The sequence below is a fragment of the Oncorhynchus kisutch genome, linkage group LG12 (assembly GCF_002021735.2).
Source record: "Oncorhynchus kisutch isolate 150728-3 linkage group LG12, Okis_V2, whole genome shotgun sequence".
Classification (NCBI taxonomy): Eukaryota; Metazoa; Chordata; class Actinopteri; order Salmoniformes; family Salmonidae; genus Oncorhynchus; species Oncorhynchus kisutch.
In genome coordinates this window covers 45,203,045-45,271,489 of record NC_034185.2, presented here as the reverse complement: position 1 = coordinate 45,271,489, position 68,445 = coordinate 45,203,045, and the positions used below count along the sequence as shown (strand labels likewise).

Here is a 68,445-nt window from a genome sequence, read left to right as displayed (position 1 = left end):
ATTTTCCACAACTGCCTATGGCAGTAAGGCCTGTCTGTATACCTTAATACTTAACCTGACAAGAGCACAGACACAGAGCAGCCACAAGCTGTCGCGCGCACATGCACATGCTGCTCTGCCATGTAGTGCGTAGGTGGTAGGATATATTGCTAGGCTGTTTCAGTAACAGTACCCTCCAAAGAGCATATGCATGCCAATTGCCTTATTTAGTGGTGTGATTCCAACCATGACTTGTGTGAGTTTGTAAGAACACTTCCATGGAATCACAGTAGCTGTTATCCAAGATGGCATCAGGGCCCGTATACACAAAGCTGCTCAGTGTAGGCATGCTGATCTAGGATCAGTTCTGCCTTTTAGATCAAAATGAATCATTTTATAAAGACAGATGGGGACCTGATCCTATATGGATAATCAAATCCAATCAAAGTTTATTTGTCACGTGCGCCGAATACAACCTTACAGTGAAATGCTTACTTACAGGCTCTAACCAACAGTGCGAAAAAGGTATTAGGTGAACAATAGGTAAGTAAAGAAATAAAAATAACTGTAAAAAAAAAGTGAAAAATAACAGTAGCAAGGCTATATACAATAGTGAGGCTATATACAGGCACTGGTTCGTCGGGCTGATTGAGGTAGTATGTACATGTAGATATGGTTAAAGTGACTATGCATACATGATAAATAGAAAGTAGCAGTAGCGTAAAAGAGGGGTTGGCGGGTGGTGGGTGGGACACAATGCAAATAGCCCGGTTAGCCAACGTGCGGGAGCACTGGTTGGTCGGGCCAATTGAGGTAGTATGCACATGAATGTGTAGTTAAAGTGATTATGCATATATGATTAACAGAGAGAGCAGCAGCGTAAAAGAGGGTTTGGGGGGGGGGGCACACAATGCAAATAGTCCAGGCAGCCATTTGATTACCTGTTCAGGAGTCTTATGGCTTGGAGGTAAAAACTGTTGAGAAAAACTGTTGAGTGCCATCCTATACTTGGCACTCCAGTACCGCTTGCCATGCGGTAGTAGAGAGAACAGTCTATGACTGGGGTGGCTGGGGTCTTTGACAATTTTTAGGGCCTTCATCTGACACCGCCTGGTGGATGGCAGGCAGCTTAGCCCCAGTGATGTACTGGGCCGTACGCACTACCCTCTGTAGTGCCATGCGGCCGGAGGCCGAGCATTTGCCGTACCAGGCAGTGATGCAACCAGATGCTCTCAATGTTGCAGCTGTAGAACCTTTTGAATATCTGAGGACCCATGCCAAATCTTTTTAGTTTCCCGAGGGGGAAGGCTTTGTCGTGCCCTCTTCACGTCTGTTTTGGTGTGTTTGAACCATTCTAGTTTGTTGGTGATGTGGACACCAAGGAACTTGAAGCTCTCAACCTGCTCCACTCTGGGATACGATCCCAGATCTCTGAATTATGCATTCAATCAGTGGTGGAAACCTCATACTTGAGTAAAGGTACCTTAATAGAAAATTACTCAAGTAAAAGTGAGTCACCCAGTAAAATACTACTTGAGTAAAAGTCTAAAGGTATTTGGATTTAAATATTCTTAATTATCAAAAGTAAATGTAATTGCTAAAATATACTTAAGTATCAAAAGTAAAAGTATAAATAATTTCCCATATCTTATATAAAGCAAACCAGATGGCATCATTTTATTGTTTATTTATTTATTTATAGATAGCCAACACTCATACATAATTTACAAACAAAGCATGTGTTTAGTGATATCTCAAAAAACTACTTATGTAGTACTTTCAAGTATTTTTACTTAAGTACACCACTGCATTCAATTTAGAAGAAAATGTGTTTCTTATTTTTTCTTTTTATCTCGCTAACCAAGAAGACATCTAACCTTTGAAATACACATAACATTTTCAGTTTTTCGTCTTTTAAAAAAAAAAGAGTCTATCTAATATAATATTATGGAGTAATTTAGTGGCAAAAAAATAATCAAATCCATTAGAATTAATTCCACATTGTAAAACAAGAAAATGGGGAAAGTCCAAGGGGGGGGGGGGCAATAATTCCTGGAGACACTGTAATGTAAAGGGCTCAAATGAAACATTCATATGACCAAAAACATATTCAAGCTAGAGCAGATGCTGGGGGGTGAAGTGTGGGAAGATGAGAGCGAACGGAAGGACGGAGAAATAGCTTTATTGTGCTTCATTACTTCTGCAATAACAACAACAGCTTCAATGACAGCAAGAGATAAAACAAGATGGCCCTAGTACAATAAGTCTCTTCGCTACATTAGTAACCATGTCACTTTAGACTGCGGTGATGATGAACCATGTCACTTTAGACTAATGTAATGAGTAACGCCATCAACCCTGCATCGTCCCGTGGCTTCCTTCTACCCTCTTCAGGGAATCACCACACAGAGAAATATTGAAATGATGACGTTTGAGGACAATTATACTGTCAATGCTAAGCATATAGAACTGAGAGAAAGGGAGAGGCAAAGGAACACTAAAACATCTGACCGCAACCAAATCGTTTTCAAAATGTAATAATGTCGAGGGAAATTGTATGTAAGTCGGAAAAGTAAGTAGAACAACCATAGAGTATATCTTGTTCCAACCTTTTTCTGTGTAGTTAGCTTTCTTTCAAAAAAGATTTCAACACCAACGCTTCCACCTCAGCTCATGGTCATGAACAGTGAACACCCAGTTGATGCCAAGTGAGGCATGCCTAAAAATTCAGTCTGTCAATTTACCTACTACGATGTACTAAAAGGAAAGGATGTAATAGCTTTACAGGGAGGTAATAGTACATGTCGATGCAAATATGTGGGCAATTAGCTTAAAGTCATGTCCGTCAGTCTGTCGGTCAAAGATCTTGTAAGTAGCTCTATAAGTAAAGACAATTGAATAAGGAAGCTCACATGAGGAAGAGACTGAAATGGCATCCTATTCCCTATATAATGCATTACTTTTGACCAGAGCCCTATGGGTCCTGGTCATGAGTAGGGCACTTAAAAGGTAATAGGGTGCCATTTGAGATACAGACAGGGTTTGAAGTGAGTGGCGATTACGGCTGAGTTAGTTTTGGTTTCATTTGGAGTGCAGTCAAGTGAATAATCCGATTGTCGTGTGAGGGCTTCGAGGCAAGGCAAGTCATGGTGTTGGTTCTGCTTCTTGAATATCAATACACATTCACAAGTCTCTGAACTAAGGGGTAGACAGTAACAGCACAACAGTAGCCTAACCTCTGGCATTTCAAAACCAAAAAAAACATGATATTTCAGCTTGACCATGTGGTTATCATTTTTTTTCTTCAAATATTGTACTTTAACTAAGACTGTTTGCGGTGCCAGGTAGGTTGCATTTGCCTTTTTGGGACTATTTCATTGGTTCCACTGTGCCTGGCAAGCTGTAAGGGTTTTCTTCTGGTGAAAGAGAGGCGGACCAAAATGCAGCGTGGTGGTTATTCATGTTTTTAATAAAGACGACTATACATGAACAGACTAAAAAAAAAACGACAAAAGTGAAAACCTAAACAGTCCTATCTGGTGCAAACACAGAGACAGGAACAATCACCCACAAAACCCAACACAAAACAGGCTACCTAAATATGGTTCCCAATCAGAGACAATGACTAACACCTGCCTCTGATTGAGAACCATATCAGGCCAAACATAGAAATAGACAAACCAGACACACAACATAGAATGCCCACCCAGCTCACGTCCTGACCAACACTAAAACAAGGAAAACACATACGAACGATGGTCAGACCGTGACACAAGCTCAATCGAGCAAACTGCAGCTAAATTATTTGGAAGAAATTAAAGACACTACAGTCAGAAAATGTATTCCACAGCTTGTCTTCTGTCCTTGCATAAAGTTGCAATAAAGGATGCACATGGAAGATGCAAAGATGAGTCCTCTATCCAATTCTATGCCTCCTTGCAAATCCATAGAGGAATGCCCAGACAAGTTTCACATGGGAGTTGGAGGGTTAGTCACGTCTGACTGTGTTCCGATTGGACGAGCAATTGACTAATATTCCCTTCCACATGCACGACTGCTCATAGTAGGTTAAGCATCTGTTTGACTTTAGTTGAGGATAATTGGTTAGATATCTGCTTTGTTTTGACAGTCCCCCACGCCGCTTTAACAATAGTTTAAGTTCAAGGGAAACCCCAATAGCTAAATTCTGCAACACCATGGTAATGTAAATACTGTACCAAAGAACGTTGACAGAGCTTCCTCAAGAGGTATTGGGGATGACAAAACTTGGTGAGGTGTTGTGGGGTGAACACTTGGTTGTTGTTTGAATCCTAGACCCTTTTCTTTGTTGGAAAACTGCAGTAGCTAAATTCTGCTACACAATGGCAGTGGTGTAAATTGCTCAAGTAAAAATACTTTAAAGTACTACTTAAGTTGTATTGGGAGCGTCTGTTTTTTTACTTTACTATTTACATTTTTGACTACTTTTACTTCACTACATTCCTAACGAAAATAAATGTACTTTTTACTCCTTACATTGTCCCTGACACCAAAAAGTACAGTGCCTTGCGAAAGTATTCGGCCCCCTTGAACTTTGCGACCTTTTGCCACATTTCAGGCTTCAAACATAAAGATATAAAACTGTTTTATGTGAATTTTTTTGTGAAGAATCAACAACAAGTGGGACACAATCATGAAGTGGAACGACATTTATTGGATATTTCAAACTTTTTTAACAAATCAAAAACTGAAAAATTGGGCGTGCTAAATTATTCAGCCCCCTTAAGTTAATACTTTGTAGCGCCACCTTTTGCTGCGATTACAGCTGTAAGTCGCTTGGGGTATGTCTCTATCAGTTTTGCACATCGAGAGACTGAAATTTCTTCCCATTCCTCCTTGCAAAACAGCTCGAGCTCAGTGAGGTTGGATGGAGAGCATTTGTGAACAGCAGTTTTCAGTTCTTTCCACAGATTCTCGATTGGATTCAGGTCTGGACTTTGACTTGGCCATTCTAACACCTGGATATGTTTATTTTTGAACCATTCCATTGTAGATTTTGCTTTATGTTTTGGAAGACAAATCTCCGTCCCAGTCTCAGGTCTTTTGCAGACTCCATCAGGTTTTCTTCCAGAATGGTCCTGTATTTGGCTCCATCCATCTTCCCATCAATTTTAACCATCTTCCCTGTCCCTGCTGAAGAAAAGCAGGCCCAAACCATGATGCTGCCACCACCATGTTTGACAGTGGGGAAGGTGTGTTCAGGGTGATGAGCTGTGTTGCTTTTACGCCAAACATAACGTTTTGCATTGTTGACCAGAGCACCTTCTTCCACATGTTTGGTGTGTCTCCCAGGTGGCTTGTGGCAAACTTTAAACAACACTTTTTATGGATATCTTTAAGGAATGGCTTTCTTCTTGCCACTCTTCCATAAAGGCCAGATTTGTGCAATATACGACTGATTGTTGTCCTATGGACAGAGTCTCCCACCTCAGCTGTAGATCTCTGCAGTTCATCCAGAGTGATCATGGGCCTCTTGGCTGCATCTCTGATCAGTCTTCTCCTTGTGTGAGCTGAAAGTTTAGAGGGACGGCCAGGTCTTGGTAGATTTGCAGTGGTCTGATACTCCTTCCATTTCAATATTATCGCTTGCACAGTGCTCCTTGGGATGTTTAATGCTTGAGAAATCTTTTTGTATCCAAATCCGGCTTTAAACTTCTTCACAACAGTATCTCGGACCTGCCTGGTGTGTTCCTTGTTCTTCATGATGCTCTCTGCGCTTTTAACGGACCTCTGAGTCTATCACAGTGCAGGTGCATTTATACGGAGACTTGATTACACACAGGTGGATTGTATTTATCATCATTAGTCATTTAGGTCAACATTGGATCATTCAGAGATCCTCACTGAACTTCTGGAGAGAGTTTGCTGCACTGAAAGTAAAGGGGCTGAATAATTTTGCACGCCCAATTTTTCAGTTTTTGATTTGTTTAAAAAGTTTGCTATATCCAATAAATGTCGTTCCACTTCATGATTGTGTCCCACTTGTTGTTGATTCTTCACAAAAAAATACAGTTTTATATCTTTATGTTTGAAGCCTGAAATGTGGCATGAGGTCGCTGTCACGCCTTGGTCATAGTGTTTTGTGTTTTCGTTATATATTTTGGTCAGGCCAGGGTGTGACATGGGTTTATGTGTTGTGTTTCGTATTGGGGTTTTATAGGATTTGGGATTGCTAATGATTAGGGGTGTGTCTAGTTAGGCTTGGCTGCCTGAGGCGGTTCTCAATCAGAGTCAGGTGATTCTTGTTGTCTCTGATGGGGAACCGTATTTAGGTTGCCTGAGTTTCACTTTGTATTTCGTGGGTGATTGTTCCTGTCTCTGTGTAGTTTCACCAGACAGGCTGTAATAGGTTTTCGCATTCCGTTTGTTGTTTTTTGTATTTATAAGTTATTTCATGTATCGTCATTAGTTTTCATTAAAGATCATGATTAACCACCACGCTGCATTTCGGTCCGACTCTCTTTCGACAAACGAAGAACGCCGTTACAGTCGCAAAGTTCAAGGGGGCCCAATACTTTCGCAAGGCACTGTACTTGTCACATTTTGAACAGGACAATTGTCAAATTCACACGCTTATCAACATTCCAGACACTTTAGTGTGGAGTCTTGGAGTGTACTCCTGGTTATTCTTAAATAAATAAACAAGAAAAATGTCAACGGGTTTGCTTGGGCTCCCGAGTGGCGCAGCGGTCTAAGGCACTGCACCTCAGTGCTAGAGGCGTCACTACAGACCCTGGTTTGAATCCAGGCTGCATCACATCCTGTGATTGGGAGTCCCATATGGCGGCGCATAATTGGCCCAGTGTCGTCCAGGTTTGGCCGGTGTAGGCCGTCATTGTAAATAAGAATTTGTTCTTAACTGACTTGCCTAGTGAAATAAAGGTCCAGTTTAAAAATGTACTTTTACCTTTGAATCTTAAGTATATTTTAGCAATTACATTTACTTTTGATACTTAAGTATATTTAAAACCAAATACTTTTAGACTTAGTATTTTAGTGGTTGACTTTTACTTTTGCTTGACAAATTTCCGATGAAGATATTTTTACTTTTACTCAAGTATGACAATTGGGTACTTTTTCCACAACTGCATAATGATCATGTAACGGTTTTCTGTATGTGAAAGAGAGTCAGACCAAAATGCGGCGTGGCTATTGCGATCCATGTTTAATGAAACAAAGTAAACACGAATCAAATACAAAAACAATAAATGTAACACGAAAACCGAAACAGCCTAATACTGGTGCAAAGTAACACAGAGACAGAACAAGGACAATCACCCACAAAACTCAACACCAAACAGGCTACCTAAATATGGTTCCCAATCAGAGACAATGACGAACACCTGCCTCTGATTGAGAACCATATAAGGCCAAACATAGAACTAGACAAACTAGACATGTAACATAGAATGCCCACTCAGCTCACACCCTGACCAACCAAAACATAGAAACATACAAAGCAAACTATGGTCAGGGTGTGTCAGATCATGTAAATACTACAGAATGTTGACACAGCATCAACAAGAAGAATTAGTAGGGACACCTAATAAAGAACATAAAACTATTTTATTTACAGGATCACTTTCCATTGACAATGACAAAGTCCATGTTGTGACGAAAGTCAACCAAAACTCCACCAGTTGGTCATAAACAACTAACACAAAACTGTTCACAATGTACAGAATTGAATGTATTGATTTATGATTACACGTCTTAAATTGGAAGGGCCTGTGCTACTTGTTATCACTGTGAAACACTGCAAGTTATACATATGCTGCTTGTCACTGTTCATATGCCGCTTGTAAATGTACATGTAACTCATAAACACTTTTCAATCTAAGCAAACAGTATTTTCCAAGTGTATGTTTCTTCAATTTGGAATGCATTACAATAAAGTGTTGTAAATTCAACATTTTTGGTTGTGTAGATGTAAACATTCACGATAAGACCATAGACAGACCCTTAACATTAAGCTAAGACAGAATTTTGTACATTGATAGCAGAACAATACTGTTTAGTGCAGGCTGGGTTCACATACCTAGATTAAGCCTATTCAAAGCACATTTTGAGCACATTAATAAACTTAATCTGGGTACACGAAACTGGCCCATATAAAACTATCTTTAGAAGAGGTTGTGCAGAAATACTTTGTACCACATGCATAAGCATCACATTACAACTTTATAAGCACTACATGAACATTCATAATATCTTATGCCAATGTTAAGTCACTACACAGCATTGGTCAACTGGGAGTTTGTTGCATACTGTATGCTGACATTAGCACTGTGAAGGTGTGATGACTGAATACCCTGTGGTATATCCTTATTCAGGGCCCTTTACATTTAAGTGTTATCAAATCAGTTAAATCTGGACAGCTGCAAAGCAAAAAGACCTACCATTTGATAGAGGCACCATTAGTTATACATTAAACCTAAAACATTGTCTTCAGCAACACAAATATACAAAGGACGACTGACATCACAACATTTTTTCCCCCCGTTGTTGCTGTATTTTGCTTCTTGTTGTATCAAACCATATCTTAATGAATACCAACACTGTATCAAAACAAATGGAGTATCGATGAAAAGCTTGATTTGCCATTGAATGATAAAAACTGTCGCTAAAACACACTATGACAACACGTAATGAAATACACGACGCAAATACAGTATTTCTTTACATTCTTGAATCATAACGTCTCTAAAGTTTCTTTACATTCTTTCATAAAGGCTTAGAACATTCTATTGGCATTCCCCAGCAACACTACACCAGACATATCTCCATTAGAAATATGTCAGAATGTTGACGTTATAGAACATTCTATTGGCATTCCCCAGCAACACTACACCAGACATATCTCCATTAGAAATATGTCAGAATGTTGACGTTATAGAACATTCTATTGGCATTCCCCAGCAACACTACACCAGACATACCTCATTAGAAATATGTCAGAATGTTGACGTTATAGAACATTAGGACAACCTGTCCCTAATCTTAGACAATGCGTCTTTACAATGACATTAGAACAATAAGTGACCCACAAGTAATACATCAGATTAGGTAAGTCATGTCATTGTAAGTGATATTACAACTAATACAAAAGCTTAAGTGGCATATAACTACAATGGTTTAACGTCACTATCTTCACATATTCTGATAAGACCGTGTTGACTTCACGTCTAGGGAAACGTTGGAAGGAATCCTCGCAGAGAAGATGAATGGCGATATTAAACTGAATCTAGCCTGATCTCACAGTAATATATGCATTCACATCCCTATCAAATCGAATGGTCACATTAGCTCATGTCAAAACAAGCACATGAAAGTGCGTTTCACGAAAAGAACATCTAGAAAATGTCTTTGATCAAAGTTATAATGCTCTTAATATCGTTTGATTAACCTGCTCACTGCCGTTACAACATCGTGCCAAATTCCTGCCTCTATATCACCATAGCATTTTCTAGAATGACTCCAATCCTCACATTTTATTGCATAAATGCACTGCTTTAAAATTAGGTATCATGCTCAAGTATTAAACTAAATAACTACATTCCATCACTTGTGATGCAGCCTGTCACAGCGATGCAACCCCACTGATATTTGATAACGCTATTGAATGTGACTCGTTGTGCGTACAGTTTGTTACCTTTACTACCGGCTGTTTTTTTCTTCTCCATCCACACAGCTGTTATTTTCATGTTACCTTTAAGTCAAGCTGAGGGCCACAGGTGGGTAGTGTGTCATCTGGAGAAAAAACCCCATTACATTTCAATTCAAACTGTGACAAAATACAACACTTCACTGGCTACAAGGGCCTTGGGGGGCCAAGGTAAGACCGGTGCAGCAGGCTTTGAATCATCTTTGCCCCATGAGGGAGTTGGCAGAAGACCCCCTAGAGACCCCTTATCAGACAGCCGTGGAACCTGAGCTATGGTATGTAATGTCTTTATACTGCGCTGGGCTATTGGGTAGAACACGGCTCGTTGGTCAGGGGAAGAAATACCCTAAACCAAACGTGGTTATTCTCTTGTTGGAGTGTCGAGCCAAACAAGACAAAGGCTGAAGAGACACCTGGTGCTAGTGCCAGCACTTAATTTAAACCCAGAAGGATTACACACACACACACACACACACACACACACACACACACACATATACAGTGCCTTGCGAAAGTATTCGGCCCCCTTGAACTTTGCAACCTTTTGCCACATTTCAGGCTTCAAACATAAAGATATAAAACTGTATTTTTTTGTGAAGAATCAACAACAAGTGGGACACAATCATGAAGTGGAACGACATTTATTGGATATTTCAAACTTTTTTAACAAATCAAAAAACTGAAAAATTGATCATTGTCTTCCAACAAGACGATGATCCAAAACATAAAGCAAAATCTACAATGGAATGGTTCAAAAATAAACATATCCAGGTGTTAGAATGGCCAAGTCAAAGTCCAGACCTGAATCCAATCGAGAATCTGTGGAAAGAACTGAAAACTGCTGTTCACAAATGCTCTCCATCCAACCTCACAGCTCGAGCTGTTTTGCAAGGAGGAATGGGAAAAAATGTCAGTCTCTCGATGTGCAAAACTGATAGAGACATACCCCAAGCGACTTACAGCTGTAATCGCAGCAAAAGGTGGCGCTACAAAGTATTAACTTAAGGGGGCTGAATAATTTTGCACGCCCAATTTTTCCGTTTTTGATTTGTTAAAAAAGTTTGAAATATCCAATAAATGTCGTTCCACTTCATGATTGTGTCCCACTTGTTGTTGATTCTTCACAAAAAAATACAGTTTTATATCTTTATGTTTGAAGCCTGAAATGTGGCAAAAGGTCACAAAGTTCAAGGGGGCCGAATACTTTCGCAAGGCACTATATATAGTACATGCATGCAAGCACACCCACACACACAGGGGAGAAATACCACCCCTCTAATTGATGGCCCAAGGGTTTACCTGACATTTAGATTCTAAACACTGTGGTCATATATAAACACTGTACTGTGGACGCACACACACACACACACACACACACACACACTGTGATCATGAAAACTCTGCTCCGTGGGCACAAGCACGCACGCACGCACAAGCACACACACACACACACATCTAAACACTGTGATCGTATAAAAACCTCATTGTGGCCATTTCTTTCAAAGCTACAGTACTATATGTACGTACAATGCAGGAGGTGATGTTATTCTCAATGGGAATATGAAGGCAAAATAAAAGGAGGTGGGGAGCTAAAAAACAAAGACGAGCAATTGTCATCTGCTACTTTCATTCCACATCAGTTTTCCATGCACGTGTTTTGCTATTTGAAAGCGTGTATCAACCACAAAGCTACCCAAACATAGAAAAACATGGACACTGCTTTAAAACATTAGCAGTAACAAATGGGCATCTATTTACGCTGTTCTAAGCATTCGGATTCAGATCAATGACGCCACTTTAAATAAACAATTAGCTAGTTATTTATGTGCACATTTGTGTGGTCGTTGGTTTGCTTTGTTGCCAATGGTGGCCTAATGTTGACCATGTAGGACTATGGAGGAAAAACAATGTGCATACACACTAACACCTAACACGCACACACACACACACACACACAAACGTGCACTCTCACATGCACTCACACACAAGGGCACGCACTTGCACACGCACGGGACTATGGGAAAAAAAGTTGAGGGACCATTTGGTAATCAAACCAGATTCACTGCAGTGATGGCATGCCATCAAAACTCAATTAACAAAGATATTTCTTACTGGCGCGTTTAATCAACAGTTTTTTCCATTGGAAATCACTAAGTGGCTAAAGAGGTTACAACTGGGGCATAATGGAGGGATAGACGGATACTTTGGTCATTCTATACAGGATGTAACTACATGACATAAGACTTGACAGTCTGTGCCGTGCCGTAGAATCTGTGCCGTGCTTACTAAGACCGTATGTATGCCATATGAAGCCTTTCTAAAAGTTGCAGTTTGTTTAAACTGGGACCAGTCATTCTATACATGACGTAAGACTACAGCTAAAAGCCACTGCCACAAATGGTAACTACGGACACACTAGCGTAAAGATATCGGTTGCTCCAGAAAATGTTCTCTCTCTGGTATCTAGCAAGCCTATATCTTAAACACAGGTCAATCAAATGTGCTGATGTTAGAGCGGCACATGAGGATCTGGCACACGGTCGTCTAGCCTATACAGTTTACAATAGCATGACCCAGAAACTAACACGGCAAGCCCAGTGTTTCAATCATAGCTCCGTAAGCCAAAGATCAAAGGAGGGAATGTTTAGGTGTACTCCGAGGTGTCCGTGTGTATTTTATGGGCCCCTCCATGGCATGTTAATTGTAAATCTCCCACCGTGCTGAGTGTTTGTGTGTGTGTGTGTGTGTGTGTGTGTGTGTGTGTGTGTGTGTGTGTGTGTGTGTGTGTGTGTGTGTGTGTGTTTGTGTGTGTGTGTGATGAGAAAGGATCATTCAGCTCAATGCGGACTGTGCATACAGAATAACCGTCGTCAGCGAGGCATGGATTCTGCCTGTTTCCCCCCAGCACATCATTGTAAAATGGAATACTGGCCAACATTATTGCGTAAACAATACGTTGATGACGTAGCATGCTGTCGCTCTTCACATGAACTCTGTACATTGTTTCAAATCTATACAGTATTTCATAATATACAATATGTTATATACAGTGAGCTCCAAAAGTATTGGGACAGGGACACATTTTTTGCTGTTTTGGCTGTGTACGCCAGCACTTTGGATTTGAAATGATACAATGACAATGCCGTTAAAATGCAGTCTATCAGCTTTAATTTGGGGGTATTTTCATCTATATCAGGTGAATCGTTTAGAAATTACAGCACTTCTTGTACAGTACATACTCTTCCCATTTTAGGGGACCAAAAGCAGTGGGAAAAATTTACTTACAAGTTTAGTATTTGTAGTGCTGAGCAATTAACCGAAATGTAGATTATTTTTCAGTTTCTAAAACCACTAATTGACCAAAGTCAGTTCAATTATTTGAATTCCAATTTATTTCTGAGGTTTTCTGTGAGCTCAATGTGCACATTGCACATTGCACATGTAGATTATTGGGGGAGACCGTATGTACCGTAAGTACCCCAATATAGTAGGGAGTTGTAGTTTCCAACATGCCAATATTCTACATAGTTTAGTGCATAAAAGGTGGTGATTAACTACAATGACCATAAGCCATTGCTCATCTACTTGTCCACTCTGTGTTTCTTTTAAGCCTGCTACTGAAGACAGAGAAGAATGTGCAATCATGAGGGGATATAGAGAGTAGCTGTTGCTTCGGAGGTATCTACCTGAAAATAGATGATCTAAGTGATTGATAGTTGGTATTCAGCAGTCATAAAAGTATGCCTCATTTACTTTGAAGAACTACAAAATAGTGATTTTGTCAGACGGCATAGGCAGCAGCTCTATAGAGATGAGACTGTTTCGGTGGTATTTCAGATTGTTTTGTGCCCAATGTAATAATATCGTGTCCTTTTGGCATCCCTTTTATCGTCAATAAGAACACGTTTCTAAACACTTCACCATGAATCTGGATGCTACCATGATTATGGATAATCCTGAATGAATCGTAAATAACGAGGAGTGAGAAAGTTAGAGACGCACAAATATCATACCCCAAGACATGCTAACCTCTCACCATTACAATAACAGGGGAGGTTAGCATTTTTGAGGGGTTATGGTATTTGTGCATAATCAAACAGTGCTGTCATTTCTAAACAGTTCACCCAATATGGATGGAAATACCCTCAAATTAAATCTGACAGTCTGCACTTTAGTATGCTATATGAAGTCTTTGTAAGTTGTGGTTTGTTTAAAATGGGACCAGTCATTCTATACATGACATAAGACTACAGCTAAAACACACTGCTACAAATGGTAGCTATGGACACACTACCTAAAGATATAGGTTGCTCCAGAAAATGTTTTCTCTCTGGTATCTACTGTAGCAGAGAGAATCTAAAAGTGCTGTAATGTCTCAACGGTTTTATTTATTTTATTTTATTTTATTTTACCTTTATTTAACCAGGCAAGTCAGTTAAGAACATATTCTTATTTTCAATGACGGCCTGGGAACAATGGGTTAACTGCCTGTTCAGGGGCAGAACGACAGATTTGTACCTTGTCAGCTCGGGGGTTTGAACTCGCAACCTTCCGGTTACTAGTCCAACGCTCTAACCACTAGGCTACGCTAGTAGAAAATACCCAACAAATTAAAGTTGACAATCTGCACGTTAACCTCATATCATTTAAAATCCAAAGTGCTGGTATACAGAGCCAAAACAGCAAACACATTTTCACTGGCCAAATACTTTTGGAGCTGAGTGTACAAAACATCAAGAACACCTTCCTAATATTGAATTGCCTCAATTCATCGGGGCATGGAATCTAGGTGTCGAACGCATTCTACAGGGATGGTGGCCCATGTTGACTCCAATGCTTCCCACGGTTGTGTCAAGTTGGCTGGATGTCGTTTGGGTGGCGGACCATTCTTGATACACACGGGAAATGTTGAGCGTGGAAAAACCCCCAGCAAAATCCTTCTTTGACCTTTCTCCTCCCCTTCATCTACACTGATTGAAGTGGATCAATAAGGGATCATATCTTTCACCTGGATTCACCTGGTCAGTCTGTCATGGAAAGAGCAGGTGTTCATCATGTTTTAAACACTCAGTAGCCATTGCATTCAGGATGTTACTTGGCCAGGCATTTTTTGTAAATCTTTTTTTCTTATGGATGTTTTTATATACAGTACACTTCAGTGATATTCATAGTATTACAGACCGAACAACAATATGCTATCTGATGGTTATATTTGACAATTAATTCCTGCTTCTCATCTAAAATGTGTTTCCAGCGATGTTCTCTGAACTCTTTGAAAAGTGTGTGTTTGCATGTGTGTGTATTGACAAGGACAGCGTGTATGTATGTTTGCAATGTCTACCCAATGTCTACCCACACATTCCTGTGTGTTTGCTCATGCCTGACAGTGTGTGTCTGCATCCAGTATGCCCTCCTTTAGGAGAAGTCCTCAGCCTCAGCATTGGGGGCGCAGCCTGCTTTAGCCTTGGCCCCGTTCCCATTGCAACCAAGCCCATTTTCCATTCTCTGGTTGACGTAGCTCTTCTTCCTGGCCTGGTTCTGGTTGTTTGTTCCGTCTACAGGGTCATACACCACTACCACAGAGGTATCCATGCGGGACAGGGTGTACATGCTGCTCTGGCGGGCCGGGTGGAGACGGGTGGCCCTCAGCTCCAGCTCATCATAGCTGGACACCTGGACGAAGGGGCACCAGCGGAACGCCCGCTTGAAGCCAGCCCGGAACCTGGGGGGGAAAAGGGGTGAATAGAGAGGGGGGGGGGGTGAATGAGATTTGATTTTGCGAACGGGGTCGTGTTCCAAGGCCACGCTGTTTGTAAAATGTTTTCCAACAGAAAAGGAGATTCTGTGTTCTTATTGGACGAGTTCAAGTAGCACAGCACCTGTGTCACTACGTTTCAGAACGTTTTCTACCTACTGAACACAATCCAGGTTTCATATAATGATCTGATTTTCATAAGGCAGCAGTAAACAAATTACATACTAATGTGTACAGTGCAGTGAGGTTGAAGAGAGAGTTGTATAATGACATTAAACATCAACCGAAAGCACACAGCAACAAATAAACAATTAGGAAACAGGAAACTAAACCTAATCGACTGCAACATACACAGCCCTGTGTTCTCCATCAATTTAAAGTCAACTAATGACCCAGATAATAAACAACAAAATACAGTACTTAAATACATACATAAAATAAAACATTTGTAATATAGAGTTCTGTCCAGGGATATACTTCAAACTCTACCAAAACTGGAGATTTTGGCTCGGACCAGATTTACTTATAATAGCCAAGAAATATTTACTTATGTTGTTTTTATATATTCACATCATGAAGGGGGCAAAGCAACCACACAGCACATCCTTCCTGAATAGCCTGATTGTGTCGATGGTAAGAGCGCTATGTGCTTTAGATAATTGCCTGTGTGAACCTAAGTGCACTGGGGAGCTTCATTCACAAGCTAGAGTTCATCAACACCCAGAGTCTGGATTCAGAGCACTGAAGCTTCTTCAAGGTCTTGCTCTGTGTTTAATATGGTTATGAGATTTCCAAGGCCAGTTAAAGGACAGACTAAGGCATAAAGCTTGTCAAGATGGATACACAATTTCTATGCCCTTTTCATGCCATTCGGACTAATTGACCATGGAAATACAGACACAGCACGTATGTGTAGATTTGTGGGAGTGTGTGTACACGAGGGTCTTATATGACTACACCCGACGTCATACCTCCAGGTTCTGTTACCTGCATTGTTCCTGTTTGCAGAGAGAATGAGTCACACAGGTACCGAACGACCCACCTTAAGCACTGAGTGGCTTAAAAGAACATGTTCCCGAAAGCATGCAATGGTAACCAATTGAAATGATGCTTTGATTTCCAGGTCTCTTTCAGCATTCCTCAGTGATGTCCTTGGAGTAGCTTTACTCTCAAGCCTCAGTCCTAAAATACCTAATGTGGTATTTTTTTTGTTGTGCATTTTCAAGAGGGCATGAACATCACAAAAGGAACTGTTATCAGGGTTGCCATTGCCTGGACCTTTGTTGAAGCACATCTCTCGTGTGCTCTGTTCAGAGGATTACAGGATATTCATATAGGAGATTCTAATGCACCTTAGCTGTTTTTCAAGGATTGTTATGAACCTATACAGAGGCAGGCCAACAACATAAATATACTTTCCACGCACTTTCCAACCATCGACCATGAAAATATAGCTATGTGGGTATGTATGTGTGTGTATGTGCCTCCGCCCGTGAATGCTCCCATTTCTGCTTGCCTTAGCGGTCTCCCTGTGTGCACATGTGTGTATTCTCCTTACCTGCTGTTGAGGCAGCAGTAGATGATGGGGTTGTACATGGTGGAGCTCATGGCCAGCCACATCACTGACAGGTAGACCTGCTGGATGGACTTCCACCTCATCAGAGCCTTGTTGAGGCCCGTCACGATGAAGTAGACGTGGTACGGCAGCCAGCAGAGGGCGAAGGTCACCACCACAATGATCATCATCTTGACCACCTGGGGGTGAGGGAGGGAGGGGGGGGGGGTGTAACATTAGTTCAATTCCCGTTCAACCCTGTGAGGCGAGCTGTCTGGACACTGTGTGGCGTCTGCTGATAAAGAGGCAAATTCTCCTGCCACTCGATCAGCCAGACAACTGAAGCTAATTAGGTTGTGAAGTGCGCTCTGCAGTTATTATTCAAGGGAGAGCAAAGGGAGCTGTCTCTCCATCCTTTGGAGAAGATAAATGAAGCTCCAGCCTGTTTCCTTCTTCCACATCACCTAGCTGCATTTGCTTTAATGAGTGTGTGTGCTTTAGTGAGTCTGGTAAGAGCTGTATGTTACTGTAGATATACAGTGGCAAGAAAAAGTACGAACCCTTTGTAAATACATGAATTTCTGCATAAATTCACCATAAAATTTGATCTGATCTTCATCTAGGTCACAACAATAGACAAACACAGTCTGCTTAAACTAATAACACACAAACAATAAGTTTTCATTTCTTTATTGAACCCACTGTGTAAACATTCCCAGTGCAGGGTGGAAAAAGTATGTGAACCCTTGGATTTATTAACTGGTTGACCCTCCTTTGGCAGCAATAACCTCAACCACACATTTTCTGTAGTTGCGGATTAGATCTGCACAACGGTCAGGTGGAATATTGGACCATTCTTCTTTACAGAACTGTTTCAGTTCAGCAATATTCTTGGGTTATCTGTTGTGAATTGCTCTCGAGTTCATGCCACAGCATCTCAAATCGGGTTGAGGTCAGGACTGGGTCACTCCAGAAGGCGTATTTTCTTCTGTTGAAGCCATTCTGTTGTTGATTTACTTCTGTGTTTTGGGTCGTTGTCCTGTTGCGTCACCCAACTTCTGTTCAGCTTCAATTGGCGGACATTCTCCTGCAAAATGTCTTGATAAACTTGGGAATTCATTTTTCAATCGATGATAGCAAGCTGTCCAGGCCCTGAGGCAGCAAAGCAGCCCCAAACCATGATGCTCCCTCCACCATTCTTTACAGTTGGGATGAGGTTTTGATGTTTGTGTGCTGTGCCTTTTTCTCCACACATAGTGTTGTGCGTTCCTTTCAAACAACTCCACTGTAGTTTCATCTGTCCACAGAATATTTTGCCAGTAGCGCTGTGGAACATCCAGATGCACTTTTGCAAACTTCAGACGTGCAGCAATGTTTTTTTTGGACAGCAGTGGCTTCTTCCGTGGTGTCCTCCCATGAACACCATTCTTGTTTGATGTTTTACGTATCGTAGATTCGTCAACAGAAATGTTAGCATGTTCCAGAGATTTCTGTATGTCTTAAGCTGACACTAGGATTCTTCTTAACCTTATTGAGCATTCTGCACTGTGCTCTTGCTGTCATCTTTGCAGGACAGCCACTCCTAGGGAGATTAGCAACAGTACTGAACTTTCTCCATTTATAGACAATTTGTCTTACCGTGGACTGATGGACATCAAGACTTTTAGAGATACTTTTGTAACCCTTTCTAGCTTTATGCAAGTCAACCATTCTTAATCTTAGGTCTTCTGCGATCTCTTTTGTTCGAGGCATGATTCACATCAGGCAATGCTTCTTGTGAATAGCAAACTCAAATTTGTGTTTTTATAGGGCAAGTCAGCTTTAACCAACATCTCCAATCCTGTCTCATTGATTGGACTCCAGGTTAGCTGACTCCTGACTCCAATTAGCTTTTGGAGAAGTCATTAGCTTTGGGGTTCACATATACTTTTTCTAACCTACACTGTGAATGTTGAAATTATGTATTCAATATAAACAAGAAAAACACAACAATTTGTGTGTTATTAGTTTAAGCAGACTGTGTTTGTCTATTGTTGTGATTTAGATGAAGATCAAATCAAATTTGATGACCAATTTACACAGAAATCCAGGTAATTCCAAAGTGTTCACATACTTTTTCTTGACACTGTATGTTAGTGTTGGTTAGATATCAAAATGACTTTCTTCCTTAAAAAACCCCACTCCAGATCCAGGTCCTTTGCTCAAAGATGAAGCAAAATACAAAAAAAACAAACACAAAAACCGAACAATTTTAACGCCACACACATCAGCCATTTAAACCTTAATTTTCCATCAGGGAGAAACTGGTGACAAAAACACCGTTTCTGAAAGACACATCAACAGCAGGTTTGAAATGGGAAGAAGTGAACTCCAGCTTTCAGTCTCTTATCACCAGTTGGTGGTAATTCTGTAGTCTGCACCACAGTCCCCCAAGTATTTCAGAAACCGAAGACGCTTTTCAGGGTCGATCCTCTTCACAGGAAGGGGTGATCTTTGCTCCAGGTGGGCGGCAGATCCGAAAGTCAGGAGAGAATAACAGAGCTTGTGTGTATCTGTGTATGCATTGCGGAAAGACTGCTATTTTGATTGCACATAGAGAGACTCTTCCCCTCAAAAGGACCTGTGGCCCCGAAGATTAAAGAAACGGAAGCTGACCATTTGGCCTACAGAGAGACTGGCAGGAAAGCTGAGAAAAGACTTCCGCTCCTTTTGTCTTCATTGATTTTAGTTACCCTTTAAATCCCCAGGACATGACTTCGCTTCTGAAGAGAGAGCTTGGATTTGTCCCAAATGTCACCATCTTCCCTATACAGTAGTGCACTACAATATATGCGTTAGGTTAGGCTAACCCTGTGGGTTAGGTTAAATAGGGAGCAATTTGGGATTAAGCCCTTAGCTTTGTGTAGGTAGGCTGCACAATGGTGTGGATGCTAGATGGTGGTAGGAGTTATCGCAAAAGCAAATATGGTCATGTTCAAGGTTGAACGGACTTATTCAAAAACGGAATAACAGCAAGGAAAATATACACCTAAAGACTTACTAGATCAGTGTTAATGCCAAATAGAAGGATGAGCATATGTATGTCAAATTAAAAATAATACTAAAAAGCATCTAGGTTAGGGTGACCGGGCCACAGTCCCCGTTTTTAGTGGCCTGTCCCCGGCTGGAGCTGTCCCTGGAAATGTCCCCGTTTTTAACTGTGCGTTAAAAACAGCCTGCAAAGTGAAAAGATATTTTACGTGGCAAGAAAGACCGGGCAGCAAAGCCTACCGGTTGACGTCTCAATCACGTTGTGATTGTTTTGTCCAGCAGAGGGGGCTGCTAGCAATAGCAGCTTCATTATCTCTTCTACTGACTACTTGCTCGCGCTAGTTTTCGAGAAAACTGCTGTGGAGAACTAGCTAGAACTAGCTAGAAGCTAGAAAGTGTCAAGTTTAGCCACATCACCACAAACGTCAGTTCAATCCAGGTACAACTGTTTGAGATACTAGCGAATTATGTTATAATGTCACAATTTATTATATAGATAGATGACCTGCTTTATAAGGTTTTAAATAGCTAATGTTAGCTAGCAAATCCTATGTCAACTAAGTTAACGTTATCTAGCTACTTTCATGGTAGCTAGGTTAAAAAACGTTCACATGGAAACATGCAGTGGACGGGCTATTTTGAAAATATGATTATATTAAATGAATGCATAATTCTGAGAATATTTATTTGTAGATTACAAATTTGAATGGTTTGGCATTATAAGTAGTGTGTGAAAATATATTTCGAAATCTTCATGGATAACATTAGCATAATGTTTTCTGTTAGAGTGGAGAGGAGGAAGACTGGATAGGAAGAAGAGTGAAAGAGAGAGGAGGAAAGGTAAAGATATGATTGCAGAGCCTGCCCATTTATTATTCCAAACAATGTTTTTTGAGATAAAATACAAAAATGAGGCAAGCAATGGGAATCTGTTAATCAAAGTCTTTGATCTAATAGTGTACTATTTATTATTAAAGGTTGGAGAGGAAGGAGAAGGGTAAAATGGAGTAAAAAGAGTGAAGCGAGGAGAGTGTGGAAGAGTGAGGTGGAAAGGTAAAGAGAAGGAAAGGAAGAAAGACGGGTGAAGAAAAGAGGAGGAGAAAGATTGGAGGAGAAGAAAAAGTTAAGAGAGTAAGAAGAGTGACACAAAGAGAGTGAAGAAGAGCAGATAGATGGCTCTTTCCAAGAAACGGAAATGCCATTTTAATGACAACATGAGAGAATTTCCATTTATATGCTCAGGTCAAGACGATAGAATGGTTCACTGCACCCGTTGTAATTGCTCTTTTTCAATTGGCAGCGGGGGAAGAACGACAGTGGTAGAACATCAACAGACGAAAAAGCATAAAGCCTCTCTGATTGCCCGTGTTGGTATGCCCTCTGTCACCACATTCTTCAAGAAGGTAGAGCCTTCCCAAGAAGAATATGATTTAGCTGTGCAGGAGGGTGTCTTTGCATACCCACACTATGCGACACAATCATAGTTACAGATCTATGGACTGCACGGCACAAATTACACGGAAGCTTTATGAGCCAAAGTTTACATGTGCTAGGACACAATGTGAAGCCATACTGAGTAACGTGTTAGCACCATGGGCAACTACTTTGGTAACACAGGACCAAGACCACGTTGAATGTGTGTCCCTGTCCATTGATGCGTCCAATCATGGACATGTAAAGCTGCTGCCAATAGTAGATATATGATGGCAGCACATCTGTTGGAAACAAAACTGCTGGATTTTGTTGAATTGAAAGGAGAAACAGCAGAGGAAATTGCAGCTGAGGTCCTGGTGGTCATCCAAAAATGTAACCTGGAAAAGAAAGTCGTGGCATTCTCTGCCGACAACACAAATACCAAAATGCTCTACAGTGGGAGGTGATTGGCTTAGGCTGTCCTGCCCACATCATTCATAACACGGCCAGAACAGCTTTGGATATGATTCCCCTTGATGTTGAGTACCTGCTCACAAAGATATTTGGATATTTTCACCGTCAGAGTAGAAAGACTGAAGAGCTTTTGCGATTTTGTTGGCCAGGAGTACCATAACATTTTAGGACACAGCAATGTTCGCTGGCTGTCCATGCTCCCTGCTCTAGAAAGAGTGCTGAAAACGGATGTGCCATTGAAATCCTTTTTTATTTCTGAAGACAAATGCCCTGTTGTCACGTGAACAATATTCGAAGATCCACTGACTGAACTTTGGCTGGCCTTTGTCCATGGACACTTGACCGTATTCAGTGACACGATCAAGATGCTTGAAGGCCAGGACCGCTGTGCTGTGGAGTCCGCTGCAATTATGAGAAACATTGAGGCAAAATTGACTGCAAGACGTGATGACAACTTCATTCCAGTTTTGGTCAGAGGACTTCTGAGAGAGCTGGAGACATGTCTAAAGAGAGCTTTCTCAAAACATCCCAATCATTCTTCATTACGGCTGTGAACTACTTGCAAGCATGGAGAAAGCACACAGATAACCTACAAGATTTACATTGTCTCATTTTAAAAAGGCAACCTCAGCGTGAAGAGATCCAGAAGGCAGCAGGCACACTGCAGGAAAAATGCCCCAATGTGACCATCAATGAGGATGCATTGTGTGATGAGGATACTGGCCTGCAAGAGTTCCTAAAAGGGGGAATCGCTTGAAGAATGGAAAACATCTGAGACACCTTTTAGTCAGAGATGGAGCACGGTGGTTACCCACTTCAAAGAGAACGACATCTCACACACTAACCTGGCTAGATTAGCGTCCGTTGTCATGTGCTTACCTGGAAGTAATGCACCAGTCGAGAGAGTGTTCTCCCAAATGAATGATCTATGGACAGCAGCAAGAAATGGGTTCACTGTTCCTACCATCAAGGCCATGCTTTTTGTGAAGACAAACTTCAACCTCCCCTGCCAGGAGTTCATGGAGAAGCTGGCCAAAGACAGCGCAATCCTGAAGAAAATACATTCTTCTGAGAAATATACAGATTAGGTTGGTATCAGTATACAATGTAGGTACCGACCTCATCATCGTCTTATTTCTTTATTATGTTGTTAAGTATTTCACACATACTATTGTCAGTTTTTTTCAATTTTGCTCATGTTCTATTCTGCTCTTATTCTACCCAGACTACAGGACCACTGAATGGCTGTTCAGATTGGACAGTTCTGTCTTGTCTGTAGTGTTTCTGTAATATAGTTGTTTTCTCTATCACAATGCGCCTGTTAGACTAAATACATGAAACCGGAATTGTCCCCCTTTTTTTATTTAATAGATAATAACATTGGATATTTTAATTATATATTGACCGCTGAGCTGGAAATGTCCCCGGTTTTCATTTCAGAAATCTGGTCACCTTAAATCTAGGTAGAAAGATTTCTTTATTCTGGAAATATACCCATCTTCCCCGTCCTGTTGCATTGTGGATACAGGTAGCCTCTCTCTCAGCAACAAGTGGACCTGTGGACGAGCATGGGAAAAGAGTCGGCTGTCTTCTCACAGTGGGTGATTCAACAGAAGGGATTTTCATAAAAGCTCAGAGGCTCAGAAGAGCAAAGTTCAGAGCACACCACACGACTGAGCCCAGACAGGCAGAGAGCAAAAGAGCAAAAAGAAGTGAAGGAAAACAACCCGGAGAGAAAACGAAAATAAAATGTTCCTCATCTCTATTTCTGGCAGCCAATATGGAGTGACAGAAAAGTTCACGGATGCCTGCGCAATAATTGAAACAAGGCAAGACGATCTTATATTTCGCATGTCCATGACGTAGTACTTGTTTTCTTTCTGTCCTTGATTGAGCTTGTGTGGCTTGATGTAGCCATTGGAACCAATGGCATAATTCCAAAAGTGCAAACCCTAACCTACTTGGCACTCCTGGCAATGCCCAATCAAGCTCTCAAAGTACTTCAGTGAAAACAAATGCTACTTAAACCCAGGTCTGGCTGGCATATCGACGGTATTGTACAAAAGGACAGTACATGGAATGTGTTGTTTTCAGTGTTTCTTGGGAGGATAAGGAAGCCATACTAGCATACCTAGTAAAATGCCAGTCATTGCCTGTGGCTACATGAGGTCATGTCCTATAAAAACCAATAGAAACAATGGTCAGGTAGTCATCATGTCACAGACAAACGTGGTGTACCAAATGGCACCCTATTCCCTTTAAAGTCGACTACCTCTGTCCAGTTGAGGACAGCTGTAACGAGTGCACTGAGGGAGTGAGCGTTTTAATAAATAAAAGTAACAATCCAAAACAAGAAACCACAAACAACGCACAGCAATGACACAAAAACAATAACACCTGGGGAAGGAACCAAAGGGAGTGACATATATAGGGAAGGTAATCAGGGAAGTGATAGGTCCAGGTGAGTCTGATGACGCGCATGTGCGCGTAACGATGGTGACAGGTGTGCGCCATAACGAGCAGCCAGGGTTTTTAAGTTTTAGTAAGATAAGCGGACAACTGCTATTTTCAATCACTTATCTCAGATTTTTCAAGGACAATCTGTATTTGTAATCTGAAAGAAATGTATTAACATTAAGAAATGTTACTCCTAGCAAATAACAGCAACACATGCCTTAAAGAAGCATTTACACTTTAAATATCAGGAAATATAGATAACAGACTCAATTATTTTCTCATTTTCCACGTCAGTAAGTGAAGATAAAAATGGAGGGTGGTTGTTCTCTGACAAGGAGAAAAGACATGTCCTTGCTAGAGGACACTTGTTGCTAAAATGAATGGACAGCTCAACAAAACAAAAGCCTGTGGGTGGGAGAAAACTAGAGAGGTCGCAGAATGTGTTAGTAACACTACTGCTGGCCTGGTCAGCTAAGGCCATATGGATTCTGTTTTAGCATTAATTGGGAAGGGGGAGAGGGGACTAGAGCGGTCACACAATGTGTTAGTAACACTACTGCTGGCCTGGTCAGCTAAGGCCATATGGATTCTGTCGGTCTGCGTTAAGTGGGTTGGTTCCCTGTTATTGATCTGTACGCCATGAAAATAAAGAGCTAGGGGATCTATTGACCACTGGGTAAAAGAGACACAGACACAGTCACAGCAACAAACACATGCGAGCGCACACACACACACACACACATGAGAATGCATACAAATGTGCACGCACGCAGCAGCTCAAAACTAAATGGAAAGGACAGTATAACCCCGAACCAGCTGAATGAACCACGAATTAACCATCATTCATCCCAATGACTATCCTAGTAAAAAGCATATGAACTGGCATCTCGCTCAACACTCGAGCACACACATTGAAGAGCAGGGGAGGTAGAGACTCAAAAACAAGCAAGAATAAATACAACCTAAAAGCCTGCGGAGCTATCAAGAATGGATCAGGTATGCATTCATTCATAGGGAGAGCAGTGGGATGTATTTACTCATAAGTGTCACTCGCCGTAGGGTGGCAGGGAAGGAGCGATGTGTTCCACAGAAAGAGTAACTGTCTGATTAGGTAGGTGATGAGGTGGGTTGATTACGCCCAATTTGCCAATTTTTTTGCCCTCCCCATTTACGCAATCTGAAGCAAAAGCCTGCTGTCAGCAATCATTAGTGTTGGTGGTGACTCAGTTATCTGGACCGTATGACCCCTTGCAGGCAGGCAGGCGCACACACCCCATACAGGGTTTTCACGACCTGGCGGTTCTGTTTCTTCTCCCTGCTAGACCTGGGTTCAAATAGTGTGTGTTAACTTTCAAATAGAGCACTTCAGGTGCACTTGTTTGAGCTTGAGCCTTGTACAATGGAACAGTCCCAAACACCGCCCATCTCATGGCACTCCAACTATGATTCAACCAGTGTTTGCCCAGTGGGTTTCTTCTAATGGCCTCTATCGATGCCTCCGGAACTCTGATGGAAATGTTCGGAAATAGTGTTTTCCACGCAATCCTCTCTGAAAGGAAGAGATTTTGTGGTTATAGGGTTCACTGATTGCGAGGTAAAACACAACACCAACCTCATCACTCTAAGCTGGGTAAGTTAAAGGGTATTTTCAAACCTCAAAATGAGTCTTCTGTTGAGATAAGCACTTTCCAGGCCATCTGTTTTGTAGAGTTTAGAAAACTCTTAAGAGAGGAATGTTCAATGCAGTCCATTTTCATGTTTTTCTTTACTTCTCACATAAGAGAACTAAGAGAATGGTTATTAAATTAAATTACGAAAATAAATGGCCAACTCTCATTCCCTGAGGCCTTCAATAGCAAGTGACCAATTTTGTATTTTTGGTTTCAAAGGCTCATTTGTTCAAAGAAAAAAAAATGTACTGAGGAATGCTCTTTCAAAAACATCAATGCAACTCATGTGAAAGACTGTACAGTACTTTCTGCTCGTTGAGTGACATTGTGACAGACATTTATGAACCTGATTACAGGTTCAAGAAAATAGACAAAAAGAGTTAAAAAATACTGTATGTCGCCCAAATGTACTATTTAATGTGGGATAAATTCATTACCAAGACAAGTCCTGGTAAGGACATGAAATCCTTCAAAAGCCCAAAACAAATACAGCATATTTAATTCACCCTGGCTCAACCCAAAGAAGCTACAAATCCTTTGAATTCAGTCCTACAAATAACCAGAGAATATATATTTACACACCCAGAAGCTACAATAAATAAACTGTCTATCCTTTCTTTCTTTCATATTATTGTCAATATTACCATATTATGCCCTCAAGACCTCACAATAACCACTTGGAAGCAAATAGAAAACGAACATCAGTTGATTTAAACTAACACCGGGGGAGAAACCTTGTGTTATAAATACTGAATGTTAATGATCATTTAAATTTGGATAATGGATCTTGAATTATTCAGTAAGAGAGCTGAACGGTCTTGGGGCATGTCGTCCCCGACATAAGATTGATATTGCATGGTAATGTTGGTAAGTGACTAACAATAAGTTACACTAGAGGAAAACCAGAGGATGCTACTAACAATGAGAGAGAGAAATAGTGAGAGAAAAAGAGAGAGATACAGAAAGAGCATTGTAAAGTTTTGTGGTGGAAGTATCATGTTATGGGTATGCTTGTCACCGGCAAAGCGAGTTTCAGGATCAAAAGAAAAATGAAAGGAGTGACTTAAATCTGCCTAGAAATCGGAGACAAGGCTAGAATATTGCTGTCCGACAATGATTCCCAACCAAATATACTGAGCATGTATATTTGATGTCCTAAGAGTTGTGCCAAGCTGATAGAAAGGCAGCAACATGTGAAGACTATACCACGGATTGTAGACTTTCGCTGGGCACATTATATAGGGAATAGGGTGCCATTTGGAATGCATGAACAGTCAGACTGGGAGGATTACTCCTGCCCTCCTATCTGCCCAGCTCATGTATCACATATGTGTGTACCATGGGGATTACCAAACAGTCTTATTGGATTTTTTAAAAGGCAAAAATTCAGGTCTCCCCAGGTAATCCATCTATCCACCACCCACACGTCAACAGCAAAATGCATCCAACTGCTTTCAAATCCTGCTTCGCTGCCAGACACTCTGAATCGATGATTCTTCGAGCGACTTCACTCTTTACCCAGATGGGATAATGGATTCTCAGGTGTCATTACAAGGCATTGGTCAAAAGCCTTATGTCATTTTTCCCCAGAGATAGAGCTTTTGTGTACGCCAACAGACTGGGACCAAATATGACCTGGACTACCAGGCCTGGTCTGCATGGTGGAGGGTTCAAGCAACAAAAGGAGATGCAAGCCTCCTCCGACGTCATTTCAGTTGAATGGAGATGACAGGATGTAATAATGATGGGAATTATGGCTTTTATAGCTAGTCAATGCTTCCTGACACACTTCCAACCTGACATGTGCTCATGTAAATAATAACATGTCCATCTCACCTGGCTGAGAAAGCGAGAAAGATCAATTAGGCTGCTGGTGACTAGTATTAGTATTTAGTATTTAATTCACTGTATATACTGTTCACCTTTCTCATGGCCTCGCGATGGAATGCCCCTAAAAATACATCAGAAGAAATGATCTAACTTCAAAGCCTTTCAAACAAAGGCCCACAACAAAATGGTAGCCCAGCCACTTGGTTTGCTATGTAACTGAGGGATGATAAACAAAAATATGACAGAGTGGGCAAGTCAAAAGATTCAGGGACCCTATTGGAAGATCTTAAACTCTCACGCCCATTATCTGTACTATATGTATTATATGTACAACTCCACTTCAATGGTAGAACGCAAACAGCCTCTGGTGTCTACTGAGGTAAAAGTAGGCTTCCACTTTTAACAAAACATAATGGAGGATATTGCTTTTTCTCTGTTCTAATTATTGACAGCTGCTGCTAACCATTTAAAAATTAGAGGACATACTATGGAGAGAAAAAGTAATGGCGTCTTTTTGTAAGCACTAACTCCGCCATGGACAAAGCAAATGTGGCGATTTTGGGCGTTATTTGGATAACGGCAAAGATAATTTAAGAATGTATGTACACGGAACAAAAATATAAATGCAACATGCAACGATTTCAAAGATTTTACTGAGTTACAGTTCATATAAGGAAATCAGTCAATTGAAACATTCATTAGGCCCTAATCTATGGATTTTACATGACTGGGAATACAGATATGCTTCTGTGTCATGTTCTGACCATAGTTATTTTGTTATGTCTTTGTTTTAGTATGGTCAGGGCGTGAGTTGGGTGGGTTGTCTATGTTAGTTTTTATATGATTTGCTATTTCTGTGTTTGGCCTGGTATGGTTCTCAATCAGAGGCAGCTGTCAATCGTTGTCCCTGATTGAGAACCATATTTAGGGAGCCTGTTTTCTATTGTGTTTCGTGGGTGATTGTTTTCAGTTTTGTGTCTACACCAGACATGACTGTTTCGTTCATGCTTCGTTGTTATTTTGTTTAGTGTTCTTATGATAATAAATTATCAATATGGACACTTACCACGCTGCATTTTGGTCCTCCTCTTCTCCTTCATACGACGACCGTTACAATCGGTTGGTAACAGATACATTTAAAAAATAAGGTAGGGGCGTGGATCAGTCAGCATCTGGTGTGACCAACATTTTCCTCACGCAGCACAACGCATCTACTTTGCATAGAGGTGCTCAGGCTGTTGATTGTGGCCTGTGGAATGTTGACCCACTACTCTCCAATGGCTGTGCGAAGTAGCTGGACATTGGCGGGAATTGGAACACGCTGTCGTACACGTTGATCCAGAGCATCCCAAACGTGCTCAATGGGTGACATGTCTGGTGAGTATGCAGGCCATGGAAGAACTGGGACATTTTCAGCTTTTAGGAATTGTGTACAGATCCTTGCAACATGGGGCTGTGTATTATCATGCTGATAATCATGCGGTCATGGCGGTGGATGAATGGCACAACAATGGGCCTCTGGATCTCATCACAGTATCTCTGTGCATTGAAATTGACATTAACAAAATGCAATTGTGTTTATTGTCCGTGGCTTATACCTGCCCATACCATAACCCCACCACCACGAGGAACTCTGTTCACAACGTTGACATAAGCAAACTGCTCGTCCACATGATGCCATACACATCGTCTGCCATCTGCCCCGGTACAGTTGAAACCAGGATTCATCTGTGAAGAGCACACATCTCCAGCATGCCAGTCGCCATTGAAGGTGAGCATTTGCCCACTGAAGTCGGTTATGGCGACAAACTGCAGACCGGTCAAGATACCGGGTGAATATGATGAGCACACAGATGAGCTTCCCAGTGATGGTTTCTGACAGTTTGTGTAGAAATTCTTCGGTTATGCAAACCCACAGTTTCATCAGCTGTCCGGGTGGCTGGTCTCAGACGATCCCACAGGTGAAGAAGCCAGATGTGGAGGACCTGAGCTGGCTTGGTTACACGTGTTCTGTGGTTGTGAAGCCGGTTGGACGTACTGCCAAATTCTCTAAAACGACATTGGAGGCGGTTCACAGTAGAGAAATGAACATTTTATTGTCCCCAGCACAAGGTGCACCTGTGTAATGATCATGCTGTTTTATCAGCTTCTTCATATGCCCGACCTGTCAGGTGGCTGGATTATCTTGGCAAAGGAGAAATGTTCACTAACAGGGATATAATCTAACATTTGAGAAACAAAATAAGCTTTTTGTGCATATGAACAATTTCTGGGATATTTTATTTCAGCTCATGAAACATGGGACCATCACTTTACATGTTGTGTTTATATTTTTGTTCATTATAATAAAATAAAACAAAGCACATGAAGCCTTCATAATTCATAAAGGTGATGTTAACTGACTGATATTACCTCAAAGAAGAAAATGTATAAGATCTCCTCAAAGAAGAAAATGTATAAGATCTCCTAAGCTTGTGTTAACCTCAGACCTTATTTTTGGCGTTTATCCCAAATCCCTATTCTTTCCCCCTTAATTTTCACTATAGGATTGGCTGAATGACCCAGAGGTAAGTCATTTCCGAGTTTTAAGACTACAAGCTGGCGAACTCTATAGAGAAAGTGGTATTTGTTCAGCTAAAGGTTTATGATTGGGCTCTTTCTAGCCTGTATAAAACCACAGAGCAATGACATGATATTGGTGTAGCCTACTCCTACCTTTTTTAATTCGATTGCAATTGATGTAATCCATTAAATACAACTGTTTTTAACTGAAAATAATTCTGGTATGGTAATTTCATATCAAGATTGGGGGTAAAATATCCCTTGACTGTCCATATTTGAAATCATGTCAACCGTGATTGAGTTATACATACAGCCTTTACTTTATCAAATGAAAATGTAAGCTAACAAAGTTATTTCAAATGGCATATATTATTTTACCATTTAAGATGAAACGTTTGAATGAAATATAGGCCTATTATAATCCAATAAGTGTTGTTACATTTAGCATCCTTACAGTTTCTGATGCTCCTAATAGGTCGACATTTCTTCGGGGGCGGGAGTAGAGAACCTAGATGCAGCTGTCTGGTATCACAATCATTTGACACGGTAACAACGAGAGATCAACTCCTGGCTTATTCTTGTGGGTTTTTGGTTGCAAGAAAGTTTGCTTTAACACACAGGTGCATGTAATCTCCTGTTTCGTAGCATTTTAAGAAACGCAGGGCCAGTGGTATTGCTTAGCACAGTTCTGCATACTGCCTGTTGGCTGCAATGCACCCCCCTGGTTTAGATGGTTCTGCTTGAATAAAAAGTAGTGTTGGAGCTTGATTGATAGCTTCAGCACTGCTGAAGTAAATGTGCATAATATTAAGCTGCAATACTTTGTATAAACATGGGGTATGTGGATCGGGGTGAAGTGCGAGGGGGGGAGTGCTGTGGGATTATTTAAGTTACTCTTTGAAGAGGTAGGGTTTCAGATGTTTTTGGAAGATGGGCAGGGACTCTGCTGTCCTAGCTTAAGGGGGAAGCTGGTTCCACTATTAGGGTGCCAGGACAGAGAAGAGCTTGGACTGGGCTGAGCGGGAACTGCCCTCCCGTAGGGGTGGAGGGGTCAAGAGACCAGAATGGAGTGCTCGGGTTGGGGTGTTGGGTTTGAGCATAGACTGATGGTAGGAAGGTGCAGTTCCTCTTGCTGCTTCATAGGCAAGTACAATGGTCTCGTAGTGGATGTGAGTTTCGACTGGAAGCCAGTGGAGAGTGCTGGGGAGTAGGGCAAAATGGGAGAACTTCGGAAGGTTGAACACCAGGCGGGCTGCAGTGTTCTGGATACTTTGCAGGTGTTTGATGGCACAAGCGGGGAGCCCAGACAACAGCAAGTCGCAGTAGTCCAGACGGGTGATGAGAAGCACCTGGATTAGGACCGTGGAGTTGTCAACCGTGATGGAGAAGTGTTGGAGTGGACAGGCCTTCCCCGGGAGGAAGAGCAACTTCACCTTGTCGAGGTTGATATACAGTGCATTTGGAACGTTTTTAGGCCCCTTGACTTTTCCCGCATTTTGTTACATTACAGCCTTGTTCTAAAATGTGTGTAGATTGATGTCATTTTTTTATTTAACCCAACACCCAATTATGACAAAGAGAAAAAAGGTTGAAACATTTTGTTGTTGAAATAACAGAAATACCTTAGTTACATAAGAATTCAGACCCTTTGCTATGAGACTAGAAATTGAGCTCAGGTTCATCCTGTTTCCATTGATATTCCTTGATGTTTCTACAACTTGATTTTTTAAGAACAATTTTTTTATTTTCAATGACTGCCTATGAACAGTGGGTTAACTGCCTGTTCAGGGGCAGAACGACAGATCTGTACCTTTTCAGCTCTGGGTTTTGAACTTGCAACCTTCCGGTTACTAGTCCAACGCTCTAACCACTAGGCTACCCTGCCGCCCCTGGTAAATTCAATTGATTGGACATTATTTGGAAAGGCACACACCTGTATACGTAAGGTCCCACAGCTGACAGTGCATGTCAGAGCAAAAAACCAAGCCATGAGGTCGAAGGAATTGTCCGTAGAGCTCCGAGACAGGGTTGTGTCGAGGCACAGATCTGTGAAAGGGTACCAAAAAATGTCAGCAGCATTGAAAGTCCCCAAGAATACAGTGGCCTCCATCATTCTTAAAATGCAAGAAGTTTGGAACCACCAAGACTCTTCCTAGAGCTGAGTAATCGGGTGAGAAGGGCCTTGATCAGGGAGGTGACCAAGTAGATAGTAAATAGTTTCCTAGGGTTAGAGGCAGAAGCTTGACATTTGGAGTGATATAATGTGGCTTTAGCAGTGGATACAGAGGAAGAGGTAGAGAGGAGAGAGTGAAAGGTTGATAGGTCCTCTGGAAGTTTTGTTTTTCCTCCATTTTCGCTCAGCTGCCCGCAACCTTGTTCTGTAAGCTCACAATTAGTCACTCAGCCACGAAGCAGGAAGGAAGGGCCGAACAGCCTCTAGTAAAGATGGGGTCAAGCGTATTAACTGCCTTGTGATTGGGAGGGGACTAGGAAAGGGTGAGGTCAGAATAGGCAAGGAGGGTAAAGAAAGAGTAAGAAATCAATTAATTGAAGGCAGACGTCGGGAGGTTGAAGTCGCCAAGTACAAAGAGCTGTGAGCCATTGTCAGGAAATTAGTTTATCAAGGTGTCAAGCTCATTGATGATGTAAGATGACAAAATTGTCAATCTTGAGTGCACAAGTTAGTGACAGCATGGCATTCAAATGAGTAGATGGACAGATGAGCGAGGGAGAAAAGAAAAAACCTCCTTACGAGAAATGAGTAGCCCTGTGCCACCACCAGAAGCTCTGACTATGAGAGAAAATGTAGTCAGATGAAGAGAGCAGCTGGAGTAGCACTATTCTCTGTGGGGATCCATGTCTCCGTCAGGGCCAAAAAGTCAAGGGACTGAAGGGCACAATAGGCTGAGATGTTTTTGACAGCAGATCGGCAGAGACCAGGAATCCCACATGGGTTGTGCACACAGGGTACACTAAATTAGAAGGGTTGCAGCCAAGGGGTGGGGAGGATCTGGACAGCTTTCAGTGAGATGAGTGAACAGGTATAAAAACACACACATCTGAAAATATCTAGGTAAGATACTCAAGTGAGAGAGTGGTGTGGGGCCTTCCTCTCTTTCCTACCTCAAACAACTCTGCAGAACCGTCTTTGTTTCAGTGGCGGTCTTAGTCTGAAGAACTACTACTAATTGCTAATTGCCTTGCAAAGGTGAAGGGCATATACCTCCTGGTTGGTACGAATTGCCTAGGAGAGGAGAAACCACTCCCCCTCTAATACATCCACTGATTACCAAAACAACAACAGTCACAAATTGCCCTGCCCCTTAATCCTGGTTGATGTGTCAACAATAATCTGCACGTTAACCACCAAGTACGCTGCTGGGAACACAGGCAGCACTTCAAGCAGAAAGACATTTTTAAAAAGACGGTACCAGACAACAAAATATAAAGACAATAATTATACTTATCAATCATGGAGATATCAGGAGTCCTCTAGCTAGAGAATGACCCAGAATAGAGGAATAGAGGAAACCTTTAGACCGCACCAGTTCAATTCAAGATATGTTTCATGCCAAAGAACATCCACAGTCCCTATTGATCAGCACCATGATCAGCACTTGATCAGCACCATGGGTACACAATTTTCCATGATTCAGGAATTTGTCTAACAGTACCTTTGGCTTGTAACGATAATACAGTCTGTACGCATCAAATGGATCCAGATTATGACAATACAGTGCTCTCTACTCCTCAAGCAAATTTTGATTTCATTTTTGGAAAAAGGATCATAAGAAACTTAGAGGAAAACAACTAGGCTCAGTGTGGCCTGACAGAGCAGAACATTACCCGAGGCCACTAAGGCCCTACTCAGACTGTCTCTGTGCACCTAACCTTATCTGAACCCCATTCACCTGGGCCCATATTTATAAAGTGCTTCAGAGTAGGAGTGCTGATCTTATACTTTTTAAATAAACAAAATATATTTGATACTTTTGAACCTTTTCACACGTACCAAGAAACAGGTGTGATCATTCTACAGTGGTCCCTGCAGTGTACGCTCAAACCAGTGTGATTAGAATGCTTAGTTAGAAGTGGTCTGTAGATTTGGTCAGTAGTTGTGTGGTTATGGTCAGTAGTTGTGTGGTTCAATAGTTGTGTGGTGTGTAGTTTTGGTCAGTAGTTGTGGTGTTCTGTAGTTGTGGTCAGCAGTTGATGTTGTGGTCCATAGTTGTGGTCAGAGGTGGTGTGTTGTGTTCAGTAGTTATGGTCAGTGGTTGTGGTCAGTCGTTTTGTGGTTGTGGTCATTATTTGTTTGGTTCAGTAGTTGTGTGTTTCGATTGATGCAACAGTCAGCATTTGAGCTGGCCACACAGTTTTTTCACTGAAAAGTTTTGCACAGTCCTTACAAAGTTATGTCCTGAATGTGACCCGTTTATTTTTGGATGTCATGTTCAGACATTCAGAGAAGTACAATCCTCCAAACCACAATATGTAGGCTACATTTGTCCTAGCGCTGAGAAAAGATTAACATTAACACAAGCAGTCATATTTAGATAACTCTCGGCTGACAGAAACCACAATATGAATTAGGCAATAGCAATTACTATTTATAATTCATCACATCATGGGTGAGCTCACCATTGATCGAAATAATTGAGTAAAACACTTTCTAGTAATCTAAAGTTATCGACGATGGGTAGTTTGTGCACGCCGCTATGTTTGTTTTTTACTTGAAAGATGAGAGAACCAATTCCTTTAACTCAATTTAACATCTTTGGTCTGACAGACGTTTACGTGACACCCACTTTCCCAACAAGTTCGACAAAAAGTTAGAGCATATGAAATCGTACACTACTTCTCTACTATTCAAATCGGAACAAAAATATCTGCTAACAATCAAAAGTTACAGCAGTTTGTCGGAGTTTAAAGTGATGTAGAGTAGCTAGCTAAAGTCAGCTAACAGCTCTCTCATGTCTCTTCACTGAGGTCCCAAACAGAACCGTTGCTATTAATAATCACACACACAGAGGAGCCCATGGGACAGCGAAGGCAAAAACCATGAGGAGGGTGATTGAATTTAGAACAATAGTGTAATGATGATGAAGAATTGTGAACACCAAGAAAGAAGCTACAAGGAGGCAGCCAAGCCAAGAGCGTGTCGTCTTCCTTCACAGTATCATACACCATGCTCTAAATAACTCAACTGGCTAGTTTTCCTGTCTGTAAGTAGAAGAGTGCTACCCTGATTGGATAGATGGAAGCCGTCTCCGTTCACTCGCTTCATATTTCACCTAATCACTTCTGAGCGCATGTTTCGGTCTAATCATATAAATTACTGCGGCCTCCTGTCAGCCTGCTACTATGATAAATCAATAGGCGAGGACGTTTGCTAGCAGCTATCAATGTGAATTATATCTAACAAGCGAAGTGAGAGTAGGGAAGAAGAAGAAACGCTGATCTGCATCCTGACTGAGTGACAGCAAACTTGTCTGCCAGCTTGCCCTCCAAGTTTGGAGGACAAGACACACAGACACAGTCACACACATCTGCATGCTGTTCCTAATCTGCAGCTGTTTTGTCCTATAAACCTGCAGATAGATATTTTTCCAACATATATTTAGGCATAATAAAACACTTTTCCGTTCACGAATATCAACTGTCAATTTATGAATAAGAGTATAGCCAGGTTGCCACACCCTAGAATCTGATACGTAGGCTAACGGGGAAAACTTTTTCCCGTTGTTTTTTATTGCGTGTGAAAACTTCTTTCAATTTTTACACGGGTCAACATAGGCATTTTAAATGAAGGAGAGTTGTGTAGTCTATTCGATTCAGTCAGTCAGCATCAGTCATGTGTATTTTCCTGCAGCTTTCAGAAACAGCACAGGAACGTGTGTGTGTGTGTGTCTACACTTTGTGTAGCCAATAGTGATGATGCTAATGATAAACTACTTCTGGTGGAAATGAAAAACATTCTCAATTAAATGTTAACTACGAAGTGGCCTATGCATACTGTACCTGGTAGAATGGTATCAATCCAAAGGCCATTTGTTTTGCAAACTCTTGCAAAACACACCCAAAATCTAAATGTATATTTTTTCCCGACCTCAAAAGCAGCCCTTGATGTGGTTTACGCATTGTTATGGACTTAGAACATCCAATGGTGCTGTTTTTCTCTTTACAAAGTGTGGTTTTGAGAACAAAAACTTTTTTTTAAATGGGGAGGGAAAGGAAACATGAAAAAACGAATTGGAGGAAACGGAATATGGGAAGAAACAAGAAGAATCAGGCAAAAAATAAAATAGATTTTATAGGGCCCTATGTATACTATGCTCAGTTAACATGTGTGTCCCCCTTGGGTTTAAAGGTGCTCAGAGGGAAGGGGTTCCCCTTTTCCAGCCAGTGGGTCTCTCTTCCCACTGATCTCCCTCCAGTCCAGAGAGGACTCTCATCCAAATACATAGTGATTTTTGGGGGGTTTATTTGTATAAAACTTAAGCAATGCCTCATTGTCTTCTGTGTTCTATTATTACAGTTTGCATATAGTGTCGTGTTCTAGTAGCAGAGTGTATACAAGTGTAGTAGTCCTAGTATAGTTATTTCTGATTAAATGTGTGATCTAACTGCCGAAACAGTCCAAAGTAATACGATGACTCCTTGCTGTCCCCAGTCCACCTGGCCATGCTGCTGCTCCAGTTTCAACTTCCACCTGACTGTGCTGCTGCTCCAGTTTCAACTGTTCTGCCTTATTATTATTCGACCATGCTGGTCATTTATGAACATTTGAACATCTTGGCCATGTTCTGTTATAATCTCCACCCGGCACAGCCAGAAGAGGACTGGCCACCCCACATAGCCTGGTTCCTCTCTAGGTTTCTTCCTAGGTTTTGGCCTTTCTAGGGAGTTTTTCCACCGTGCTTCTACACCTGCATTGCTTGCTGTTTGGGGTTTTAGGCTGGGTTTCTGTACAGCACTTTGAGATATCAGCTGATGTACGAAGGGCTATATAAATAAATGTGATTTGATTTGATTTGATTGATATATAGTAGTATATCAAAGTAATCAGACCAATTATTTTTCTACATTTAACTTTAACTATATGTACAGTAACTGCTTTGCTTTAAATAGTCAAGTAAAACTTCTTCCACTTCCACAAAAATACTTTTAAAGAGCTAAATCAAGCCCAACTACTTTACTTCATGCAAAGTTACCATCTAGTTCATGGTGATCTTACAGGCAAAACTTATACTAGATCAGCACTCCAACTCCGAGATGCTTTATGAATATGGGCCTGGGGGTGGAGGTGACCTTCTCACGGTTGAAAGTCTATGGTTTATCCAGAGGTATTGTTTTGATACATACAATAGCCTCGACTGGTCCGTTTGTGTTTTAGCCAACTTCACACTCCATCTCTCTTGTCTCTGTGGTCTGTAGAGTGTGGACAGTCTAGTGCCTCCAGTCCAATCCTTATCACTCATTAATTCCCAGAGGTACATCTCCCATATTTCCTGTCGGCCTAAGGCCATTTGCCCAGCAGGGTTCCCAGTTTAAAGGGACAATCTGGAATTAGTACAAACATGTTTTAACTCAAATGGATGGCCAGTTCTTGCATCCATATCTTCATCTATGAATTTGAGAGTGGTTACATTTATCCAGCCCCATACCTTAGCTGCTTAGCAAAAAAGTGGTAGGGTGACAGCTTTGTTGTTGTTTGAGTCCCAGATTGCCCCTTTAAGGAGCCTCTTAGTCTTACTGACAGGATGGACAGGGCCTGACCCACCCACTGTGGTCGATACTGAATCCCATTGACACAAATTTCTAAGAGACAAAATGGGTCAAAATCCCAAACAAAATGTAATCTGTTTATTGGAGTGTGTACCAAAAATCTGGGACAGTTTTCCAATGAATTTTTCCGGTTTCTGTTTAACACAACCACTTTCTTAGGAAGCACATTTTATTTTTCAAACGCAGAAAAAAACACTGACAAGTCAACTGTTCTCACTGTCTGAGTTTTCGTGTGACTCAGAGTAGACAGTCCGGAGAGTATATCCAAGTGTTGACTTTTGACATCAGTACGAGATGGAGGGCCAAGCTCACAGTGCCTCAGGAGTCCATTAGCATTCAAAGCTAGCGCTGCATGTCAAAAAGCAACTACGTCAAAAAAACAAGGTCGATGGAGGAACGGCGACCACGAGTCAGAAAAAACTAACGTCTCAAATTCGTTTTTCATAGACTTAAAGGTCTGTGCTGTGTTGCAGCGATCAGGTTGTGTTGCTAGGTTTTCGTCTGCGGAGATTGACCAATGTGATGGATTAGGTGACCCAGACTGTAACGTAATAGTTATTGTGAATGAAGAAACACATAAAGATACAGTAAATCCTCCATTATCTTGTTATAAACACACTCTGAGTTTGTCCCCCTAGTACAGTATGTGTGTAGTATGTGTGTTTTGATGTATTGTATGTCGCCCTAGTACACTAACCCTTTGCCAACTCACTAGAGTGATTTTTTTTGGCACTTTGAAGATACAGTCAAAAACTCATTACACAACAATTAATCTCTCTGTCCGTGAAAATCCTTGTGGATGGCATATATAGCATTGCTACTCCCTTAAAGTTCCTGAGACCTGAAGCGCTGTCACCCCAGAACCAGAGATGCCTTTTCTGGGTCAGTGGTACTGACAGAGCATCGTTAAATACATTGTGTTTGTTGTGTCGTGGGTTATTATCCTGGGTCTGTTCTGGATTTACCTTCCTCTTGGCCCGGAGCTGGCCGTGGTAGTTGTCAGATGAATCCCCCGGGATCTCCCCCCCCCACAGTGTCACCCCGACGATGGTGTAGGTGATGCCCATTACCATTAGGGGCAGTAGGTAGACCAGTAGCATCACAAGGATATGAAACCTGGGCACGACAGGGAGGAGAAGAAAACCAGAATGTAAACAAATATGATTGATTGATGATTGATTAGAAACAACAACGATGGCTCTGGCCCATTTTTAAAGAGGATATGTGGGCAGAGAAGTAAGGGATGAGAGGAGGGAGGAAAATATGGGTAAGGTAAACTAGACATGATAAAAAGAGCAGTTCAAATCTGAGAGAGAGAGAGAGAGAGGACCAGTGTGTACTTCCAGAGAGGAGAAAAGCAGAAGGTGAGAGAGAGAGAGAGAGAGAGAGAAGCCAACTGTAGGTGCTAATAGGATGACTTGTTTATACTGTAACACAGCAAAAGGGATGAGGTGAGATAACACATTGACATGTAGAGAGAAGATTAAAAAGAAGGGCTATGCTAAGCTAACCTAGAGATGGCAAGCTAATCATCTCTATCTCAACTGGTACAGTCACGTCTTTCCATTGTCACAGCCAATGTGTGATGAGCGCTCCGGCACAATATGGCTGTCATAATGCACCATAATGCTGCCATCATGCAACCCTGAAGAAAGCCACGAGGTGAAATAACAATAAATACGCTTTTCTATCAACTTCCACTCTCCTGCAAGAGTTCCTGAATATCCTCCTCACTTCAGTTTGATCCTCAATTCATGAACCTTGGTTGGAGAGCGAGGTAGCAGCAGTGTTCCCATAATGCATAAGCTACCATAATGTGTAACCATGTAAAACTGAGTGAAATGAAGACACTTCTGATGATGAAAGAGGGTGTTAAACGCGTCTCATATGAAGTAGTCGTATAGACGTCTAGAATGAGGTGGCCTGGTACGATGTACCGCGGCCAGCATGAGTTCAAATCTGACCTACTGTGTTTTCAGCACTCTCTCTCTTACCTTTCACCTCTATCTCTCTCTATCCAATAAACAAAGAAACTTTAAAGATACAGTTGAAGTCGGAGGTTTACATACACGTAGGTTGGAGTCATTAAAACTCAATTACACCAGCTCTGTCAGGAGGAATGGGACAAAATGCACCCAACTTATTGTGGGAAGCTTGTGGAAGGCTCCCCGAAACGTTTGACCCAAGTTAAACAATTTAGAGGCAATGCTACTAAATACTAATTGAGTGTATGTAAACTTCTGACCCACTGGGAATGTGATGAAAGAAATAAAAGCTGAAATATATCATTCTCTCCACTATTATTCTGACATTTCACATTCTTAAAATAAAGTGGTGATCCTAACTGACCTAAAACAGGGTATTCTTACTAGGATTAAATGTCAGGAATTGTGAAAAACTGTATTTGGCTAAGGTGTATGTAACCTTCTGACCTCAACTGTATATACTGTATATTTTTTATAAGGCTTGAAGGAGGCTAGTCTACAAAGGAGGCTACTGGGCTAAAGGTGCCGTTACTCACATGAAGGGGTCGTCCTCCTTGCGGGGCCAGGCCACATAGCAGATGGTCCGGCGGGGCAGGATGCGGATGGTGGAGTAGAAGCAGAGGGGGAAGGCCAGCACCACAGCCAGCGCCCAGATACACATGATCACCACCTTGGTGGCTGTGGCCGACAGCCGTGGCTTCAGAGGGTGGATGATGGCCATGTACCTGCAGGGGTCAAGATGTCGAAATGGGGTTGAAGGGCAAACATAAGGAAAGGGAAAGGGGGATACCTAGTCAGTTGTACAACTGAGTGCATTCAACTGAAATGGGTCTTCGCATTTTACCCAACCCCTCTGAATCAGAGGAAGTCCGCTCATTCTTTTATTTTAATTTAATCTATTGAAGATAGTGGGATATTGGTCATGTTGCACTTCCTAAGGCTTCCACTAGATGTCAACCGTCTTTAGAAACTTATTTGAGGCTTCTACTGTAGAGGAAGGGCTCATAAGGGCTGTTTGAGTCAGTGGTTTGGCAGAGTGCCACAGGCTCGTGACGCGCGGTCATGAGAGAGTTAGCTGTCGTTCCATTGCTTTTCTACAGACAAAGGAATTCTCCGGTTGGAACAATATTGAAGATTAATGTTAACATCCTAAAGATTGATTCTATACATCGTTTGACATGTTTCTACGGACTGTAACGGAACTTTTTGACATTTTGTCTGGTCCTAGTGAACGCGGTTCGTGAATTTCAATGTGTTTAGCAAACGTGCTAACAAAAGTATCTATTTGGACAGATATGATGGACATTATCGAACAAATCAAACATTTATTGTGGAATTGGGATTCCTGGGAGTGCATTCTGATGAAGATCATCAAAGGTAAGTGAATATTTATAATGCTATTTCTGACTAATGTTGACTACCCAACATGGCGGATATTTCTCTGACTGGTTTGGGCTCTGAGCGCCGTAGATTATTGCATGGTAAGCTTTTTCCGTAAAGTAAAAAAATAAATCTGACACAGTGGTTGCATTAAGGAGAAGTTTATCTAAAGTTCCATGAACAAAACATACATCTATTGTGTAACATGAAGTCCTATGAGTGTCATATGATGAAGATCATCAAAGGTTAGTGATTAATTTGATCTATATTTCTGCTTATTGTGACACCACTCTTTAGCAGGAAAAATGACTGTGTTTTTCTGTGACTTGGTGGTGACCTAACATAATCGTTTGTGTTGCTTTCGCTGTAAAGCCTTTTTGAAATCGGACACTGTGGCTGGATTAACAACCATTTTTACTTTAAAATGGTGTAAAATACTTGTATGCTTGAGGAATTTTAATCATGAGATTTTTGTTGTTTTGAATTTGGCGCCCTGCACTTTTACTGGCTGTTGGCAGGGTGAGATGCTACCGTCCCGAGTATCCCAGAGAGGTTCATTTAGTTTTAGTAGTGGCAAATAACTTAAATGAATGGGTGAAGATTATATAACATGTTTGACATGCAATTTGAATGATTTAATTCAATTCCTGTACTGAATTGAGAAGGAATTGACTGAAACCTTGCTCCTGTCTTGGTCTCCTGTGTTTCCAAAACACAAAGATGTTCCACTTGAGGTCTGGCGGTCTCTATTGTAACATGGATTCATTCATATCAAACCAGAGGCTTTAGAACAAAGCCACGGATAAAGCTGAAACAATGGATCGCCAAATTAGTGGGAGATTACTCTAAACACGCTGTAAGCCTGGGGACACACTTTATTATCCTGCTGTGTCCTCTGATTTGCCTCAATTTATGACTGTCCATTACTGAGAGCCATGGCTCGTTGATGCTAATGCTAATTATCATCTCCTTTCCTTGAATGAAGCGCCTCGCTAACAGACAAGTTCCCTTCCGGACTCTGTTTCTGATAACTTTCAGAGCCCTGGCTGCCACCTCAATGACAATCCCCCAAAGGGAAGACACTAGAGAGCAGTCCATGCAGTCCCTTAACTCGTCTGTAATCACTTGGCATTTAGTCTGAGTGGCACTTGGGCCCTGGTATTGAGATGAGAGGAATTAGTCAATTTAACTTCAGTAGCAGTCCAGGTGAATGAAGTGTGTGTGTGTGTGTGGGGGGGGGGGGGGGGGCTGCTCTTTCAGGGCTTCATTGTATTTCATCACAGAAATCTCATTATGGTGTTTTCCTGACGTCCTTTTCTTAGGCGAAAGCAATACCCAAAGGCAGCTTCGACCAAAACTGATACTTGCAAAATGAAGCATTTTGTCATTTCTTTATGCATAAAATGGATAAAGGGTGGAAGTAATGCATGAAAAGGGTAGAGGGTGAAAATCCTGCAGTAGCCTACACATCAGTCTTCTAAAATGTCTTTACTCTCCCTTTGCATCACAAAATTAGCAATGAAAGAATTTGAGCATTTCATTCATTAAAGGTCCAGTGCAGTCAAAAACTGGATTTATCTGTGTTCTATATATATTTCCACACTATGAGGTTGGAATAATACTGTAAAATTCAGAAAATTATGATAATGACCTTTAAGTGTAAGAGCTGTTTGAAAAGACCACCTAAATTCAGCCTATTTTGTTGGGATGGAGTTTTATCCTGCCTGGTGACACCACCTCCGCCAATAACAGCTAACTTACTTGAGAAATTGCTTTCTGCTAAGACGCTATTCTTCTTTCTTTTTGACTATTCTAATTGAAAACAATCACAGTAAGGTACTTCCTTTTTATGCAGAAATGATTTGATATTGAGATCAAAAAACATCTGCATTGGATCTTTAATGATTCTGTAACTTGCATAGTCTTAGCCGGTAACATCAGTTATGGGCTGCTGTGCCTAACATGACCGTCTAAGAACAACGAAGAATAATGAAGTGAGGAACTTGCTTGAAGAGTGTCAACTACCAACAATGGTACATCTAATCAGTCCCATCTCAAAGAATACACTTGCTGACAGACTGGCACCTCGTCACACTCTTCCCGCTAAACGTGAGTGTGTGTGGGAGGATGTCTTGCCGTTTTCTTATAATAGGTGTGTGTAGGAGTCTTATCTGAAGTGCTGTTCACACAGGAAATTAGTTTTACTTCCACAGGAAATAGGGATAGAGGGGTGGAATGGGGGCACATTCTGCCCTTAATAGAAGGGGGGGGGGGCACATTTGCGGTTGGCCACCACATTGCAAACCTGTGCCATTTCCAATGCGACAGACTGTCTGGATTGCGCTGCACATCAGTTCAGCCATGCAACAAGTAGGACTGGAGGTTATGTGTTTCAATCTGGGTCAAATCTATGTTCTCTTGTCCTCTTGTTCTCCTCATCTCTGGCATGGGGTGATCAAATTGAAGGGACACTTAAAAAGATGGAATTTGTCTGCCTCGGCTGCAGGAAGGTCATGGAGAGCAGAGCTAAAGGGTGCTCCTTTTGTGTTGTCGCAGCGTTGCAGGAGGTACCAGTGGCTCACACTCACTGCTTCTCCTCCATTATCACACCATAGCTCTACAGTATATGATGTAACATGGGATATTGATCCATATCAAATCAGCCAGAGTCCCATTTGAAATGATAAACTCATTAAGTGACAAGAGAGTCATTGGGGGATTTGTGTTTGTGTTTGTGTGTGTGTGTGTGTGTGTGTGTGTGTGTGTGTGTGTGTGTGTGTGTGTGTGTGTGTGTGTGTGTGTGTGTGTGTGTGTGTGTGTGTGTGTGTGTGTGTGTGTGTGTGTGTGTGTGTGTGTGCCAAGCCACTTGTGTTTGATGCAAGGGTGTGTGTGTGTACACGCATGCCTTTTATGGAAGTGTGTGTGTGTGCGTGTGTGCATGTGTGCGTGTGTGCGTGCGTTATTTTTACAAACCAAGTCTGGCATCTGGCTTTGGCTAGGGCATAAACAACCCTTCAGGCATGTTGTGTCGGGAAACAATTCACTTTGAGGTCAAAACAACAAGTCCTGTCTTCTCTGTCTCATCTCTTTAGCAGACTATCGGAGAATGGTGTCAACAGTAGGACAGCAACTCATAGTGTTTGACTGACACCCCGTTGAGTGAATACTACTCAGCTAAAACGCCAATTCCAATCAATCTGCTGTCAAATGAGTGAATCATTTAAATTCACTGCAACCAATCAATTTCTTATAGAAATAAGAGGAGAGCAGAGATGACTATCTGTGTATACAGTGCATACACTGTATATCAATGCACTTCATAGTTAACACCAGATCTGTTTGTGCTATAGCCAGCTCCCATGATCATAATCAAGCCATGTATTGGCATGACAAGGCATAATAATGACCTTTAGGAGTTGGCAACGCAGCGCCGATCCAAGCATACTATCAATATTTAACTACACATTTATCTAAGGGGTAGCGTTTCTCTGAATGGTCAACTGATGTGAAGTGGACGCACACTAACACAACCCTCAGAGGCACCTCCATCACCGGAATGGATGTGTGTAGGCTTCCCCAGTGACACCCCCTGAAGACGCCATTAATAAAATATTAGCGTCTGACAATGTCTAATAACAGTGCGGGCTTGTGCCAATTTGTCAAACGACTGTAATTAGGGGCGTTGTACAAACGTAGGTTTTGGTTTCCTCGAGTGTCAGTAAAGGCTAGTGAAGAGTGGTTACTGGCGTTTCTGTATTTATTTTTGGTCATGAGTGTATACCTACACACACAAACACGTGCACGCACTCACACGCTACACTGCCACCCCCTACGCAGATGCAAGCATATGATCGCCCGTGCACGCAGGCACGCACACACAATACACACACACACACACCACCCCACATGCAAGCAGGCCATCAGTCAATGTGACATCGTGTCAATGTGACATTCTACCTGCTACACAGAGCGTGTTGTTTTGAGAGCAGAGGAGCAGAGGGGAAGAGCGTCCTTATTCTATTTTTCCCTACTGTACCATATTCATTGATTATGCATAAGTGCAATAGCTTTAGTCCAGTTTCTCACAAGTACTCATTAAATTGTTGCTAGTGGTTGTACTAAATGATCCTCTGATTACACATGTTGCTTTTGTATACAATGTGAAAATAATCAATGTAGCTAGCTAGAGTTTCTTCTCGCCAGTATCTTCTTGGCTTCATAAATCTTGGTAAAATAACCAATGGTGTCTAGTGGAGGCAATATGCAACCAAAATCAACTTTATTTCTGATTATTTAAATTCACAAGATGGAATTAACACGTGTGTCAGCCACTGAGAACTGAACCTCAGAGATTCTTGAGCTCGCAACGCTGCCATTGGACGTGACACAACGCGAGCACAACATGGACAGTATAGCAGCGTTCAGTGATTTCAAAGGAAGCATTCCCCCAATGGGCTGATGACTGACGGCAATACCAGATGCCCGTCGGCTATAGCGTAGCAGGGCCATAATGATGACAAACCTGCAGTTACTGATATGCCAGAACACACTACAGAAACCTGACACCAGCTCTGTCTAGATTTACAGTTTGAATAACAAGGACATTTCCAACATAGAGCCTGTAATACAGCTGTGCTATGATGGTCTGGACAGATGGCAGAAGTCTGGATAATCTCTTGATATGACTGCCAAGGTAAGTTAAGAAATATTTTTCACCTGCCCTGACCTCCATCAAGAAGATGAAAAGCATTGCTCATTTCACAGTTACTAATCTTTAAATTATCCTCTGTGGTCGGTGCTGCTTTGAACCTCTCCACTGACTCCGAAGGCATAAATGTACACACATGCTTGTACGCAGGCATCCACATCCACAGACACACAGGCACGCATCATGCACACTCGCAAACTCATGATTACACATGCAATAGACTGCCCTCCCCAGCATAGACACACGTAGGCACGCACACACACACAAAATATATCCTACACACATACACAGGCATGCACACACACAGGCATGCACACACACACACACACTAACTCACACAACACACTGTCATCACATGCAGGTATGCACACACACACACACACACACACACACACACACACACACACACACACACACACACACACACACACACAGCCTAGATAGAATAAACAATGAAATGTACATTTCCTTAAACAGAAAAAAAATGCAGCCATGGTGTGTGATCTTCATTCAATAACAACTTGAGGGAGATGGGGGAGGGGGATACCAGTCCCCTACAACCTCATCAGCATCACCATGAAGAGTGAATCCTATGGTTTTTTTTACTGGTGGAAAATGCTTGTAAAGAATCATGAGAAGTGCTGAATAATAAAGTGTATATATCACCATCATAATCATTCATAGTTAATCATAATACATAAATAACATTATTGATTTAAAAAGTAGGCATGATCAGCATCAGTTGCCTACCTATCAACGGCAATTGCAGTCATCGAATAGATGCTTGCGAACACGGAGGTGACGGGGAAAAAGTTGTGAAACCTGCAATAAGCCTCTCCGAAGTACCAGTCTCCGTGGGCAGCATATATGAAATTAATTAATGTGTTGAAGGCGGCCATGGATGCGTCCGAAAATGCCAAGTTCAAAAGGAAATAGTTGGTGACTGTCCGCATTCGTTTGTGGGCGAGAATTATCCATATGACGATGAGGTTTCCGAACACAGCCACCGCCAAAACGGAGCTGTAGGCGACCGACCACAGGGCAACTTGCCAAGGCGGCTGAACAAACTGATTCGTAAAGTTCCCCGTTGTTGTGTTCGATCCATTGAGTGCCACAGCTGCCATTGTGACTTCAATTGTCACTTCCTACTGTGGAATAATTTTTTTTTTTAGGCTGTGTCCTTGAAATCTTTAGAGAAACAGTAGTTAGCTGCACCACCGCGCGCAACGCACCTATCCGCAATACACCAGTAAAAATTATCTCAACTTTGAATAAAAAGACCTGTCAGCTTCGACTCCACCGCAGTCGCCTGAACGCATCCCATTTAGAATTTTAGCTTTGAGTGCTTTTTTTAGGCTGTGTCCTTGAAATCTTTAGAGAAACAGTAGTTAGCTGCACCACCGCGCGCAACGCACCTATCCGCAATACACCAGTAAAAATTATCTCAACTTTGAATAAAAAGACCTGTCAGCTTCGACTCCACCGCAGTCGCCTGAACGCATCCCATTTAGAATTTTAGCTTTGAGTGCATGCCTCTACTTTGGTGAAGATGGCAAATACGAAGTATAAGTTTCCATCCGCATCCACCACTTGCCTCCTGTTGAATGTGAGCGCGATGGCACCGCGGGGCCCCCAAGCATATGCAGTATAAACTGTGCGCGCAGATAATGACGTACCACCAGTAGAAGCTGGCACAGGCACAAATAGGCTAGAAAACTCGATTGATTCTGGCACTCCTAATTTTAAACTCTGTGCGGGACAAATCGGTCGGATCAGGCGTCCGCCAACACAACAGTAAACCTAAAAAACACAATCCCTAGTGACAACATGACGTTTGAATATTTGGAAATCCCCAGCATGCATTCAAATATCAGACATCATATCCATATTTTTCATATTTTATCTTCTTACAACATTTGATCAATTCTGTCAAACAATTAGGGCTTTGATTTGTTACTGATATCTATGCAAATATTTCCTTTTGGGAGATATGTTTCATGTTTAAGTGTAAACAGTAGCCTGTTAGTCATATACCTTAAATGTTTCCACCATGGCATGATGGCATGCATCTCATGTTAGGTTGATGCAGCCCAAGCCTTACAAAAATAAAGTCAACAAAATCACCTGCAAAAAAACACATGTGGTTTTCAGATACAGGTATGATGACATATGTTTGAATGAATCACGTGAAAAATGTCACCAATCAGACACACGGTTTTTGGACACCTGTGAAGTTTCACATGACTCAGAGGTTGTTTCCCAACACTTCACATGTGATATTCTACATTTGACATACTGTATGTGCTTTGTCAATGGCAGGATTAGCACCCAGGTCTCCCACTGGAGTAGCCAATGTCTTGACCATTAGACCAAGAGGGCCAACAATGGGTTTCTCTTCCAGTGTACTGTTAATTCCAAATTCAGAATTTGCTCGAATTGAGCTGTAATTTACGATTTTTTATATCAGAAGCATTACAAGAATATGTTTTGACTTTGTGTAAAGTATCTGTTAGCAAATTTTGGTAAATTGATAAAGCACACTTTCTTTAGACTCATTGTCATTTTCTTTCCATTGCATCATTGTTTTTTGCAGTATAGATTATGTCTTTTGGATGTTTTCAGTGTATTTTAAATGCTTTTCAGACCATGTGATTAATCACGATAAAAAAAAAAGAGTGCACTAAAATTGAGTGCTGAGCAATTACCCAAAATGTTGGTTCTTTTTTGTTTTTTAAACAACTAATGGTCGGTTCTATTATTTTAATTCCATTTCGCTCGCAGTTTCTCAAGAGAGAAATCAGATCAAGCCCGAACTTTGCCGATGTAGTAGGGAGTTGTGGTTTCCAAAAGGCCAATATTCTACATGGTTTAGCCCTGAAAACATGGTAAGTAATTACAATGACCATAATCCATTGCGCCCCTACTTGTCGAGTCTGAAGCAGAGAGAAGAAGCCGAAGAATGCTCGATCGAGAGGGGTAGAATAGTTGATTCATGAGGTATCTTTACCTGAAATTACTTGATCTAAAAAATTATGGTTGGTATTCAGCAGTCATAAAAGTATGCCTAATTTACTTTAAAGACAGCATAGGCAGCTCTATAGAGATGAGATGATGAATTGGAATGAAATAATGACGTCATCAAACAGGCCTAAATCAAATGTAATTTACACAACTGACATTTTTTATTAAAGTAAAGTCATCTGAATAAATGATGGTTGATAAGCAGACAGTATTGTGCAGTCACTACCATCATGGGTGTAACGGTGGGTGAGTGATGGGTGTGGAGTCAGACGCAGAGAGCAAAAGTAAACGGGGAAAAAAGCTTTCATGTCCTCTACAAAGTAACAGGTCCAAACATGGGTGAAGCCCTAAACACAGGTGCAAAACAAACCCAAAACCTTTAGTTACAAAACCCGGACAGCGAAAACCCAAATGACAACGATACACCACAAACGTAACAATAACAACAAGCCCGCACAAACACCAGCGGGCAAAACAAACTTAAATAACACCCATCCCAAAACCCCAACAAGGAACAGGTGAAAACAGTTAGACAAAAACAAACTAAAAGGAAAAAGGGACCGGTGGCAGCTAGTAGACCGGCGCCACCCGAACAGGAAGGGGAGCCACCTTCGGTGGTATTCGTGACAATGGGACTGTTAATAATAGTTTGATTCTGTGGTGTTGCAGCATTCAACCTATGTAATGCATAGTGCATTTAATGTAAAAAATAAAATAAAATTGCGAATACCGTGGTTTAAAAAAAAAATCGAACCGAAACTGGGCCGACTTCAAAAAGCACGTATCGCTTAGCACTAACTAACTTGAATTAACTGATTGAATTCTGACAGCCATAATTCAAAATGATTTATTTGTTGAAAAGTATCTGTTCACATTAATTCCAGTAGCAAACACACATTTTCAAATACATTCAAATCCATTTTATGCCTGAATATTAAATAAAACATAAACCAATGGAAAGCTAACAATAACAGAAGCTAAAAATAGCTAGCTAGGACGAAATGGAAGACTAGCCGTCGCCTATCACAAAGCTAGCTAGCAGTTAGCAATTAGCATGCGACAACTAGATACAAATTTCTTAGAAAGTAACCTTCTAAAATACACATCATTAGTGTGATTCATATGTGCACATGTAAATACAATCATACAAAAGTGAGCTAGCTACTTAGCGTAGCTACACTCAAGTACAGTAATTTCAAAAAGCATTCAGACCACTTGACGTTTTCCACATTTAGTTACGTTACAGCCTTATTAAAAAAATTATGAAATACTTTTTTCTCTCAATCTATACACAACACCACATATAGGACAAAGTGAAAACAGGTTTTTAGAATACCTTATTTATATATGCTACTGGTCAAAAGTTTTAGAACACCGACTCATTCAAGGGTTTTTCTTTATTTGTACTATTTCCTACATTATAGAATAATAGTGAAGACATCAAAACTAGAAAATAACACATATGAATCATGTAGTAACCAAAAAATTGTTATTCCACAAATTAACTTTCAAGAAAAATGCATTCCAGGTGACTACCTCATGAAGCTGGTTGAGAGAATGCCAAAAGTGTTCAAAACTGTCATCAAGGCAAAGGGTGGCTATTTGAAGAATCTCCAATTTAAAATATATTTTGATTTGTTTAACACTTTTCTGGTTACTACATGATTTCATATGTGTTATTTCATAGTTTGATGTCTTCACTATCATTCTACAATGTAGAAAATAGCAAAAATATTTTTGACCGGTAGTCAAAATATTTTGACCGGTAGTGTAAGTATTCACACCCTTTGCAATGAGAGTCGAAGTTGAGCTCAGGTGCGTCCTGATCATCCTTGAGGCATTTCAACAACTTGGCGTCCACCTGTGGTAAATTAAATTGATTGGACAGGACTTGGAAAGGCACACACCAGTTTATATAAGGTCCCACAGTTGACAGTGCATTTCAGAGCAAAAACCAAGCCATGAGGTCAAAGGAACTGTACGTAGAGCTCCAAGACAGGTGAAGTGTAGCAAAACATTTCTGCAGCATTGAAGGTCCCTAAGAAAACAGTGGCCTTCATCATTCTTAAATGGAAGAAGTTTTTCAACCACGAGACTCTTCCTAGAGCTGGCCGCTCGTCCAAACTGAGCAATCATGGGAGAAGGGCCTTGGTCAGGGAGGTGACCAAGAACCAGATGGTCACTCTGACAGAGCTCCAGAGTTCCTCTGTGGTGATGGAAAAACCTTCCAGAAGGACAACCATCTCTGCAGCACTCCACCAATCAGTGCTTTATGTTAGAGTGGCCAGACGGGAGCCACTCCTCAGTAAAAGGCACGACAGCCCACTTGGAGTTTGCCAAGAGGCACCTAAAGGAATCAGACCATGAGAAACAAGATTCTCTGGTCTGATGAAACCAAGATTGAACTCTTTGGCCTGAATGCCAAGCGTCACGTCTGGAGGAAACCAGGCACCATCCCTACGATGAAGTATGGTGGTGGTAGCATCATGTTGTGGGGATGTTTTTCAGAGGCAGGGACTTGGAGACCTGAAATAACTGTGAAGCAACGCTCCCCATCCAATCTGACAGAGTTTGAGATGATCTGTGAATGGGAATGGGAGAAACTCCCCAAATACAGGTATGCCAAATTTGAGGTGTCATATCCAAGAAGACTCGAGGCTGTAATCGCTGCCAAAGTTGCTTCAACAAAGTACTAAGTAAAGGATCTGAATATGTAAATGTTATATTTCAGTTTTACATTTTTAATACATTTGCAAAAATGTTTAAAAACCTGTTTTTGCTTTGTCATTATGGGGTATTGTGTGTAGATTGATGAGTAAAAAATACAATTGAATCAATTTTACAATAAGGCTGTAACGTAACAAAGTGTGTAAAAAGTCAAGAGGTCTGAATACTTTCTGAATGCACTGCAAATGGGAAAATCTGACAATTTCTTCACCCTGTGGAAACAATTAAGTTATAGACCAAAATGACTAGGAAACTCAACACAGTTTAGTTTAACGTGTTATATATAGATTCTTTTAAACGTAACCATGCACACAAACCGGAAAACAGGATAAAAAATAAGGATAACATGTGAAGGTGAGGTTTTACATATGGAGTTTTCTTACATGTGAAACGGCAAATGTGATTTTCACGACATTGTTTTACACACGTGAACTTGCAATTTCACATATGGTTTGTTTTTGTAAGCGAACCCTTGTCTCTAATCTTCTGCAACCGAAAATAAACTGATGTAGCACAAGCCTGGAATCCACCCCGAAGTTTCCCTTCATTCGCTGATTCAGGCCGGAGCTGTCATGGATCTAAACCAGACACTAGTTTCCAAAGGGAAGCTGATTTGGTAGTTCATTTTCTGATCAGTCCCTAGGCACTCTCTACTGAAACAGGTTCACTGGATGACTTTCAGAACATTCCATTGATTCTGTGACGTGAAATCTCCTCCCACTCGGGGGAGCCGGCGAGATTAAATGACTCCAGGCTGTCAGTGAACGGACGTAAAACAATAGGGAAACAGAGCGACATCCAACGTGGAAACCAGTCTATAGTATTGCAACTCCCACAGAGAGTAAGCATCCTCCTCCATCTCTTGTTAGCTTTACCCTCTACAACCGGACTCCAGACTGAATCAGTGAATGACATAAAACAATAGTGCAACAGTGCGGTGATATTCAGGATGGAAACCAGGCTATCGTACTGCACCTCCCTGAGAGAGTAAGAATTCTGTCAGTTCCAACTAGGGCTGTGCCGACATGCCCATATTCGTACACGTAAATTGACAGTTGATAGTCGAGTCGGATCAGATGATACTCGTGATCAGAAAAAGCGGAAGTGTTTTAATATGTCTGAATATGTTTACATAGCTTGCATTACTCATCTCATATGTATATAGTGTATTCTATACTATTCTACGGTATCTCATTTACTTAATGCTTACATATCTTGCATTACTCATCTCATATGTATATACTGTTTTCCATACTATTCTACTGTATTTTAGTCCGTTCTGCTCTGACATCGTTCGTCCGTATGTATATTCATTCCTACTTAGATTTGTGTGTATTGGGTATACTGTATGTTGTGTCATTTGTTAGATATTACTTGTTAGATATTACTGCACTATCGGAACTAGAAGCACAAGCACTTCGCTACACCCGCAATAACATCTGCTAATCACGTGTATGTGACCAATAAAATGTGATTTGGTTTGAAAAAAATACCTCCCTGAGTGTTCTCACTGCAAAAAAGTTGCATATTATGAGCAGCGCGCCAACAAATGTGTGATGTGTGTCTGTGTCTGTGTCTGTGTCCTCAATTTGCAGCAGGTAGGCAAATTCGCTGTCACACAGTCAGATTGCGCATAAGCGTTTCGTATTTTTTCTCTACCCTTGTCCCACTTGTTAGATATGATGTACTTTGATAGCCTGATAGCAAACGTCCTTGCCATGTGATTTATTATGGTAGCAGGCAGCAGCAAACTGCATGATCAGACCAAAAACGTGCAGGGAATATTGATCTTGTGAAATTATGAAGCAAGTGGATAGAGAAATACAGCTTCACTCTATCCATCTGACTAGGTATCCCCCTTTCCCTTTCATTTCCTTTCCAATCAGAGCAGCAGCATCAACATACAGCCAGCCCTTCTGTTTACAGACAGGAAAACTAGCCATTTGAGTTATTTAGATCACGTAGAACCTTGCACATGACTGCCTGGCATGAGAAAGCTGTGTGCTTTCACCCAGAAATAAGTGTTTTTCTCCATGGATAATTACAAAAAATATTCAGATAATAATCAAATCCAGAATATTGCCCACATCTGTTACGATACTAATTTTGTCTGACTACTCGGCACACCCCTAGCTCCAACCTGTACAACCTGACTCCAGATTGAATCAGTCAATGAAGTAAAACAATAGTAAAACGTGATATTCAAGGTGGAAGCCAGGCCATAATACTGCACCTTCCTGAGAGAGCAAGGATTCTGAAAGCTCCAACCTGCACAACCTACTCCAGACTCAATCAGAAAATGAAGTGAAACAGTTGTTAAACAGATCAATATTCGGGGTGGAAACTAAGCTGTAGTACTGCACCTCCATGAGAGAGGAAGCATCATGTCAGCGCCAACCGGCACAACCTGACAGAGTCCCCTCTAGACACATCAACCTTTCACACCAGCTCAGTCTCACTCAACCACCTATGTGCCCTTTGGTACTACCAACACCACAGCAACAGCTGGAACTGAATATAATTTGCTTATAAACTAAGTGTACAAAACATTAAGAACACCTGCTCCTTCCATGACATAGACTGACCAAGGGAATCCAGGTGAAAGGTATGATCCCTTAGTGATGTCACTTGTTAAATCCACTTCAATCAAACCATGCAACTGGATGCTCCGAAAGACCTATGCTTGACAATCTCTGCCTCAGTATAGCATGATCAACTGTATCAAAATCAATACAAAGTGAGACACAGTGCTGTTTTTTTGTCAAGAGCATCAGTGATATCTTTTAAAACCTTCATGGCTGCTTTAATTGTGCTATGCTTCTTCCTGAAGCCGGATTGGTACATTGATAAATAGAGTTACTGGGTTTCAAGATGAAGGGGAGGAGACAGGTTAAAGAAGCATGTTTAAGCCTTGAGACAATTGAGACATGGATTGTGTGAATTCAGAGGGTGAATGGGCAGGACAAAAGATTTAACATAACAGCCAGCTCAAAATAACTGTGGGAAGCATTGGAAGTCAAAACAGGCCAGCATCCCTGTGGAACGCTTTCGACACCTTGTAGAGTCCATGCCCTGACAAATTGAGACTGTTCTGAGGGGAAAGGGGGAGGGGGGAGGGGGGTGGGGTGGGGGTGCTACTAATGTTTGGTATACTCATTGTATCTCTCATGTCGCCTTTTCCCCAGGCAAAGGATCCATCAAATCCGATATCTGTCAGGCAAATTAAACAATTAACAATATAAAGCAAAAGGACATGGGCATGGATTAAAGAAAATACAGTTTGTGGTGTAAAGGTAAGGTAATAATTGGCCTATGAGCCGATCTGGTTTATGCATCCACCGTAGTTGGTGAAACCCGTGCTGAAAAACTTAATGTAGCCTATAATCAAAAGTAAACTATCACAATCTCCCAAAGGGTTAGAGCAACCAGCGAGTATAGATTTACAAAGCTCTTTGTTTCTTTTTGATTTGTAAATGTTTTAATGCAGGGGTATAGCATACACAGACGTTTCGGCTAACAAGTCTCTTCAGTGTGTAGGTTCAGTAGTAGTTTGGTAAAAACAACACATTTGATATAGACTACTAGTGAACAACAGGTGAGCAACATGTGCTTCAGTTAGCTGATTTAATTAGGATTAGGTCCTGTATGACATACAGTATTACAGATAAAACACAAAATACAACAAAAGGATACTGTGAAAAGAAATTACCCAGGCCAGCACAGTTTGGTTCAGGTTGTCACAATGGTTTGGAAAGGGTATGATTAGAATGATTAAAATCATGGAAATAATAGGGGATATTATTATGAATATGATAATCAAGGCAATGATTAGGGCTGTGATTATACATTTTGAAACGTGTTTCTCAGGGCTCAATTCCGGGTAGGTTTGAATATTATGGACTCACTAAGTCTCGTGGGAAAGTGCTACCAATCATTTTTTACCATTGGAACAGATCATATTTAGTAGTCAGGATTCGTAACCTCACTATCCAGCTTGAAATGTGCTATGTGCTATGGAATTGCTATCGTTTTGGTGGTGCAGCTGGCTAGTGGCGAAGATGTTGTGAAGTGGGCAGTCACGTGTTTGCAAGACAGAGGATGTGAGATCAAGGACAAGTGCGGGCATCGCCAAACTATCACACTAACACCAGCATGCTTGACCGTTGGTATCTGTTTTTTTTATATATTTTTGGGGTACATTTTCCCCCTTTTTCGCCTCAATTCCGTGATACCAAATTAGTAGTTACAGTCTTGTCGCATGCTGCAATGGACTCGGGAGAGGCAAAGGTTGAGAGCCATGCGTCCTTCTTGACACATTGCTCCCTTAACCCGGAAGCCAGCCGCAGCAATGTGTCGGAGGAAACATCGTACAGCTGCCCCCTGAAGTCAGCATTCATGCGCCCAGCTGCCACAAGGAGTCGCTAGAGCGCGATGGGACATCCTAGCCGGCAAAACCCTCCCCTGACCCGGATGAGGCTGGACCTGTGTCGCGGCCGGCAGCAACACAGCCCGGGGATCGAACCCGGATCTGTAGTTATGCCTCTAGCGCTGCGATGCAGTGCCTTAGACTGCTACACCACTTTTCACCAGGCCAAAAGTTATACTTTTTACTCATCTGTCCATAGAACGTTCTTTCAAGAGTCTTGATGATCATCCAGATGCTTTTTTGTCAAACTTGAGTAAACTTTTTGGATGAAATGGGTCCCAGTATGTCTGCCAAAATCAAACATTGCATTCCACAGTAAGAACCTCATATCAATGTTCAAGCATGGTGGTGGTAGTGTGATGGTTTGGGGATGTTTTTCTAACTCATGACCTGGACGACTTGCCTTAATAGAAGGAACCATGAAATCTACTCTGTATCAGAGAATTCTACAGGAGAATTTCAAGCGCAGTTGGGTCATGCAGCAAGACAAACGATCCAAAACACACAATTAAGTCTATATGAAAATGGTTAAAAAATAACAAATTTGAAGTTTTGCAATGGTCTAGTCAAAGTCCAGACCTAATCCCAATTGAGATGTTGTGGCAGGACTTGAAACAAGCAGTTTATGCTTGAGTTAAAGCAGTTCTGAATGCAAGAGTGGGCCAAAATTCCTCCACAGCGATGTGAGAGACAGATCAACAACCACAGGAAGCATTTGGTTGCAGTCATTGCAGCTAAAGGTGGCACAACCAGTTATTAAATGTAAGGGGGCAATTACTTTTTCACACAAAGAAATTGGGTGTTGCATAACTTTGTTAATTAAATAAATAAAATAAGTATCCATTTTTGTTGTTTGTTATTTGTATACTCAGGTTCCCTTTATCTAATATTAGGTTTTGGTTGAAGATTGGATAACATTAAGCATAAAAATATGCAAAAATAAAGAAAATCAGAAAGGGGGCAATGCTTTTATACACGGCACTGTAAATGATGTGCTCTTCTGGCACGAGACTATCTAAAGATACAGTACATGCATATTTCATATATTAGTTGAATTATATTAATATGTTTTATGTTTGATACACACCCTTACATTTGTTTAAGGTATCTGTGACCAACAGATGCATATCTGTATTCTAAGTCATGTGAAATCAATAGATTAGGGCCGAATGAAGGTATTTAAATGTACTGATTTCCTTATATGAACTGTAACTCGGTAAAATCTCTGACATTGTTGCATGTTGCTTTTACATTCAGTGTATATATATTTTGTAAACAGAACAAATCTAATGGGTGTACGTGCCCCTGTGCCGCTTGGGGCATGACACCTCTGCCTTAGCCATTATGCCAATAGATCTGAACCTCATGACGATGTTACTAGGTGTTGGGTTAAGGTTGCAACAATATCCAAACCTCGTGATCAGTGTCGCCCCTCACCTTGTTATGTATATTTTTGTTTTAGAAACAAACAAGAAATACACAGAATTAATGCAAAGAACTGTATTTTGGCATCTGGGCCCCTTCACATCTTTTGGCGCATGACACCACTGGGTTTAACGTTCCTAAAGGAACAATTACGTACTCGCAAAGTTAACTGCTCTAGTTAATTGCTGAAATTTCATAGGCGCAAAGATTTTCGTGAAACTAATGTGAAGTTCTAGATTAGAGAAACTTCATACTCGAATGTGGAGGACACACCAACTCATTCAAGGGTTTTTCTTCATTTTTACTATTTTATACATTCTAGAATAATAGTGAAGACATCAAAACTATGAAATAACACAAATGAAATCAAGTAGTGACCAAAAAAGTGTTAAACAAATCAAAATATATTTTATATTTGAGATTCTTCAAGGTAACCACCCTTTGCCTTGATGACAGCTTTGCACACTCTTTTTATCAGGTTTTTCAGGGGGTGATGCAGCTTTGCTAATAGATTGTGAGGCAGTTTTATATCAGAAAGCCAGTCAGTATCTGGTGTGACCACCATTTGCCTCATGCAGCATGATACATCTCCTTCACATAGAGTTGATCAGGCTTTTGATTGTGGCCTGTGGAATGTTGTCCCAATCCTCTTCAACGGCTGTGCAATGTTGCTGGATATTGGCAGAGACTGGAACACGCTGTCGTACATGTTGACCCAGAACATCCCAAAAAACATACTCAATGGGTGACATGTCTGGTGAGTATGCAGTCCTTGAAAGAACTGGGACATTTTCAGCTTCCAGGAATTGTGTACAGATCCTTGCAACATGGGGCTGTGTATTATCATGCTGAAACATGAGGATGGCGGCAGATGAATGGGCCTCAGGATCTCATCACAGTATCTCTGTGCATTCAAATTGCCATCGATAAAATGCAATTGTGTTCGTTGTCTGTAGCTTATGCCTGCCCATACCATAACCCCATTGCCACCATGGGGCACTCTGTTCACAATGTTGACATTAGCAAACCGCTCGCCCACAGGACACTATACGCAGTCTGCCATCTGCCCGCCACAGTTGAAACTGGGATTCATCAGTGAGGAGCACACTTCTCCAGCATGCCAGTCGCCATCGAAGGTGAGCATTTGCCCACTGAAGTCGGTTACAACGCCAAACTGCAGTCAGGTCAAGACCCTGGTGAGACCCTGGTGAGGAAGACAAGCATACATATGAACTTCCCGGAGATGCTTTCAGTTTGTGCAGAAATTCTTCAGTTGTGCAAACCCACATTTTCATCAGCTGGTCTCAGACAATCCTGCAAGTGAAGAAGCCGGATGTGGAGGACCTAGGCTGGCATAGTTACACGTGCTCTGCCGTTGTGAGGCCGGTTGGACGTACTGTCAAATTCTCTAAAACGACATTGGAGGTGGCTTCTTGATATGCCACAAGTGTCATGTGGATTATCTTGGCAAAGGAGAAATGCTCACTAACAGGGATGTAAACAAATTTGTGCACAAAATGGTAGATATAGGCTTTTTGTGCGGAAGGAACATTTGTAAGATCTTTTATTTCAGCTCATGAAACACTTTACATGTTCATATTTTTGTTCAGTATGTACAGTACATCACAAGTGAGTACACCCCTCACATTTTTGTAAATATTTGAGTATATCTTTTCATGTGACAACACTGAAGAAATGACACTTTGCTACAATGTAAAGTAGTGAGTGTACCGCTTGTATAACAATGTAAATTTGCTGTCCCCTCAAAATAACTCAACACACAGCCATTAATGTCTAAACCGCTGGCAACAAAAGTGAGTACACCCCTAAGTGAAAATGTCCAGAATACTTATTTTACAAGAGACCTGGCCAAGAAGGGAGCTCAATAAAAAACACATAGATCAAACAGATTTCAGTGCATGCACAACACCCAAAACATATTAAACTCAAACTATGAATTGAGTTGACAGTCCACTTGTCTGTCAAGTGTCTACATCTCATTTGGCCTTCGAATGGCCCCTCAGCACAACCAAGGCCACTCTGCTGCTTAGCTACAGGAAGCTAATTAAGGTTGAGAAAAACGGAAATGTTTGTGTATCACAGGAATGCATTTCCTTCACTGTCTGCCTGGCTGCATGCCTCCGGTCAAACCCGCTGGGTTGTGGGTCAATTACTCAGGATTATTCCAACATCATCAAGAGGTCCAACAGAGCAGATATGGAGGGGGGGGGGGGGGGGGGGGGGTGTCACAAGGTTTGACTGCACGTGATGAATATGATCTGGGTTCAAGTAGTTATTTGTTTTCTTTAAAATACATAGAGAGAGTTTCAATGAGCCTGCCTGTAGAGCCAGATGGGAGGGGTTTGCACTTTTGGGAGGATTCAACTGGTTCAATTGTCGGAGGCATGCTCAACCAAATGCAGATATAGTGTTTGAAAGATAACCAGAACGATTTGAACCTAAATCCCAAACCCGAGAAGCGTACGGAACATAGCCAAAACCAATACTGCCTGATGACTGGATGGTGATAAAGTCCAGGTGTTCTTAACGATGGTGAGCAGGTGTGGGCAATGATGGTTGCCAGAACCTTTGGTTAGTAGACCGGCAACATCAAGCACCAGAGGGAGGGAGCAGGAGTAGGCTTGACACCACCCGGCATCCCACTGCTTAACAGGTTTGATCCTGCTTGGTTCTTGGATGGGAGACCAGATGGTGTTGGAATTATAGTGTGGTGTACAATGCACTGCTGAAATGAATTTCAAGCAGAGAGACAGGCTATACTGCATCAGATGACATGTGGAAATGGTGATATTGCACTATGTTGCACAGGGCAGAACTGGCATACAGCACTGTGTTATGTTTTTACAGTAGCCAACTGCTTGACAATACTCCTATTTCTGATGATTTGTCCTACATTCAGTGTGTATTGTTGGGTTCTGAGAATATGAAATATACGTTTTCATGTCACTGAGGGAGAGAGGGTAATGTATAACGTTTACATTATGTCAGGATATGTTATTGTTAGCCATCAGGGATCCTATGGGAGGGATCCACTGGGAGGACACAGTCTGGTGCCAGGCACCATGACAGCCGTGAGTTGGGGAGGAGTTGCAATTCAAAATGAAATGAAATGAAATATAATTCAAATTCAGTGAAATTCAATGAATTTCAAATGCCTCTTCTAATGTATTTTAGGTGTAGTCTATACAGATATGCATCTTGTACATAAAACATATACGTTATATAAAATATTTGTTATATACGTTATATAAAATATTTCCCAGAATGCATTAGTTTAACCCTCAAGTTGACCCTGAGACCTTCAAAAAGAAACCAAACTAATTAAATGGTTAAATGGCTATTCTAAGAACTAAGGTGAAAAAAATCTAGATGAATATTGTTTCCAAAGAATAGTGACATATTCTTTGGTATCTGGAAGTGTGACCTGTCAGATTCAATAAATGTTCTATGAGTGAAATGTATTTAAATGTCCCTAAATAAAATTCTACTTCCTGTCACTCAAACTCAAATTCTTATTATAGAATTCCAAAATTCTGAATTGAGCCCAACCCTGGTAGCAATCTTTCCACATTCTGCAAATTCTGTAATGCCCTTCTGTTAAAAGGGAGGCTGTTCTGAGGGCAAGAGAGTGGGACGAGTTTGCAACTCAATGTTAAGAAGGTGTTCCTGATGTTTGGCGTACTTAGCGTTACGACTAGGTGGAGGCATTTGGAATGTTACTGCTGCGGGCGCACGCCTCTCTTCATCATATGTTAGTCCGTGACCATTGGAAGAAGCGCAATTGAAAAGACAGAGAAGATGGCTCTCTGTGTCTCCTTCATTTTGATCCTGTTTTCTGGTTTGTACGCATGGTTATATTTTCAAAATCTAGAGATACCATGTTTAAATAAACTGTGATGAGTTTTCTGGTCATAAGATGTATTATTAAATTGTTTTGACTGAGTGAAAAAATAGTGATATTTCCCCCTTTGCATGTTTAGCCAAGCTAAGTAGCTTGCTAGCTAGCTCACTTTTGTATGCAAGTTAATGAAAACTATATGGCGTCTCGAATGATTTTTTAAACATTTGCATTATAAATGTTTTGGCTCATCAATGGTTTTATTTTTTACCAACAAGGGCTCATAGTGAGTGTATTTATTTGCATTTACACTCTTCTTATATTTATTTTCTAAGGTTCATTTGATGGAATTTTTATCTAATAGTTGCATGCTAATTGCTAACCACTAGCTAGCCTGCCATGTTGTCGTAGCTAGCTTTTTTACCTTTTGATATTGTTAGCTGTCCATTGGTTTTAATGCACAGGCCTATTTTAAATGTATTTTAAACTGTATGAATGTGATTTCTATTGGAATTAATGTAAACAAATACTTTCTACAAGAAGATTAACTTGAATTGAACAGTCAATATTCTGAGCGAAATTGATATGTAATTTTTATTTGAATGATACATGTGAAAACCACACATTTTATTTATTTTTTTAAATCTGGAGATATTTTTTTTTAAAGTTTCACATGTGATGTTTTGTGTAAGGGCAAACACATTAAGCTCAAACTATGTGTTGGGTTGACAGTCCACCTGTCTGTCAAGTGTCAACATCCCAGTTGGCCTTCTATTGGCCCCACAACACAACCAAGGTGACTCTGCTGCTTAGCTACTGGAGGCTAATTAAGGTTGAGAGTTAAAACACTGTATATAGACACATGACATTTCAAATGTCTTTATTCTTTTGGAACTTCTGTGAGTGTAATGTTTACTGATCATTTTTATTGTTTATTTCACTTTTGTTTTATCTGCCAAAGCAAGTGAAGTAATGTTAACATATGCTTCCCAAGCCAATAAAACCCTTGAATTTACTTGAAACTGAAATGTTTGTGTATCACAGGAATGCATTTCCTTCACTGTCTGCCTGGCTCCATGCCTCTGGTCAAACCCACTGGGATGTGGGTAAATTATCCAGCCTTACTCCAACATCATCATTAAGTCCAACAGAGCAGGGGGTTACTGATTTTTATGAATACACGGTCTGAGTGCACGTGATGAATATGATCTGGGTTCAAGTAGTTATTTGTTTTCTTTTAAATACTTTGGGAGAGTTTCATTGAGCCTGCCTATAAAGCCAGATGGGTGGGGTTTGCACTTTTGGGATGATTGCATTGGTTCCATTGCACCAGGCAAACTCAATCAAGCACAGTTCTTGTTCTTTCAAACAAAAACACATCTATCTGAACCCAGGTTTAGACATAGTAATAGTTGATGCCAGAAGATTTGCTCATGATGTACTGACTCAATGAGGTTTTGCTGTTAAATTGCCTGATAATGAAACCCAAAATAACGTTTGATGGTGTGTGACTACTGAACACAAACTCAACCAAGAGTAATCCTTAGAGTAGTGCAACTATGCCAGGTGAGGCATGTGTGCATGCATGTGTGCATGTGCATATGAGTGTTCGTGTGTGTGCGTGCATACGAGTGTGCATGTGAAGTTTCTGTAATCTGGTTTTGAAAGAGCAGAATCTTCTCTTATTGTGGATTTCAGTCACACTTCACATTAGTGTTCCAAAAACCTGTGGGCCTGTGCAATTACTGCAATTAACTGGTGCAGTTAACTTAATTACATAATTGTTCCCTCTGAAAACCGATAATGCATTTGTACTTTAGAATTACATAAGATGTACACCAGTCCAGACACAGTATACGCGCTTCTCCACTAAGTGAGTGTTATCTGTTCCTATAGACAAAGTTTATTACAGTAACCATGCTGTGACTTTGAGGTACATTTACAATGAAAGTAATACTATTCCCTGTTCATACCTGAAATGTTATTTTATTTTTATTTCACCTTTATTTAACCAGGTAGGCTAGTTGAGAACGAGTTCTCATTTACAACCACGACCTGGCCAAGATAAAGCATAGCAGTGTGAACAGACAACAACACAGAGTTACACATGGAGTAAACAATAAACAAGTCAATAACACAGAGGAAAAAAAGGGGGAAAAAAGAGTCTATATACATTGTGTGCAAAAGGCATGAGGTAGGCGAATAATTACAATTCGATTAATACTGGAGTGATAAATGATCAGATGGTCATGTAGAGATACTGGTGTGCAAAAGAGCAGACAAGTAAATAAATAAAAACAGTATGGGGATGAATTGGGTGGGCTATTTACTGATGGACTATGTACAGCTGCAGCAATCGGTTAGCTGCTCAGATAGCAGATGTTTAAAGTTGGTGAGGGAGATAAAAGTCTCCAACTTCAACGATTTTTGCAATTCGTTCCAGTCACAGGCAGCAGAGAACTGGAAGGAAAGGCGGCCAAATGAGGTGTTGGCTTTAGGGATGATCAGTGAGATACACCTGCTGGAGCGCGTGCTACGGGTGGGTGTTGCCATCGTGACCAGTGAACTGAGATAAGGCGGAGCTTTACCTAGCATGGACTTGTAGATGACCTGGAGCCAGTGGGTCTGGCGACGAATATGTAGCGAGGGCCAGCCGACTAGAGCATACAGGTCGCAGTGGTGGGTGGTATAAGGTGCTTTAGTAACAAAACGGATGGCACTATGCTAAACTGCATCCAGTTTGCTGAGTAGAGTATTGGAAGCTATTTTGTAGATGACATCGCCGAAGTCGAGGATCGGTAGGATAGTCAGTTTTACTAGGGTAAGTTTGGCGGCGTGAGTGAAGAAGGCTTTGTTGCGAAATAGAAAACCGATTCTAGATTTGATTTCGGATTGGAGATGTTTGATATGAGTCTGGAAGGAGAGTTTACAGTCTAGCCAGACATCTAGGTACTTATAGATGTCCACATATTCTAGGTCGGAACCATCCAGGGTGGTGATGCTAGTCGGAAAAGCATGCATTTGGTTTTACTAGCGTTTAAGAGCAGTTGAAGGCCACGGAAGGAGTGTTGTACATGTGAAAACCACACATTGTAATCTCCTGCTTCTCTCTCCTGCTTTTTGTACGACTTACTGTGACATTAAGGAGCATACCCCAGCAGCCTGAGAACAATAAAATATACAAATTCAAAAGTACTACCAGCATACATATTCAAATGGCTTTCTCACTAACAGAAGAGGTACTAATCCAGAATTCCTTCAATGTGTGCGCAATTACAATGATAATTTAATGTGGTATATTTCTGAAAATGTGATATAACATAAACATAGTGTTGACAAGTAGGCTATGGTGTAATAAAATGTTTTGCCTTGTGTGCTAGGTTTAGTTGGTTTTTACACTCTTATGTAGGTATCAGTACCAGCCATAAAACAATGCAATATATGTCACAACAGGCCAAAATATACAGTTGGAGTCGGAAGTTTACATACACCTTAGCCAACTACATTTAAACTCAGTTTTTCAAAATTCCTGACTTTTAATCCTAGTAAAGAATTTCCTTTCTTAGGTCAGTTAGGATCACCACTTTATTTTAAGAATGTCAAATGTCAAAATAATAGTAGAGAGTGATTTATTTCAGCTTGTATTTATTTCATCACATTCCCAGTGTGTCAGAATTCTACATACTGTACACTCTATTAGTATTTGGTAGCATTGCCTTTAAATTGTTTAACTTCGGTCAAACGTTTCGGGTAGCCTTCCACAAGCTTCCCACAATAAGTTGGGTGAATTTTGGCCCATTCCTCCTGACAGAGCTGGTGTAACTGAGTCAGGTTTGTAGGCCTCCTTGCTCACACATGCTTTTTCAGTTCTGCCCACATATTTTCGATGGGATTGAGGTCAGGGCTTTGTAATGGCCACTCCAATACCTTGACTTTGTTGTCCTTAAGCCATTTTGCCACAACTTTGGAAGTATGCTTGTGGTCATTGTCCATTTGGAAGATCCATTTGCAACCAAGCTTTATCTTCCTGACTGATGTCTTGAGATATATCTTTAATATATCCACATAATTTTCCAGCCTCATGATGCCATCTATTTTGTGAAGTGCACCAGTCCCTCCTGCAGCAAAGCACCCCCACAACATGATACTGCCACCCCGCCGTGCTTCATGGTTGGGATGGTGTTCTTCGGCTTGCAAGCCTCCCCCTTTTTCCTGCAAACATAATGATGTTCATTATGGCAAAACATTTCTATTTTTGTTTCATCAGACCAGAGGACATTTTTCCAAAGTACGATCTTTTTCCCCATGTGCAGTTGCAAGCCATAGTCTGGTTATGTTGATATAGGGCTCGTTTTACTATGGATATAGATACTTTTGTACCTGTTTCCTCCAGCATCTTCACAAAGTCCTTTGCTGTTGTTCTGGGATTGATTTGCACTTTTCGCACCAAAGTACGTTCATCTCTAGGAGACAGAACGCGTCTCCTTCCTGAGCTGTATGGCGGCTGCGTGCTCCCATGGTGTTTATACTTGCGTACTATTGTTTGTACAGATGAACGTGGTACCTTCAGGCATTTGGAAATTGCTCCCAAGGATGAACCAGACTTGTGGATGTCTACATTGTTTTTCTGAGGTCTTGGCTGATTTCTGTTGATTTTCCCATGATGTCAAGCAAAGAGGCACTGAGTTTGAAGGTAGGCCTTGAAATACATCCACAGGTACACCTCCAATTGAATCAAATCATGTCAATTAGCCTATCAGAAGCTTCTAAAGCCATGACATCATTTTCTGGAATTTTCCAAGCTGTTTAAAGGCACAGTCAACTTAGTGTATGTAAACATCTGACCCACTGGAATTGTGATTAAGTGAAATAATCTGTAAACAATTGTTGGAAAAATTACTTGTGTAATTACTTGCACAAAGTAGATATCCTAACCGACTTGCCAAAACTATAGTTTGTTAATTAACAAGAAGTTTGTGGAGTGGTTAGAAAACAAGTTTTAATGACTCCAACCTGAGTGTATGTAAACTTCCGACTTCAACTGAATGTGCCATGACAGTGTGATGACCAAAATATGACATGTTATGACCAGTTATGTCAGCTGTTATGACATATTAAGACATGGTTATGGCCGTGTCTTAATATGTCATAACATGTTATGACACTGGGTGTCAAGTAAAGTGTCACCGAAAAGACAATTCGAAGAAAGTTGGTGAGCTAAGAATAATAATAATAATAAGAAGCATAAGATGAGTTACAACAACACCTTTGGGGCTCCATTATCTAGGCAGTGGTAGGGGCTGTCTAATCAAAACATAAACCGGTTATGCATACACTACAGGCATATAGTGGTGAGATGTTTTACTCCGCCCAAAATCTGTCCACCAAAATAAGCCCACGAAGTGAGCAATTTTTGTATGGAGGTCAATAAGAGAGTTGTCACGTTCTGACCATAGTTCAGTTATTTTATTCTTTGTTTTAGTATGGTCAGGGTGTGAGTTGGGGTGGGCAGTCTATGTTTGTTTTTCTATGTTGGTTTTTGTGTTCGGCCTAGTATGATTCTCAATCAGAGGCAGGTGTCGTTAGTTGTCTCTGATTGAGAATCATACTTAGGTAGCCTGGGTTTTGTTTCCGTGTGAGTGTTTGGGCCACACAGTACTGTTTCGGTTTTGTAAATTCACATCATCGTTTATTGTTTTGATTCAGTGTTCAGTGCTTTCTTTAATTAAAATCATCATGAACACTTACCATGCTACGCTTTGGTCCTCCTCTCTTTCTCCCGACGACAACCCTTACAAGAGTGTCGAATTTGGTCAACAAAATGTTTTATTGCTAATTTGCTACATGAGGCTCTTTTGGTCGAATAGAAGTTCCATAATGGTTAGATTGTTAGAAATGCACTGATATAAGTGGACTCATTTCGGCAACTTTGAAAAAATGGACTTCATATCGGGGTTGTGCCTGTTGTCATAGAGATAGATAAGTTATATGCATGATGAGTCCTCTATCTTTATGACAACAGACACACTTTTTTGCATGGACATTGCCATTGAGGGCTTTCACCATTTTAAAGTAGTCAACTGGGTGGGGATTCTTATGAGTTGGGAGCAATGGGCCAATGAAGAAGAACATTGAATACTTTAAAATGTGATTGCCTCAATAGCGCTGCCCATGCTGTCACAGTATTTTCATCTCTTATCAAAATGAAAAGAAACCAATAAATACATGTAATGAATAAAATGTTAGATTTTTTATATTTTGGCTCCCTCACTGCAGTTCCCCCACGACCCCAACTTTGAATACCACTGCCCTGGAGTGAAGCAATGTTTTGGACCCTGCATTCTATGTGGTTGGTCTATGCAGGTATGGACATTATATTGTAGCCTGGAGGGCATCGGGTTTGGTAGGGAGTGAACATATCATATTGCCTATGTATCCCTATCTGTATCTGAAGTCGAGCATATTAAGTTTTCCGTTACTTCCATCTCTTCTTCCCGCCTGCTCTCTCACCACCAATCAATCAGTCAATCAAATGTATTTATAAAGCCATTTTTACATCAGCAGTTGTCACAAAGTGCTTCCACAGAGACCGAGCCTAAAACCCCAGAGAGCAAGCAATGCAAATGTTCAAGCTCAGTGGTTAGGAAAAACTCCCTAGAAAGGCTGGAACCTAGGAAGAAACCTAGAGAGGAACCAGGCTC

At 41.1% G+C, this 68,445-nt stretch overlaps 1 protein-coding gene across 1 annotated transcript; it reads right to left on the bottom strand.

Moving 5' to 3' along the window:
• Positions 1 to 14,177: 14,177 nt before the first annotated feature.
• LOC109901059 (neuromedin-K receptor) lies at positions 14,178 to 47,892 on the bottom strand. The gene is made up of 5 exons (XM_020497054.2): positions 47,037 to 47,892; positions 40,735 to 40,923; positions 39,179 to 39,329; positions 16,996 to 17,192; positions 14,178 to 15,404 (listed from the first exon to the last, which is right to left on the bottom strand). The coding sequence occupies exons 1-5, from the start codon at positions 47,408 to 47,410 to the stop codon at positions 15,098 to 15,100; spliced, it is 1,218 nt and encodes a 405-aa protein (XP_020352643.1). The 5' UTR covers positions 47,411 to 47,892; the 3' UTR covers positions 14,178 to 15,097.
• Between the last annotated feature and the right edge of the window lie 20,553 nt (positions 47,893 to 68,445).

Coding starts and splice junctions, on each gene's coding strand:
- LOC109901059 (XM_020497054.2), bottom strand. CDS start 47,410: ATGGCAGCTGTGGCACTCAATGGATCGAACACAACAACGGGGAACTTT. Junction 39,330..40,734: donor AAGGAGGACGACCCCTTCAT/GTGAGTAACGGC, acceptor TGTCGTGCCCAG/GTTTCATATCCTTGTGATGC. Junction 15,405..16,995: donor TACTGCTGCCTCAACAGCAG/GTAAGGAGAATA, acceptor TTTCCCCCCCAG/GTTCCGGGCTGGCTTCAAGC.